Source organism: Prunus avium, chromosome 7 (assembly GCF_965620075.1).
Source record: "Prunus avium chromosome 7, drPruAviu1.hap1.1, whole genome shotgun sequence".
NCBI classification, from domain to species: Eukaryota; Viridiplantae; Streptophyta; class Magnoliopsida; order Rosales; family Rosaceae; genus Prunus; species Prunus avium.
The window spans coordinates 37,391,213-37,452,261 of record NC_142290.1 but is presented as its reverse complement, the minus strand read 5'-3'; the positions used below and the strand labels follow the sequence as shown (position 1 = coordinate 37,452,261).

At 37.9% G+C, this 61,049-nt stretch overlaps 11 protein-coding genes across 18 annotated transcripts; 6 read left to right on the top strand and 5 right to left on the bottom strand.

Moving 5' to 3' along the window:
• Window positions 1-3,906: 3,906 nt before the first annotated feature.
• On the bottom strand, window positions 3,907-5,943 carry PID2 (AGC (cAMP-dependent, cGMP-dependent and protein kinase C) kinase family protein). The gene is made up of 2 exons (XM_021962026.2): window positions 5,283-5,943; window positions 3,907-5,082 (listed from the first exon to the last, which is right to left on the bottom strand). The coding sequence occupies exons 1-2, from the start codon at window positions 5,861-5,863 to the stop codon at window positions 4,182-4,184; spliced, it is 1,482 nt and encodes a 493-aa protein (XP_021817718.1). The 5' UTR covers window positions 5,864-5,943; the 3' UTR covers window positions 3,907-4,181.
• A 2,896-nt stretch (window positions 5,944-8,839) lies between these two features.
• Window positions 8,840-15,868, bottom strand: LOC110759880 (G-type lectin S-receptor-like serine/threonine-protein kinase At4g27290). Its single transcript, XM_021962020.2, has 9 exons — window positions 13,863-15,868; window positions 11,564-11,690; window positions 11,305-11,403; window positions 10,996-11,213; window positions 10,638-10,845; window positions 10,429-10,553; window positions 9,814-9,926; window positions 9,525-9,675; window positions 8,840-9,434 (listed from the first exon to the last, which is right to left on the bottom strand). Exons 1-9 carry the CDS (start codon window positions 14,967-14,969, stop codon window positions 9,135-9,137), a joined length of 2,448 nt encoding a protein of 815 aa, XP_021817712.2. The 5' UTR covers window positions 14,970-15,868; the 3' UTR covers window positions 8,840-9,134.
• A 116-nt stretch (window positions 15,869-15,984) lies between these two features.
• Window positions 15,985-16,834, top strand: LOC110759881 (plastid transcriptionally active protein). Its single transcript, XM_021962022.2, has 3 exons — window positions 15,985-16,244; window positions 16,354-16,502; window positions 16,686-16,834. Exons 1-3 carry the CDS (start codon window positions 16,119-16,121, stop codon window positions 16,726-16,728), a joined length of 318 nt encoding a protein of 105 aa, XP_021817714.1. The 5' UTR covers window positions 15,985-16,118; the 3' UTR covers window positions 16,729-16,834.
• Window positions 16,835-19,216: 2,382 nt separating this feature from the next.
• LOC110759872 (uncharacterized) lies at window positions 19,217-24,284 on the top strand. The gene is made up of 8 exons (XM_021962010.2): window positions 19,217-21,649; window positions 21,803-21,901; window positions 21,996-22,148; window positions 22,377-22,540; window positions 22,948-23,095; window positions 23,262-23,384; window positions 23,490-23,577; window positions 23,698-24,284. Exons 1-8 carry the CDS (start codon window positions 19,253-19,255, stop codon window positions 23,862-23,864), a joined length of 3,339 nt encoding a protein of 1,112 aa, XP_021817702.1. The 5' UTR covers window positions 19,217-19,252; the 3' UTR covers window positions 23,865-24,284.
• A 1,711-nt stretch (window positions 24,285-25,995) lies between these two features.
• Window positions 25,996-28,739, top strand: LOC110759966 (MAP kinase kinase kinase, putative (DUF1644)). 2 transcript variants are annotated; one of them, XM_021962112.2, is made up of 3 exons: window positions 25,996-26,181; window positions 26,253-26,347; window positions 27,358-28,739. In XM_021962112.2, exon 3 carries the CDS (start codon window positions 27,417-27,419, stop codon window positions 28,440-28,442), a length of 1,026 nt encoding a protein of 341 aa, XP_021817804.1. In that variant the 5' UTR covers window positions 25,996-26,181; window positions 26,253-26,347; window positions 27,358-27,416; the 3' UTR covers window positions 28,443-28,739. The 2 variants fall into 2 exon arrangements, with proteins under 2 accessions (XP_021817804.1, XP_021817806.1); XM_021962114.2 differs by lacking the exon at window positions 26,253-26,347 and having other exon boundaries at window positions 25,996-26,222.
• Window positions 28,740-29,251: 512 nt separating this feature from the next.
• On the top strand, window positions 29,252-32,043 carry LOC110759968 (deSI-like protein At4g17486). 2 transcript variants are annotated; one of them, XM_021962118.2, is made up of 4 exons: window positions 29,252-29,677; window positions 30,546-30,833; window positions 31,329-31,409; window positions 31,542-32,043. In XM_021962118.2, exons 1-4 carry the CDS (start codon window positions 29,518-29,520, stop codon window positions 31,691-31,693), a joined length of 681 nt encoding a protein of 226 aa, XP_021817810.1. In that variant the 5' UTR covers window positions 29,252-29,517; the 3' UTR covers window positions 31,694-32,043. The 2 variants fall into 2 exon arrangements, with proteins under 2 accessions (XP_021817810.1, XP_021817809.1); XM_021962117.2 differs by having other exon boundaries at window positions 29,256-29,677; window positions 31,539-32,043.
• A 163-nt stretch (window positions 32,044-32,206) lies between these two features.
• On the bottom strand, window positions 32,207-36,341 carry LOC110759967 (alpha/beta-Hydrolases superfamily protein). The gene is made up of 10 exons (XM_021962115.2): window positions 36,204-36,341; window positions 34,931-35,018; window positions 34,349-34,463; window positions 34,077-34,113; window positions 33,920-33,989; window positions 33,600-33,704; window positions 33,081-33,231; window positions 32,896-32,978; window positions 32,620-32,713; window positions 32,207-32,531 (listed from the first exon to the last, which is right to left on the bottom strand). The coding sequence occupies exons 2-10, from the start codon at window positions 34,959-34,961 to the stop codon at window positions 32,444-32,446; spliced, it is 774 nt and encodes a 257-aa protein (XP_021817807.1). The 5' UTR covers window positions 34,962-35,018; window positions 36,204-36,341; the 3' UTR covers window positions 32,207-32,443.
• A 690-nt stretch (window positions 36,342-37,031) lies between these two features.
• LOC110759892 (Protein kinase superfamily protein) lies at window positions 37,032-38,779 on the bottom strand. The gene has a single exon (XM_021962034.2). The coding sequence runs from the start codon at window positions 38,612-38,614 to the stop codon at window positions 37,256-37,258; it is 1,359 nt and encodes a 452-aa protein (XP_021817726.1). The 5' UTR covers window positions 38,615-38,779; the 3' UTR covers window positions 37,032-37,255.
• Window positions 38,780-40,278: 1,499 nt separating this feature from the next.
• Window positions 40,279-43,189, top strand: PRMT10 (protein arginine methyltransferase 10). The gene is made up of 7 exons (XM_021962122.2): window positions 40,279-40,659; window positions 40,858-41,050; window positions 41,139-41,244; window positions 41,769-41,958; window positions 42,280-42,465; window positions 42,566-42,649; window positions 42,770-43,189. The coding sequence occupies exons 1-7, from the start codon at window positions 40,447-40,449 to the stop codon at window positions 42,944-42,946; spliced, it is 1,149 nt and encodes a 382-aa protein (XP_021817814.1). The 5' UTR covers window positions 40,279-40,446; the 3' UTR covers window positions 42,947-43,189.
• Window positions 43,190-46,879: 3,690 nt separating this feature from the next.
• Window positions 46,880-52,888, top strand: LOC110759985 (uncharacterized). 6 transcript variants are annotated; one of them, XR_015825839.1, is made up of 8 exons: window positions 46,880-47,100; window positions 47,910-48,333; window positions 48,740-49,423; window positions 50,080-50,337; window positions 50,522-50,653; window positions 50,754-50,948; window positions 51,996-52,376; window positions 52,694-52,888. XR_015825839.1 is itself a non-coding variant. In XM_021962142.2 (3 exons), exons 2-3 carry the CDS (start codon window positions 47,932-47,934, stop codon window positions 49,520-49,522), a joined length of 1,185 nt encoding a protein of 394 aa, XP_021817834.1. In that variant the 5' UTR covers window positions 46,881-47,100; window positions 47,910-47,931; the 3' UTR covers window positions 49,523-49,677. The 6 variants fall into 6 exon arrangements, 2 of the variants coding, with proteins under 2 accessions (XP_021817834.1, XP_021817833.2); XR_015825840.1 differs by lacking the exons at window positions 51,996-52,376; window positions 52,694-52,888 and adding an exon at window positions 51,235-51,975; XR_015825838.1 differs by lacking the exons at window positions 51,996-52,376; window positions 52,694-52,888 and having other exon boundaries at window positions 50,754-51,128.
• Window positions 52,889-55,102: 2,214 nt separating this feature from the next.
• On the bottom strand, window positions 55,103-58,696 carry BAS1 (Cytochrome P450 superfamily protein). Its single transcript, XM_021962099.2, has 5 exons — window positions 58,197-58,696; window positions 57,168-57,391; window positions 56,849-57,090; window positions 56,358-56,748; window positions 55,103-56,131 (listed from the first exon to the last, which is right to left on the bottom strand). Exons 1-5 carry the CDS (start codon window positions 58,477-58,479, stop codon window positions 55,673-55,675), a joined length of 1,599 nt encoding a protein of 532 aa, XP_021817791.1. The 5' UTR covers window positions 58,480-58,696; the 3' UTR covers window positions 55,103-55,672.
• Between the last annotated feature and the right edge of the window lie 2,353 nt (window positions 58,697-61,049).

The window sequence follows — 61,049 nt, the reverse complement described above, 5'->3', positions numbered from 1 at the left end:
AGTATTTATTTTTTCAAGTTTGTGAGATATTTTATTAATGAGGTGGTGTAGTATTAATAATAATATTAAGTCACTTTCTCTCGACTTTTGCGGGAGTGAAAACTGCATATCTGCAAGTGGTTTGGGACAAAGATGCCCCAAAACCATGGGTAGCCCTTCCAAGTGCTTTGGTTGCATTGCCTTAAAACTCAAACTGTTCATCAGATTGGGACAGGTGTCCTAAAAGAAGGGCTCAGATCACTTCTGTTGCAGACAGTAGCATTCAAAATATCAGATGGGTTTTCTTTTCATCAGTTCATGGTTTTCCTCTTGAGTGGGTGGCTACTGTGGGGCAATGGTTTCATTCATATATTGCCTGTATTGCACCGCCACAGAGGCTACTGTGGGGTAGTGGTTTAATTCGTTCATCTTTCCCTTTGTGGAAAATTAACATTAACTTATTTGATTCAAGATTTTGATGTGCTTTTAAGTAGTCGCGGGTTCAAATCCGCGTGATACCCGTATGTGTGAGTTTTCCCTCTCCCCTTTCCTAACTTTTGGAAAAAAATTACTTGTAGTTTTATCTTACCTCATTGAAATAAGGCAAAGGCAGTATGCATATAAATTATATTATATTTTCTACCAACTCAAATCAAAACCTCATAAAACTCAAATGTCCAATTACAACATTCCAAGCGTTAACCAATGACTACATAAAGTTAAAAGGTCAAAAAAAACAAAAAAACAAAAAGGTTTGATTCTGAGTACCAATCTACAGTCACGCTATAAAAATAAGAGTAATGCTATTTGGACACACAACATTGACACACTTAGTTGACATCCGTTGATGTGTCAATGTATCATTCGCTGAACAGAAAACGAGGAGAAAAGAAGAGCAAATAATACATTAACACATCAACGGGTGTCACTAAATGTGTCAATATTGTGTGTCCAAATAGCATTACTCTAAAAATAATCAATCAAATGGCAAAGATGGTCCAAACATAGCTACCTAAGCTAAGGCTTAGCTATGGATGGTAGCTCCATTTTATTTTTATTCAAAGTGTGTTTCAGTCTTCCCCAAACGAAGAGCATGAAAATATATTGGAAAGTAATAGTTGTTTGTTGAGAGTTTCTCTTCCTTAAGTATTAATTAAAGATGGTTTTGACATCATGATTGCGATTGTTGTTTTTGTAAATTTTAGGCACATGCAAGTGCAACATTCTTAGTGCACATGTATATATGTGATGAGATATACTTGTACGGACAAACCTAAAATTAAGTTTGTGATAGGTTGACCAAAGACAAAGTTGTGCTTTGAATGTATTAAGATATATATATATGTGGGACTCACCTCACCTAGGCTTATGCTATGCATCTATCTTATATTTATACACGAGTAATAATGCCAGGTTACTAATGAAATATATTCTCAGCTAATCTCTTGGGCTCGCCTCTATTATGTAAGAAAAAAAAATATCCGCTTTGAAGAAATATTATTTGAATATTTAGTGAATATAAACTTAATTAATAAATAATTAAATTTTTATCTAATAGGAACTTGGGTTTCAATTAATATTGCTAACTCACATCAGCTGAGTTAGCCGAGATAATCTCTAGCTTGCAATTAACTATTTAGTTGATTAATTGTGCATTAGCAGGATTGTGAATTGTATTGGTTTATTTTTAATAAAGTTCATTTTCTCCGTATTTGAGTTAAAGACCCTAAACCCTGGTATTATACTGACATTGCCTTCTTCCTTGAAAGGAGTCATTCAAACTGTGATTGGTCCTACTTCTAGAGAAGGAGATGAGTATTTCCCGGTATCAAATCTATTGCAAATTAGTACTAGCATCCTATTGTCATTATGGTTTCAAATTAGTACTAGCATCCCATTGTCATTATGGTTTTCACAATCTAAGGATTCAATGAATAAACTCATGATGGCATCTGATCTGATGATGGTGAAGACCATCTCTTAATATTGTCGATTGTAATTGTCTGAACTCAAATTATATATGCAACTTTTTTTTGGGGGTTGGTTACACTGATTAATATTTTGGTCCCCACATCCTAATGAATAAGATCATGCTTGATGGTCCAGCGAATAATGTGCGCTAGAAACCAAGAATATGTAAAAAACAAGGATTAATTTGGTACATCAAGTCAAGGTTTCTTCTTGTCATTGAAAGTCATCATAATTAAGGAAACACTATACAATGTTTGTAGAATTGTTAAATGATTTCTGAATTATATTTATGATTCTTTCGGAGGTGGGAAAGCCATGAGAAAAGGCGGCTTGTCTAATCACGACAATGATGCGTTGGCTAAAGGGAGTTTGAGTAGCAAAATCAAAATGAAATACACTATAGATATAATTTCACTTTTAATTTCAGCATGATGTGCAGGATATATATATATATATATATATATATGCGTGATGAATTCTTAGCTGATTTTAATTTTCCGAGAGAAATGGTACGATGACACACCTTCCCTTCAATTATTTGGTCTTTTGGCCATGACAGTTCCCAGTGCCTTGGTGTAGAAACACTTCATTTCAGGAACTTGGTTCAATGGTTGCCAAAGTTTTGCATGAATTTGAACCAAACAGCATGCAGAAACCCAAAAAGCAACAGAGAATTAGATGAAAGTTTACATGTATATGCAGCTGGTTGGTTTGTCTTTGTGGATATGCATGATATGATGGGTTTCTGAAATCGAGCAATCATAAAATTTTGCTAACACATATCAAATATACATCATGATTCATGAGTATATGTATAATTACTTTCTTGTTCTCTTACCTGTTTGATGAAGCCGATAGCTAAGCTAGCTAGGGGCTAGGCCCATGCATAGCATAGCAATACAATACAAGGACAGTGATGTGAGAGATATATATTTTGCAAGTTGCATGCGCGTGCTACTACAAAATACTGAGGCCTGCACAGTCTGAATTTCCATCAATGGTGTAGACAAAACGGGAAGCTCTTGAAAGCCAATGAAACCTCTATTGACCCTTCATGCACATAACGTTGACTTAGTGAGCCCCTCCCAAAAGCTTTACATATATTTACACTATATATGCAGCTAGCTAGCACATCACACTGACATGACATACACAAATTCTTATATCCTCAGATACGTACAGCTAGCAATGCGATTGTGATCATGACCCCCAATCAAATGCCTAGTTTCTGTGCTTGGGTGCATATACTAAAACAGATGAAAACTGGTCTCCTTTTTTTTCTTTTGCTTTTTTTTTTTTTTTTGGGTGTGTCAAAATTGCAGATGGAAGGTTAGTATAAGTCTGATATGTGGAGAAGATTATAATTAGGAAGCTTCATATAGTTCATATATAATGACAAGATTATAAGAATCTCATGTCTTTTCTTTTTCCCCTGTTCTTTTTTTGGATGAAAACAGATAGAACCCAAGTTGGGAAGATTGTCTGCGTATAAATGACTGGATTGAATCAAAATGTAGATTTGTCTGAGCACTGAAGACCTTCTGCTTTGTGAAGCATTCTGTTTTGAGTCTAGCTTCATGAGTCATGTGGTCTTATTGGTATTGGTTGAAGTTGCTCTCTCTCTCTCTCTCTCTAATCGTACATGTTTGATCAGTAAGATTATTAATAACAGAAAGTGGTGAGATGGATATGGGGAAAAGGAAAAAAGAAGGTTGCCCTTTACATGATAAAAAATATCAGAAGAACAAAAAGAAGCGAGGAAGCATGATGGCTTTCTTGGTGAAAAAGTGCATGTGAAGTGAATGCGTGGAGATGAAAGTGCCCATATGCAAAAAGTAGACCATTTTCGTAAAAAGTTAAAAAAAGAAGCATATATCATTCCATTTTTCTTTTTTATTATAATTCTTTCCATCATTGACAAGAGTAATTATTGTCCTCACATGACTTCATAGACTTCTCATGGAAATCCCATTGGGACAATTATGGGATCCTCTACTTTTACACAAACTTCTTTTCTCTCTCTGTATTCTATACTTCCATATACACAGAGAGAGAAAAGAGAGAGAAGACAGAGTAATTAGCATTGTAGCAGAGTGACTAATATATTGTACATTATAACAATCATAATTCTCATTAATTAGTAGGAAAAACAGAGGAAAAATCTTAGTTTCTATGGTGTCAAGCATGAAAATTACTTTGCTTTCTGCTTTACCTATTTACATTCTAAGCAATTAGAAATAATCAACATGATGAGGGATCTGAAATGGTTCATCTCTCTCCTTCTTGCTTAACTTAGGCAAGTAAGCCCTATTTCTAATCTTATTATGCAAATCACTATTAGCAGCAGGGACATGAGGAGGCCTAACAGACCTAATCAAAGCCCAATTCACACCCTTAAAGAAATCATGCCTTTTGATCTCAACTGACCCTTTTAAGCTGCCAATTCTTTTCTTGGGATTCTTCACCAAAAGCTTGCTTATAAGATCTTGAACTTTGACCATCTCTTCAAACTCCTTGCTGCTGCTAACCCCAACTCTTGGAAACCTTAATGGCTGCTTAAGAATGTTAATCAGGGTTTTCTCATTGTTTTCACCTTTGAAAGGTGTCCTCCCATATAACATTTCATACAAGAACACCCCAAATGTCCACCAATCCACTGCACTTCCATGTCCTTGCCCTGAGATCACCTCTGGTGCTAAGTACTCATGTGTCCCCACAAATGACTTGGACCGGGCTTCGATCGGTTCGGCTACCATTTCCGGGTCAAGTTCTTGATGATGATCATCATCATTATGATCATGATTATTATCAGCACCAACTTGTTCTGTTATGATTGTGACTGTTCCTTTCTTTTTCTTGTTTGAGGCAGAGAAACAAGAGAGCACAGGCTGCATGGGGGCTGCAACACAATATGGCATTGAGGAGCTCTTTACATTCTTTTGGTTGGATTCTAAGTCCATTTTGCGCCTTAGCAACTTTGGAACGACGTCGCATTTGAGAGACAGATCAAAATCTGAAAGCATGATGTGACCATCCTCTCTAACCAGCACATTTTCAGGCTTCAAGTCTCTGTAAACAATCCCCATCATGTGTAGATACTCTAGAGCTAACAGCGTCTCTGCCGCGTAAAACCTGTGTTTAATTCATCCCAACATTGTAATTAGCACTCCTTAACTTCCTCAAAATTAAGAAATCATATAGTATTTAACAATAATAATAATGACAGTCGTTAATTGCTGGTTTAACACAACATAACATACTGTCCGACAAGATAACATTTTTCGAGTACAACTAAACTAAGATTAATTAGCGAAACAAATTTTGATTTTTACCTAGCAGATGAGATGCTAAAGCATTTTCCGGGCAGGCGTTGTCGAGCGGCATACAAGTCACCGCCAGGGCAAAACTCCATAACCAAGCAAGAATAGTGAGAAGCATCAAACTCAGCATAGAGAGTAGGCAGAAAAGGGTGATCAAGCATGTCCAAAATCTCCTTCTCCATTTCAGCTCTATGCAGTTTCTTCCTTATAGCAAGTGCTTCTCTGTCCACCACTTTCATGGCATAAAAGCACTGAGGCAAACCCACCACAGGGTTCCTTATCTGGCAAAGGTACACGTTGCCTATGTCACCGCTGCCGAGGCGGCGCAGGAGCCGAAAATGGTCGAGCCCAACTCGGCCTTTGGTGCTCCTGAGCCGCCTCATGGCTTCCCATGCAGCTTGGTTAGCCTTGTGGGGCTTGTGAGCAGAGGAAAACAGAGATGCTTCAGTGGCAGAGGAACAGACGGAGACTGAGCTCCGGCGGCGGCTGCTGAAGCTCAGGTTGCTCATCCAGCTCCGGCTCGAGTCCGGCACGGTTATGGATGAGCAGCTGCTATCATAGTCCGATTCATCTCTGGTTGTTATGGCTGCCATTGATGATAGTGTTTTGAAGAAGCAGAGAGAGCATGTATGTGTTTGTGTGTTGTGTGTTGTGTTTGTGAGTTCTGTTCTGTTTGCTTTATCAGGCTTTTTATAACAGATTCAAACAAACAAGGCTACAAAGTGCTACTTTTGCTAATAAAGATACCAAATTTTTTTAGTTTAAACTTAAGCCCCAATTGATGTTTTGGGCAGCAAATTAAAAGTCATATGTATATGCCTCTGCTTCCACAGAATTTCACAACATTGCCATTGTTTTTACTTTATGATGAATCATGTGGGGTTCCCCCAAAAGATACATAGAAAGGGGATCCAGAGGATGGTTATTTTGGTATTAAATCAATTAATTTGAAATCACTTTTGGAAATTTCTTCTGCACCAGCATCAGCATCAGCATTGCTATTTGCAGGATTTCTACAGCAGAGCTCAACCAAGCAAAAGACTGCAGCAAATAAAGAGCTTTAGTTTTGATGTTGTTCTAGGCATGCTTATCTCAGCTGACACAACCACTATGCTTTGTTTTCAAAAGCGGCTTCCAAAATAAATGGTTGACGCATGTTTCATCTTATAAAAACACCCAACCAAACACGGCATTGTAACTTGTAAATTCATTATTTACCTTGTCAACTTCTGATATTTATATAAAAGTCTTGCATGGAAGTGACTATTTTATGATATTCATCATGTCTTTAGAATCCAACTAGTTGTAACTTGTGTGTGTAGACTGTAGACTGTAGTCTGTATAGGTCATTTTGCCTCTCTCTCTCTCTCTCTCTCTCTCTCTGCACTCTGCACTCTGCACTCTGCTGCCGTATATAATATATATTTGTATTTCTTCAGTTGGTGGCATTTTTGTTATTTTCGCTCCACAAATGTGCCTTTCCCAACTCTGACGGTCAAAAGGCTTTGGTTCTTTTCCTGTTAAAAGCTCGTAGTACACCGTTTTTCAAGAACCATGATAAAAGTTCCCAACCCACGCCTGGCCCAAACGACATGTCGTATAGAACTGCTACTTGCATTGCACTGTTATCAACCAGTCAGTCAACTTCCTTTTCTTCTTCTTGGTCTTATTTATATATCAACCAGTCAAAGTTGCATTCTGCTCTGGAATGGAATGGTAGTTAGTAGTTACTTTGAAAAGTGAGGGAGTTTTTGGTAAATTAGCAGACAATCCATGGCCCGTTGGCTCCCATGCCATGAATCAGAGGAAAGTTGGTGGGTGCACCAAATACCCGTGCCTCAAGTTCATATCCACCTCATTCTTGGGTACGTGGCTGGACCTTTATATCCTCTGCCTTAATACGTGTTATGATATTCTTGTCATGCATGTGAACCCATGTAGATTGTAGGGGACCTGTATTGGGTCCAAGCCAAGTGCAACTTAAATACCACTTTCAGGAGCCTAGCAATATTATTAATACTAGCCTCTTCGCACGCGCTTTCACACTTGCAAGAGGCTTTTTTTAAAAAAATTTAAATTTATTTTAGAAGTAAAAAAGATAATGAGTATTTGTGTTCCATAAAAATAGGATCCATTATCTGAATTTTCTTTTAATTTTAATTTTTTGTAATATGAAAAAGTATGAATTTACCATATTATCCTCATTTAATTAATAATTTCAATTCTTAATGTTTGCATTAATTAAGGGCATTTTCTGGTATTTTGAATGTTTCATCATTCTCTGCCTTTTGCTTTATATATATAGATAAATCATACAGTTTATTGAGTCCTCTGCATATTATAATTTTTTTAATTGTTGCATCGGGCGATTTTTAAACGTTGATCAAATCAAATGTGAGTCTCACAACAATCAACGGACAAAAATCGTACACGAGCGCACTTGTTTGCATAATTACTTTATCCCATTTAATAATGCATATAATCTTTGATTTCATGAATGCCACCCTAGAAAGACATCATATTCCCACCTTTTAGCTTTAGATCAGACAACAAAGATCACCCAATCAGTGTGATTCTGGACTTGTTGTTACTTACCCCATTCCATGGTGTTGATCTTGTGGGACCATAAGCACTGTTTATTTTATCATATTATTTGTTCACAAAACCATTAATGAAATTTTAAAGAAAATGGAACAAATATTATTCATGAGGAGAAAAATGGAAGATGGGTATGATATTTAGGAGGATGGCACCAAATCTTGTCCCCCCTGCCCATTTGAATGGAATTTGAACTTTTTCAGAAATCCTTTGAATTGTTCCTCTGCACATTTCATATTTAAAAATAACTTGTATTTTATCCCTTTGCGCCTTTCCTTCAAATTCTCCACAGGATCTTATCACTTTCAGTTTTTGGTTTCAGTTTCAGGCAGCAGGCCTAGCAAAAATGGCAGGGTTACAGAGTAGCATATGTATAGGAAGACTCAAAGCTCCATCACTTGCCCATACGTTCTTCTCCCCTCACTCATAAAAGTATCCAAGTTACCCAACAACATTGTTTTGTTGGCTAGAATACAAGAGTTGATTAGTGAAGACTTTAATTTTTCTGTTTAATTGTTTGGTGGTGTTTTGTATTGCATGAAAGTTGGATTTTCATTATATTATTAGGGATAGGGCCAAAATACCAGTCATCATTGCGAATGATTATATATATTTTTTTAAAGTACAAGCGAAAGGGAAATGGTTTTTAACACGCACAACCAAGACCTCTTGTCTACAAGTCAATGCCTTTTTTAACTGTACTAGACCCCTTTAGTGAATTATCATATTGAAGAGATTTGATTCATTTCTTTAACCAACAAATGCAAAATTAAAGTCAAAGCCCACAAAATTAATGCTGCAGGGTAATGCCTTGGAGATTTAGTATATATATATATGGATTAGAAACAACAGAAAAGTGAGATGAGAGAAGAGAGTTAACAAGGAAGTTGAACAAAATGAGAAAGAAAGAAAAAAACAACAACATTTGAGGAGATTGGAAACAATCAAATGTCATTGTATAACTGTGAGCTCCACTCCTTCAATAATGTACAGATCATACACTCAGAAAAATATGGCCAACCTGACAGCCCCGCAGCATAAGGCATACACAATTATAGGAAATGAATGCAAAAGTTCAAAAACCCTTGTGGTTTCTTAAGAAAAAGTTGATTTGTTAAGAAGCAGAAATTTCACTGCAAGTGGATAAATTTCAGCAACAATGTGGATTGGATCAAAACTTGAGCAATCCATCTGTACATGAACAGGAACATGAACTATAAAGGCAATCCATCTGTACATAAACTAGAACATACAAGTTTGACGTTGTTATCGTGCTTCCATGGCTGAAAATGTCAAAAGATTTTCAGAATGCACTTCATGTCTTAATGGTTTATCAACCTCTGTCATTAAGTTAGAATATGTAGGCTGTTTAGGCGTAGGCAAAGTTGCCCCTTCATTGCTGAACATTGAAACAACATCTGACATGGTTGGCCTCTCTTCTGCACAATCTTGGACACATAAAAGTCCCACCTGAATGCAGAGCGCAAGGCTATCCGTTGAACTTGAATCGGCCAATGTCGAATCCATCAACTCCACGCATCGCTCAGATTTCCATAAATTCCATGCCTTCAACAATTTTCACATTTTAACACCTTAGATAAAATAAACAGGGGCATGAGAAAATAATAAATTCAGAAGCCAGGTGTTGCCACTTACATGTCCTAGTAAGTTCAAAGAATGATCTGACTCATGAAAGTTTGCATTCTTCCTGCCACTTACAATCTCCAACACAATGACTCCAAAGCTGAATACATCAGACTTTGTTGAGAAAAGGCCGTGCATCACATACTCAGGAGACATATAACCGCTGGTTTCAAACAAGGGGAAAAAGAGTCATTTGAGTTTTATCAAAAGGATATCCTGCATGACAAGCATATGTTTAAAATACATTAATGCAGGCATGACTAAATCTACCTGTGCGTATAAACATACAGAAGTTACTTACTATGTTCCAACAACCCGATTTGTTTTGGCTCGACATTCATTCCCAGATAAAATTCTAGCCAAGCCAAAGTCTGATATCTTGGGGTTCATATAAGCATCCAATAAGATGTTGCTTGTTTACACCATAATTAACCGAGCATGTCCAGCCTTAAAACAACTAGCACCAAGGCAGACTTGCCTTCTCCCCTGCCGAAGGAAGACACTCTTCCAAGATGCCAGACACCTGCCAAGGCTCCCGACTGCTGAAGGTCCCAATTGCTGAACCTAATCTCAAGGACACGTGTCGCCACCACAGCGCTTGGACATAGTCCCACATCGGAAATCTACACAAACCTCTCATTTTCACTTCCTTATAAGTAGGGAACAATACCCTGGTAACTGGGGGGACTAAATTCTCACTCTTACTGTTACTCTGTCAAAATTACCACTTACAGCTGACTTAAGCATCGGAGAGCCTTCGGCCGGCACCACACCGGTGTCCGAAGCTTAACGACTGTTTCTTCCTCTTTGTCTTTTGCAGGGTATCTAGATACTGAAGGTCCTAGCCACCTAAACTGCTGAAGACCCAAGTCTTTACCTAAGTTGACCCTCTCCCAAAAAGAGCATCAACATTGCTAATTTTCAGGTCTCGATGAATAATTCTTAATCTAGAGTACTTGTGAAGATAAAGAAGCCCTTGAGCAATCCCTTCAATTATGTGTATGCGCTGGGTCCAATTCAATAGTCTTCGCTTTGTCGGATCTGCATGAGTTGCAATTTCAACAGCATGAGAGAAACTGACAGCCAAAAATAAGATGGGGAATGGGCATAGATGAAATTACAAACCAAAAATGAAGGAGTCCAAGCTTTTGTTGGGCATGTACTCATAGATTAATATCTTTTCTTCTCGGTGAATGCAACAACCCAAAAGCTTAACAAGATTTCTGTGCTGGAGCTTAGAGATTAACTGCACCTCATTCTTGAACTCCAACGGTCCTTGTCTAGAATTTTTGGAAAGCCTTTTGACTGCAATGTCATGTTCTAGTAACTTACCCTGCAACAAAGAGCAGATACTGGTTTTTAAATTTTTTTCCATAGAAACTTTGAATCTAATATGACAGATTATCAATATATATAAATGATCAAAAAGAGAAATCAATAAAACCTGTCACACCATATGCCTTATTGTTAGTTCTGCACACACCTTATAAACAGGCCCAAAACCACCTTGTCCAAGCTTATTTGCAAGAGAGAAATTATTGGTGGATGTCACTATGAAGGAAAAGCTAAGAAATGGCAACTCATGATCCTTCTTCGTTCCAAGTTCTATAACATTGGGACTGCTTGCATTATTATCAGAGCTCAACTGCAACAATAATAACCTCATACTGTCTCTCATGCCATTATGGAAGCCATAAATTCCTGTTGTTGATACAGAGAAATAAGTCCACGCAACATATTTAATTTGGCAAAGTTTTAGTATATGTTCGCCAACTCAGTTTGGTTAACGTACCTAAAGAGTTAAACTTTCTCCATAAACAATGCAGCAATAAGATCAAAATGAAGAATACCAAGGGAATCACCATAACTGTGACAACCAACAGCTTCCTATCTGAGGGAAAGAAAAAAAGCTCTTTCTCATATTTTAGGTAGAGAAAAAGAGAGGGTGTTCACATCTTACCATCTAAAAACTTTGAAGCCATTCAAAATGAATAAAAAATACAGTGTTTCTTCTTATTATCATCGAAGTTTGAGTAAAGGTGAAAGCTTACCGGATTTAGAAGCATTACCACGCACATAAACAGTGCTGTTTCCTGTCCCTACCAGTTTCAGAAGATCGCTTTTATTTCCATAATAAAGTTGACATAGAGTTCCTTCATCTTGCAATGAAGCATTTGCTAAAACATAGAGAATATTGAGAGTAGAGAGTGGAAAGTGTAGAGAGAATGAGAGTTGTAGAATATTTTCTGATTTTTCACTTATGTTTCATTCCTTACAATCAACACATATATATACAAGTTCCTAAGACATTAGTCAAGCCCCCCAAGTTAGGCAACCAAACTAATTAGGCAACCAAACTAGTTAGGCAACCAACCTAGTCAAGCCCCCCAAATATTGTAGGTGCCAAACATTAATTGACTACATAATTAACACATTAATTTACTACATAATTAACACATTAATTGACTAAACATTGTAGGCTACCAACCATTGTAGGTGCCAAACTAATCCTCATTAATTGACTATTGCTAACACTCCCCCTCAAGTTGGTGCATAGATATCATCAATGACCAACTTGCCAAAAGAGAGACTGTCGTTATTAATATTTCCGCATCAAGCTTCTTCTTAATAGAATGTCGATCTACTTCAACATGCCCCCTCACGTGGGACCACTACATGGTGGGCCACACGTGGAGCAAAGGCCACATCGAAGTTAATCATTTCGGTCTGTCGGTGGCAACACCAAATCCAAGTGCAGCCGGTTGGTCGGTAGATCACATAAACCATGCGAACAAGGCAAAGGCAAAGCAAAGAACACAGTAAGGACACAGAAACCCTGTGAACACGGCAAGGACACAGAAAACCTGTGAACACAGCAAAGGTAAGGTAAAGGACACAGAAACCCTGTGAACACGGCAAGGACACAGAAACCCTGTGAACACGGCAAAGGACACAACCAAACCCTAAAATAGGGAAAGGCACGTCAAGGTAAAACCAAACCCTAAAAAGAAAGGGTAAGGCAAGGTAAGGCAAATAAAGGCCAAGCAAAGGCAAGGTGGCAAGGCATGGCAAAGAAAGCCCAGATAGGGCAACAAAACCTTAAAGATAAGGTAAGGCACGACAAAGGCAAGGGCAAGGCAAACCAAACCCAAGCAAAGGCAAAGGCAACCAAACCCTAAAAAATAGGATAAGGCAAGGTACGGAAAGTCAAGAGCAAAGGTAAGGTCAACGGGCGTGACACAGCGGAAACACACCAGCAAAGGCATAAGCAACAATATTGGCACCATAACAGGCAGGAGCAATACAAGGCACTGGCACCAACAAGAGTAATACAAGGCACTGGCACCAGCAAGTCAAGGTAGGGCAAACAACTGTGGCAGCAACAACATCAGAGACAACTTCTCTTCACTCCCCATCTCCCCCTGAAGAGAAGGGGTCGATGGAGCCATATGATCAGTGGTACTGGCACCAGTGAGAGAAATCTAAGACACTGGCACCAGCAAAGGATATAGTAGGCAGCAGCAATAATACTAGCAGCGTCACAAATACTTCCATTATTGCAGACACAACTTCTCTTCACTCCTCCTCTCCCCCTGAAGAGAAGGGGTTGTCAGAACCATAAGAGCAGTGGCACTTGAGAAACAGAAGCTGACTGAAGCTCAGATGTAGAAGAATCAGTCATGGCAGATAGGTAACTGAATTGCAGGCAGCGGAATAGATGAGCAGCAGTGTCACTCCCCCTCAAATCCGACGACGTATGAGAGTCGAGATTTGGAGAAAGCAACACGAGTAATGACAATAAAGTTGCAGCACCCAAATAAAGTTGCATCTATCTCCCCCTCAAATCTGACACTGGTAGAGGGTCGAGATTTGGAAGAAGAGAAAATGAAATAATAGTAAAGAGACTCAAACATGCCAGAACATAGAGAATATTGAGAGTAGAGAGTGGAAAGTGTAGAGAGAATGAGAGTTGTAGAATATTTTCTGATTTTTCACTTATGTTTCATTCCTTACAATCAACACATATATATACAAGTTCCTAAGACATTAGTCAAGCCCCCCAAGTTAGGCAACCAAACTAATTAGGCAACCAAACTAGTTAGGCAACCAACCTAGTCAAGCCCCCCAAATATTGTAGGTGCCAAACATTAATTGACTAAACATTGTAGGCTACCAACCATTGTAGGTGCCAAACTAATCCTCATTAATTGACTATTGCTAACACTCCCCCTCAAGTTGGTGCATAGATATCATCAATGACCAACTTGCCAAAAGAGAGACTGTCGTTATTAATATTTCCGCATCAAGCTTCTTCTTAATAGAATGTCGATCTACTTCAACAGCATTTGCATATGCAACACATGAACAATTGTTCCTGCACAATATCTCGCAGTCATAGGGATCTATACGAATTGGCCAGCTTAAAACCATTGAACTCGGCAGTGATCCTCTGGTGTTTGAGAAATTATCTCCGCCTGAGCATGCTGATGGCATCGCCACCAAACAGCCATTAGAACTGCGTGCCATCGTGTCATCACATAGTGAATAATCCACAATCTCAATTTCCTGCCCTACCATCCTGAACTCATCAATCTCCCCATTTGAGGTTAACACAAACCATGAAGGCATGCTAGTGTTTTTGTTGTTAAAAGTAAGATAAATCTCATTGCTATTCCAAACAAAGCTGAAATTGAGATTATCTGATGTGCTTTGGAAGAAGAACTTAAATTCATGGCCATCCCACAAGCCAATCTGTTGGTAAGCACCATCACTGCGCCAGACATTGAACTGAGTATTGTTTACAGGATCAATGCCCAAAGCATAAGAACCATCAGCAGGGACAGATGTGCTAAACCAGGATACTAGAAACTGTTTCCTCAACTGCTCAGTATTCATGTTAAACAAGCCCAATTTCATTCCAGGAAGAAACGTATCCGTCGGATAATAGAAACTCTGCCACAAAATCTCTTCTCCTTCCATGAGAATTAGATTTCCCGAGTCACGAATTATTGCACGTGTGTTATTGCTTGATGCAAGTGCTCCATAATTCAGAATAAACGGAATATTTCTTCTATCACTAATCACCATGTTCCCATCATACCTGATGGTGAGAAATACTCCTGAGGAACCCGGTACTCCTGGGAAATCCATAAGGGGGCTATCTTTATTTGCAACCCAAACCGGCTTTTGGTTCTTGTCATTCTTGAACCAGATTCCCAAGTATCCATTTGGTGAAGCATGGGAGCTAAAAAAGCCTAGCTCAAACACTCCACCAGTAGAAACCAAGGTTTCATTTCTATATAAATACTGTCTATGCCTGAGGGAATCTGATGCATGAGATAAGCACACAAAGAAGCAGCTGAAGATACAGAATACAACAGAAAATGCTCTCCATGGTTTCATGTTAAACAGATTAAAGAGAGACAGCAATAGTATGATCCGAGTCGAAGTTGTCATGAGGCTTTTTATACTAGTGACAACATTTCTTGATGCACCATAATCAGAAATGAGAGTCGACTTTAAAAAAATATTCAAAATGGTAGACTTCTAACAATTCTTTGGAGTACGGTTTCTGTGAAGTGAAATTGAGAGCTAGAAGTTGGGAACTTATGGTTTGGTGAATGATGTTGCTCCGGTTTCGTTCCCTTTTCGCTGAAATGATGTTGGAAACTTATGTTTGGGGAATTGAAATGATGACAGAATTACAGCCTAATGGAGATTTAATTTTGTTTTTTCAAAAAAATCCTATAGTCCAAACGAAGGAATAAACATTGTTGACCTCACTCCTAACCAAGGAGACCAGCAGTCCCTTTAAAATCCAAGAAATTGTTCACTATTTCTTGGCCAACGTTATGTGCACGAATCTTTAGCATTGATATTATCATTATCATATTCTCAAAAGTCTAACATCTTGTTTTTAGTTTCTCCCCTACCTGTGCTCATAATTATTATTATTTTTATAAAGTCTTTAAACACAAATGTTAAAGATCCATCACATTTTATGTTTAAATTCTCACTCGTGTTAAAAACACAAATAACGACATTTATTCCATATTTAGATATGGAAAATGCTAGGCTTATTATATTTTTATACCACATTGTGTACCACCTCTCTAATAAAGGTGGGCCTCATTGTATCAGTAGACTCTATTAGAGAGGTGATACACAATGTGGTATAAAAATGTGGTAAGCCTAGCATTATCCCTTAGATATATATGTACTCGAGATTAACTTAAAAGCTTACCAATAATCCTGAAGGGTATCATTTTTTGGTTTAATAAAAACTCCAAATACATTAATTTAATTAAAGGAAAAAATAAAATAAAAACAGAACAATGGCAATCCAAACATAAAAAGCGTAGGAGGTCCCATACCAGTGCCAGTGTGCCGCGCATTCCAAATTGAAACGGGTCCCCTCCGTGGGCCGGGTGGGGCTGATCTAATAGAAGCATCGGATAGCAAACCAAACGGGCCTCTGTTGTCTTCTACGGCCCGCTTCATGAGCACAAAGGTCTACCTGGGAATTTAGCCTTAGCTTCATGGAATTGACTCCATGCTCTCCAACTGTTTGAGAAATCGACCCTGCGAAACTCCAACCCTGTAAAAATGATTCCAAAGCCACTGCGCACCGTGTGCACAGTTGCTGCCGTACTCGTCAGCGGATTTTTCACACTGAATTTGGCTTCCACTGCCACTATTGGAGCGCTTCGGTTGGCCACCGAATCCAAAAGGGTAAGAAGACCAAAAACCCACCTTGGCATCTTTACGTTTCCAACTTTCATCTCCTTTTGTTTGCTAAATTGCTCTCTTATCATTCGTTTTTTTGGTGGGTTTTGGGCAGAGAAAGATTGCGATGCCTTGTGGGGTTTGTAGAGGGAAAGGGTTTTACATATGCAAGCTATGCAAAGGGAATAATACCATTGAATGGTCGCCTCTGTATGACCCAATTGCCATCAACCCCTGTCTTTGCCCAACCTGCGATGGAAATGGGTTAGTGAACACTGATACTGCTTGCTTTTATTCTTTCTTTCTCCTCCTCATGTTGCTACAATTTGGCAATGAATTTTTGGGTTAGCGTCTTCAGCCAGAATTAAGTTTACATTTTTCTCTTCTTATTGAAAAGATTAAAATGCTTGAGTGGTGTTTTGATGCTTTTTTCATGGGATTTTGCAGGGTACAACGCTGTCTTAACTGTGTAGGGAAGGGATACAATTGAGTTGTGAAAGAGGCAGAATGTGTATGCTTAATTCTGTAGTTTTTGATATCATAATCATGTAATATGTCTCGTATAATCCATCCACTAAACCTTATAGTTGTATAAATTATTAATGTGTCTTAGCCTTTTGAGATTAAAAATCAACAGGATAACCCCTTCAACGTGCAGTCACTACGCTATCAACAACTGGCTGAGATTTGACCTAATAAGCTTTTGCAAGAAAAGATAAAAGAGTAGGCAGAGAGCACTTGAGAAATCTAGATTGTTGTGTGTATATGAAATGAAACTTGTTGAGGATGAAATCCTTGAAAGTTGAAACTCATATACGATTGTAATTTGCAGGAATTATGCGATTGTAATTTGCAGGAATTATGCGAGTGCGTAGTTATATTCTTTTATCGTGACTGACTCTAAATCGTTGATTGTCATTATCGCTCGTTAATTGTGAACTGATGGTGGGATTATAGCAAGAGCTGGGCCAGACTGTGGCTCGGCCCAAACTTTCATTTTGTTACCTTTTCCTATCTAACTCAAGCCCATCCAATTCAAAACCACAGCCCAAATTTTTAATATTTTAATATTTAATTCGTAATCGCAAAGAGTAATGGACATCGCATCACGATTTGTCATCACTGCACCTTCATCTCCGTGAGTCATCACTCCTCTCACATATCCACGTCACTAGAAACAAAACCTACGTGTTGATCAGATTTTGGGCCCCACCCATCTCAAGCCGCCCCACCCCACAACAATGTTATGATTGGGGTCGTGTTGTGATGGCACCGGGCCGCGTGTCACCACCTATCATCAAAAACCGGAAATGGCAAAAAATAAGGAGGAGGAGCAGCAGCTTTTGTGGCTCTCAGGTGGAGTGGGAATGAAATACAGCGGCCCACGTATGCACATAGAAATAGTAATAATTAATTAATTAAAAGCCTCTCAGCTCGGATGCTAACTTACGCCGCCCATGTCAATCTCATAATCCAAGCAATGTATAACAATTAGCCGACTATTAAGAATAAGAATAATACTAGCGACTTCCAAGGCTGGATACTTCTTTTTGAGAACAAAATGCTGGATACTTCTTGTTTCTTATTTTTGTTTTTCTTAAATATATATATATAATTAAATAAATAAATAAAAAGAGAGATTGTTGTATTTCATATTATATTTTCATTCTTTTATATATCATTTTTTTTCTGAAATTAATTATCAACCCAAAATCAATGACTTACTAACCCATGTGCATTATTTTATGCCCCCCTCTTCCCCCCCCCCCCTTTTTTTTTTAGAATAATATATTTGGTTGGTTTAGAATTTTAAAGGTAATTTTTATTCCATTACCAGAGTTTTTGTTTTGTACGAACTTCCTTTTTCCTAGAAAAGATTGATGTTCCAGTAGTTTGCAAACGTATACGCTTGGCGCAATATAGCACAGGATTTATTAAATTGAATGATATATGTAAAATGCTGCTTTGACTAAAGGTTTCCTAATTGGACTAAAAGACAAAAAAAGGGGAGGTTATCTCGTTAGAATGTAACCGCCAGCCAACAGGCCAATGGAATGGCACCATCCAATGGTAAAGAGAACATATTCATTGCGCTTGTAAATTAATACCCTTGCATGCCTTATTATTTTCTAAAATGCCCCTTTGTCAATTAAAAATAATGGATATAAACGAAAACCACCTCCTGGTTCATAGAATCATATTCGACTCGAGAGCATCTAGGTTTATTCGTTTGTTTCTCAAACTCCCCGATTCCAGGATCAATAGTTTCGCTATAATTATCATACTTGGTCATTCTTTACTTTCTATGTATAAATAAAACGGAGTGGTCTGATACTAACAAAATTCTACAAAAGTAATCAATCTCAATTCATTTATAAAAAGAAGAAAAATGCATTATGCAATAAGTATTGTGAATGCAATCGATGATCAGTATGAGACGATGATTGAAAAATTAACACTTGGAAAGTAATTTTGTTTGCAAAGGTTTTGTGGGATGCCTTTGCAAAATCATGATAGTAGAAAAAAACCAAAACAATCCACCATTTGAGGGCTAAGAAGAAATCCAACGTCAATTGTGATTAGATTTGGGGACTACAAAATCAGATATGCAGTATAATTCCTTTATGATTGGAAGTTATTATTCCATAAGAATCATAATAATAAGTGGGCTTCAACCTTAAAAAAAGGGAGCTTCATTATCTTCTTATAAACTCTGTATTTAATTGATTTTTATTCTCTTATTTAGCCATTTACATGAGTCCAAAAAGGCAAAAAGAACAAAAAGAAAGGGAGAGAGTAAGTCACAAGATTCCCACACAAAGTCTTGTATTGGACTTTCAAAAGGCAAAATCAAAAGAAAAATATGTATTTAGGTTCATTTGACAGAAAAAGAAGAAGATAAAAAAAAAACCTATAATTAAGTCTTGTCCAAATCAGATTTGGAATTATCATAATATATAGCAACCTCAACTCAAGTTGCAAAACCACAAACGCAACAAATTTACTAAACTGACATGAAAAACAGTGGCAACCTGGAAATTTCAACCACTTCTCAGGGTAACGACTTGAACCCTGGCACACTCCCATACAATACAGGTACAAACTCTCACACTCTGTTTCTCAACACACCCCAAGAATCACTCACTCTCTCTATGACATCCATGAAAGAGCCACCTCTCTCTCGTCGCAAAAGGCCCACTTCTCAGCCCAAGAAGCTCAAGCTGGTGTGCAGCTTCAATGGCGCCTTCCAGCCTAGACCACCTTCCGGGAAGCTCCGGTACGTCGGTGGCGAAGCCAGAATCGTATCCGTCGACCGAAACATCGGGTTCTCGAAGCTCCGATCAAAGATTTTGGATCTTTGCCCCAATATTAATCCCTCGTTTACCCTCAAATACCAGCTTCCCGGTTCGGGCTCCGACTCCGAAACCTCCCCTCTCGTCCTCATCGTCTCCGACGACGACGTTCGGTGCATGATCGACGAGTACGACAAGCTCGAGCTCTGCGGTAAGTCCGCGAGGCTCTGGGTCTTTGTTTGTAGCAATGGCAACGATAATCTTAATGTTCATGTTAATTGCGTGAAGGGAGTGAAATTCAGTAATGGGTTTGAGTCCGAGAGCCCAAATATTGAGACCCATCATTTGGGCGGGGCTCCGATAGATGATAAGGTGGCGGTTAAAAACCCAGGGGCTGTACGGTATGGTGATGAGTCGCTGAGGAAGATGGTGTTGAAACAGCAATTGCTAGCAAAGCAATCGGCTTTAGGCCGTGGTTTTGATGTTAATGAGAGTGAAATGGAAATGGGTTGCTTTGGCGAGAGCCAAAAGTGTGCTTCATATGAACGTCCACCTATACATTTAGGCCCTGAACAGCAAGTCTCGATCAGCAGAGACTTGTTGGGTAACAGAGTAGGGAGTAATTGGGGTAATAATCAAGTGCAGTTTTCAGTGTCTCGGTCCAATCCATTGAATCCCAGATATGGGAATTTGCGTGTTGAAACAGATAGTTCTGGGCAGTGTTGTTCGGCGAGGTCGGGTCGGGTTTTCTGTAATGGGGTTGGGATGTATAGTCAGTCAGTCCCTGCAACACAGTGTTCGAAACCAATGAATTGTTCTTCGGGTAAGAAACCAACTTGTAATTGTTGTTGTAATGCTAAGAAGGATTTGGGAAACTCTGGAGTAGCTGGGAACAGAGAGAACGTTAAGCCTTGGGAAGCCAATTGTTATTCAGTGAAGGATCAATTGAGTTGTCATTATAGTGGTGATGCTTTGGCTGGAACTCTGTATCCTGTCAAGTCTTCTTATGCCGGAGATAAGGTGTGTGGTGGCTTTAATAGCAGCATCCGTAACCATAGATTCGGTGTGAATGATTCTAGAAATCAGCGGTGTTATCAGTACCATGTTCGGAATCATGATCGAAGCAACATAGCTGAAATGGGGAACCACAGAACAAAGCAGGGGATTTCAGTACGGAAATGCTACCCCGGGCTCAGGCCAAATTCGAACATTGCAAAGCAGGGGCAGCCTATGAGAGCTCACAATCTAAATTCATGGAGGCATTGTTATGGTTTTTCTGAGCAAACAATGGAAGAAAGGGTGAGGATGATGGATTCTAATTCATTGAAAGACAGTTACTTGATGGATGTCCCATGTGGTAATGAGAAACCGAGTACATGGGGTGGCCCTGCACTTTCACAGCAAAGGAATCTAAATCCTGAGAAATCCCTTTTAGGTTGTTATGGTGCATTTACTGGTGTGGTTGATCAATCGCTCTTGAACTCTGATGCCACTGAGAGTTCATGCCCATCTGTGAGGAGAATGGACATTCTGGAAGATCTCTTAACTGGTTCTGACTTCGGGAACTGTGAAGGTCCATATCGGACTTCATATGAAAATTTTCATGCGGTGCCTGTCAATTGTGACCTTGAAAAGGAGGTGCGCCTGATGGACTCTCAGAAGGTTGCTGACACCTCTGGCTTACCCAGCGAAGTGGGATGTGGCATTGGAATCAGATTGGAAGGTGATAACAAGTTGCCTAATGGAGAAGCAGTCATCAACTCTGTAATCAATTGTGAAAACGGCACTAATGGCATTCAAGGTTCTTATAGCGGAGTAACATCTTCAGTGAGTATTTCTTTGCATAACCTTTCGCTGTCATCATCCAAAGAAGCAGAAGCTCCTCAGCTCTCTTCTCATGCTAGCAGTGTTGTGTCTTCCGATGTCTTGCTAAAACCTCAATCAAAGCCTATAGATCTCATGGATGAAGGACGAGTTACCTCAGGCCATCAAGTTGATGGATCAAATGGAGTTGCATCTAATCCTTTCTCCCAGAATTCTGCTAAGAAAGAGAAAGATAGCGTGCAAGATGAGGAGGTTCAGCAGGATCATCCATCTAGTATAAGAATTGATGGAAAGGTAGTTACTTGGAAACATTTTATCTCATTTACCTCCAACATATAAGAAATCAAAAAGAAAAAGAAACATCTGTTTTAGTTTTTTATTAGCTTTACTATTTGACTATTAGTGGTAAAATTTCCTCAGCTTTGACTTATGATTCTGATTTCTTAGGCCAACAATGGAGAAAGTATTGAATGCTTTAAAGTAATTGGTGGAACCTCCAGTGATCTGTCTGCGTTTTATACTCATCTGGCCACTCGAGAGCTGCAGGTAACTTTTGAACATACACAATTTCTGCTTTATAAGCATATGAAGGGTGAATGGAATGTATAGATTGAACGTTTGTTTGCACCTTGTTATGCAGACTATAAAAAATTCTGACCTTGAGTTCATAAAAGAACTTGGTTCGGGAACATACGGAACTGTTTACTATGGAAAGTGGAAGGGGTCTGATGTTGCTATAAAAAAGATCAAGCCCAGTTGCTTTACTGAAGGCACAGTGAAGGAGGATCGATTGGTAATTATTTCATTCCCACGACAGTCCTATTATAATAATTTATTTACCTTTTCTGTTCTTCCCTTTTCACGAATAAAGTAGTTATCTTGTTTTTATGCTTGCATGGAGTAGAAAGAAAGAAAGTGAGAAGACGAAAACTTCTGATACATTATTTATCTCACTACTATAGTTTATGCATATACCTGCATGCAATCTCATGTGTTAACTCTTTCTGTTTACTTTCTGCAGCTTGCTGACTTTTGGAAGGAAGCTCACATACTAGGCCAGCTTCACCACCCAAATATTGTGGCATTCTATGGTGTAGTGTCAGATGGACCAGTGACAAATTTGGCAACAGTGACAGAGTACATGGTGAATGGCTCTTTAAAACAAGTTTTGCAAAAAAAAGATCGGTAAGATAGTTTTATAGCATAATATAAGGTTCTTTTATCTTCTTTTTCTTTTTTGGGAGCCAAAATCTAGCATAAATGTATATGTATTGGTAAAGCAATCCAAGGAGTTGATAATTGGAGTAATATGACTGTGGTTTCCCAATCTTTAATATTGGCCTGGAGATAATCTAGAACAAATTCCCTCTAGTTGTGATTGAAAGCCTTGCATCCTAATCTAAAGAGCATGAACAGTATGCTGTCATTCAAATGTGGCACTGATTACTAGATTCTCTTCTTATACAACTACAATTCTAAAATTATGGTGCATATTCCCCTCTCCCTTTTCCCCATACATTAGCATTGACCATGCAATGAATAGGTAGCAATGCAGTAGAATCATTTTCTCATGTTGCATTTCTGATTCACAGAACTATTGATCGTCGAAAGAGGCTGATTATAGCAATGGATGCAGCTTTTGGTATGGAATATCTTCATGAGAAGAGCATTGTCCATTTTGATTTGAAATCACATAACTTTCTCGTGAATATGAGGGACCCTCAGCGCCCAGTGTGTAAGGTATGCAGCCTGGGAAGAGTTTTTGGTAGTTTTTATTAGAATTTCTTCTACCTTTATTCTTGTTATTTGTGATTGATCCATGACGATTAGGAAGAATACTATTGCCTCCGTATATTTCTGTTTTCTTTCCCCTTGTAAATTTGAAATGTCAACTTAATGTATTCAGATTGGTGATCTGGGCTTATCAAAAATCAAGCAGAGGACACTTGTTTCTGGTGGAGTGCGAGGTACCATACCGTGGATGGCTCCAGAACTTTTGAACAGCAAGAACAATTTGGTGACAGAGAAGGTAAAGGATGGTCATTTTTCAAATGATCAATTATGTTTATGTTTTAATTTTTTTTGTCAATCACATTACGGATTTTCGGTGATTTCTTTGATACTTTATGTTTAGGTTGATGTGTACTCATTTGGAATTGTGATGTGGGAACTCTTGACTGGGGAGGAACCCTATGCAAACTTGCGCTCAAAGGAACTAATAGGTAAGCATTAGGTTAATCTTACCAAACAGAAAAGAAAGAACAGAAGTTCTACTACTAGCTTGTTTTCTTGTTTATGGATGATCAAAGTTTGTTTACAACATTTTCTTGTGATGTTTTCAGCCGGTATAATCAAAGGCAGTCTCCGACCTGAAATCCCAAGCTGGTGCGATCCAATGTGGAGGTCATTGATGGAGAGGTGCTGGTCATTTGATCCTGACTCTCGGCCAACCTTCTCAGAAATTGCAAAGGAGCTACGTGCCATGTCAGCTGCCGTGAACATCAAGTGACAACATTGAAGCTGTCCTTACATGCTGAACTATGAAATCTGTCCTGTAAATACGTTGGGACTACCAGGAAGTGCGCATGCTGAGACAAGCTTAAGTTTTGCCGTCCACTGTCATGTGCAACCTAAAGAAAATCTTGCAGTAGGGTTAGCCAAGCTGGATGTCGTTTTTGCAATCGCCGGTATGTAATAGGCTAATAGGTAGCGTATGGTAGGCAGAGGCTGAAGTTTGTGAAAGAAAGTTCTTCAGTAGTTGGATGGTCCTGAAAGTTTGTCTAGTCTTTAAAGAACAGGGCAAGACCTTGATTGTTATGGCTTGCAATGGTCATGGCCTTGCACCGTTGCATAGAATATAGATACTGTATAGAACATATACTTAAAAAATTTCTTTTTCCCACTTAAGATGTGAATTGGGATGGCAAAATGTGATTTCTATATGGTGGAGAGGGATGTTGCAATGAATCTAAACCAATGGATTTGAAAAGGATACTTATTGGACATTGAATTATCAAATACAGGTTCCACTGGGACTGGGGTCCTGCATGTGCGTTGGAAGGTCCGTGTACATGTCTTAGTTTTCCTTGCTGTCTGTGCTTGTGCCCCTCCCCGCAAAAACGCCTCAAAATTGCACAAAACCTCGCTGGCCTGTCAATTTTCCTACCTACCTAATGCATGCAACCATCAATGAGCTTTCATGTCAAGTGCTAAGAGTGTTGCATTGCAGGGCCTTGTGACTCTAGTGGGTAAAAACATTTATTCTTGCACTCTATGATTTTAATTTAAGAGAAACGAAAAAGAAAAGAGGAAGTTGGATTCGTTCTCTCCCAATTCTTGCATTTATAATTTCACAACTGAGGTCTATCGGAAGCATATTTTTTCTTATTAGGAATTTTTTAAAGTGGCTTAAATGGAAAGAATCAAAGATCATAAGTTTCCTTGTAATTATTAATTTATCATTCAATTATATCTTTATTCTTCAATTCAACAATACAACAAACTCTCAATAAGATTTGACTCTAGTTAACTGGGTCTAGCCCAGTGGCAAATGGCATTGACTTACTGACCAATGGTTTCAGGTTCGAACTCCTATAACAACTTGATAGTGTGTGTACGTGAAAAACTTTCATTTCCTTTGTAGTTTAGACTATCACTTATTATTTTACTCTAAAACCTTCTTTAACAAAGTGAAAATTAAACGACACTAAACTTATTAATCATAAGCATCAATTCTATCCTCAAATAATAGCCTTAAACAACAAGAAAAAGGCTTACCACATAACGAAATCATATTATTTGATTAGTTTCTTATTATACACTCGTTATAAGACGGATATCGACTTCGAAAACACTAAAAGAAGATTGCTAGATCCTTCGAATCATAAGAAGGTATGAACACTAACCCTAATTTCTCAATTAGATTGCGTCTTATAACTTAAGCAAATTTTAAAGACTATAGTTTGGTTTCAAGGAAATTTCAAAAGTTTTCGTTGCATCAAAGCTCTGTTATTCTTCACCCAAAAAATAAAGCTATGTTCTTCAAAACGTAACCATCAATCCCAATTTTAATTTGAAAGGATCACTAAATTCAAGTTAATGGAAATACGTGTACACCAAGAATCAACATTATATTCTTCTTTATAGAAGGTGAAATTGGACACAAAACTATGTATGCATAGGAAAATACTTTTAATTACTTAAACTATAATACAATCATCCTATAACATATTTACTAATTTGTAATCGGAATTAAAATAAAGAGTCGGATTTCGATTGTGTGGTCTCGTGTTTCTGGGCTCAATTTTATGATGAGCTCATTTGTTAAGCCCACAAGCCCAATCTATTAAAATAATAGCCTTTAATTACAATACTTAATAAGAGCGTATCATCACCGCCTTTCAAGCAGCATCTGCTTCCAAATACAACAAAACGGCGCCGAGTTCAATAATCATTCAAACTTTTGAAGAGCAATAAAAAACAATCAATTTATAAAAAATAAAAATAAAACGCCAGGTCGAGGAGATGAGCGAACGCGAGTGGTCCACGTCAGCTCACACCCGATAACACACCACCATGTCCCGTATATACAAATACATACATACAATACGAAGATGATATATTATATTAGAATTAGAGTATATATACGCCCTCTCGGTTCCTATTCGCATTTCTTTTCTCTGTCTCGGTCGCTGCTGCTGAATTAGTTACCCTAGAAAGGCTGCTTCTTCAGGGCTATCTCTCTCCCTCTCTCTCTATGGGCTCTGAGCAATCAGCTGCTTGATAAGGCTTCTAGAGTCTCTGCCGAGTCAAATCCAATTGAATCGGTATTTCAAGTTGGGGTTTTGTTTTTCCCAATTTCAATCCGGTAATTTTTCTAATCCTTACCTAATTTCAGGTCCGATTTTAGCTGGATCTGAACGCTTTGGGGTGCTTATCTCGGTACATGTTTTCTCGGCTGGGTTTCTGTGCTCCGTGTTTATTCTAGTTAAGGTATTTTTTTAAATAATTTTATTATTATTATTAATGGGACCTTTGGAGGTGGATAGGTTTGGGGAAACGGTGTTTTAATCCCTGGAATTTGGAGTCGAGCTGGTGTTTTAGCTCAATATTCGTGGAATTTGAAAATTGGGGATTTGAACTGTTAGGCTTTTCTATTTGTTTTGTAGAAGCTGTGAAATTGCATTGTTTTTGCTTTATATGATGACTTTCAATAACGAAAAAGTAAGGGTGTTTTTTTGCTTCATTATTCATGTTTGGGCTGATTGTTTTTTTATTGGTGCGTTGGGTTGTTTTGATTGGTATCGAGATATACCCATCCGTGGTTGGACTGTAACTATGAGTTGTTCAATATCACACCTGAGGTTTTCAATCTGTAATCAACATACAGAGTTTCAATCCTTGTTTTTATCCAATTATACTACACTTGAGGTTGAGGAAACAAAAAGAAGAGCTGAAAATTACTTATGTTGATTCCATAATTGAAAAAAATGGCCAGTTTTGTAGTTATGCGATTGCCGGAGGTGCATCCCAATTTTAAGTGTGATTTCTAGTTGTCAAAGTAGGAGAAGTATATTGATTTAGTGGTTATCTTTGTGTTGTGAGTTTTTTTAATTTTTTATATATATATATATATATTTAATTTCTTTAATGGCAGTGTTTAGAATCTTTGTTTACAGGTATTCTTGAGGCTTGTGCATGACATTACAGTTTCTATACTCATAGTAATATTTACCAACTCATTGATTAATAGGATATTCCCAATGTGTTATTCTTTCATGGCCTCTGCGATTTTGGAAACTTGGTTATTCATATGCCTTAAATCATGGTGGTGATGGCTTAAGTTCGTGGATGGACTTGAGAATTTATTTGCTTGTTGAATTTGTGCTTTACATTTTTTTAATCTTTGTAATTGTTGTGGTATGCACTTAAGCTCAACGTTATCTTTAATGTGTAAATCAGAATGTTGTTCTGATACTCATGTTAATTTGGTCTTTTTTCAGTTTCAATAATTTTGCTACTATCACTTGGAGAGAGCGTGAAGTATCTTTGAGAGCACAAAATGCCCAAGGATAGAAGGGGACGATCTGTATCTCGTGATAGGTATAGAGCATCTCCTTATCCATGCAGCTCCAGTCATACAAGGCGGCCGCCACCCAAAATTCCTTCAGAAACTGAGGAAAATGTGAAAGAATGGGAAGACACCACGTGCCCTGTTTGCTTGGAGCATCCACACAATGCAGTTTTACTCATATGTTCCTCCTATGAGAAGGGGTGCCGCCCTTACATGTGTGACACAAGCTACCGCCATTCAAACTGTCTAGACCAGTACTGCAAGTCATTTTCGGCAGAAACCTCACCAACTGTGCCACCAGAAGGAGAAAATCAGATTTTAGATACTCAGTCATCTCCAGCTGAAACTCTTGAATCAACAATTACTCATGTGCAAAATGGTAGAATTGAGGAAGAGCCCCCCACCATGAATCCCATAGCCTGTGAGCATGAGGCACAGCCAAAGCTTTTGTGCCCCCTCTGCCGCGGGGAGATAAAAGATTGGATAATCGTGGAGCCCGCTCGTTGTTTCATGAACGCAAAATCAAGAAATTGTTCTTGCGAGACGTGTAGTTTTAGTGGAACCTATGCAGATCTTAGGAAGCATGCTAGGCTGGAGCACCCACAAGCACGCCCGTCAGAGGCAGACCCAGAGCGACAGCGTACCTGGAGGAGTTTGGAACGACAGAGGGATTTTGGTGACCTGCTCAGCACACTCCAATCTTCAATTGGAGAGGATAGGGGTGATGATAGCAGTTTGCCGGTTGATGATGGGGGTTGGTTAACTGTGGTCTTTCTAGTTCGAGTAATTCAACCTGGGGCCAGTTCAAGGAGCAGCACTTGGTCTGGTCCCAGAAGAACCAGAGCACAAGTTAGAATGAGAGGGAGAGCTACCACACTTTGGGGGGAGAGCTATGATGGTGAAGCTGCATCTGCTTCTAGAGAAGAGGATAATGATTCTTCAGATGGCAGCACAGGTGCTAGGAGGCGCAGCGCGCGCCTCCGGCGACGGACAACACCAGACAACCAGCCATGATTGCATATGTATGAAGAGTAAGTTTGCTCCAATTCTGTATTCAGGAGCTGTCAGTGGCGTACTGATTGTCGAAATTCTGATTTAAAGAAATGTATGTGATTTAGCGCTTCCGTTGCACGAGTGAAATAGAAAAGAATGAAATGAAAGCTCATTTCCTTCTACCCTGGAGCCTGTTCTACTGAGTTGTGCAGCAGTGTTGCTTGGTATGGTAATGCTGATTAATATCAGGCTGAGAGTGAAGTCCTGAAAAAAAACTTCAAACCAGTTTATATATATTTATTTAACGGTCTTCCCCAATTTACCTCTTTGTGCTGATGAACGCATTGAATTCGTCAATTTGCGTTATTTCCACGTTTATAAACTTACAAGTTCGATTAGAAGGGCTTTTGCCAAGTCTGTCTACTTTTTGCAGAGCTTTATTGCCTAGCCAGGAATTGAAGAAATATAAATATACTCACTTCTTTGCAGAGCATTATTTCCTTATTCAAATAAATAGAGCCTAAATAAACAAACTAAAAAGCAACCAATTAGAACTTCGAAGTTGACAATATCATAAACTCAGTATAGCTGAACCGGCGCCGGTTTTTCCATTTTCCCCGCTCTTACTGTAACAAAATGTCGTGTGACGGTTAAAGACCAAAGTGCGACTCCTTACTCACACGTGACTAATCTTGAGCAAAGGAATTTCTCACGAGAAGGGTTCCAACATTGCGCGCTATGTCTCAGACCTCCGCGCGAAATTCACAAGCCGTCAATGACAGCCAAGAGTTTTCAAAAAACAACCTGGTCCAAATTTAAAAAAGAAAAGAAGAAAAGAAAAGAAAGAAAGAAACTCGACACATGTCTTGCCACCTTTGAATTTATTTTTTATTTTTTTCGTTTAATTTATTCCTCCAAAGTCTCAAAGCTTTCATCTCTTTCCGCTCTGGCCGGAAACGGATCTCCGAACTGAAGGCTCTTGTTATTCTCTCTCTCTCCCTCTCTCTTTCTCTCTTCTCCGATGGATTGAGAAGGGAACAAAAGCAAAGTTGAAATCTTGGGGTTGTTTTGGAATTTCGAAAAGAATTGGGGTAAAATGGGGGACGAGAGCACCTCCAACTCGGTCTCTCAATTTGGAGGGATTGATGGGAACAAAAGCTATGAGACCCAGGTGGTGTTGAACGTCTACGACCTCACCCCTCTCAACAATTACACCGTTTGGTTCGGCCTCGGAATCTTTCACTCTGGTATTGAAGGTGAGAATTCTTTCCTTTTTATTCTTTCTTTCGTTCTGCTATGTGTTCAGGCGATCTGGGTACGGTTGCATTGTGTTATATGCTGTGCTTTTTTTCTTTTTCTTTTTAGTTACTTTGTCGATTCGTTTCTTTACTTTTCTGGGCATTCCGTATATTTTGGATTGGATTGTATATATTTATTCTGAAGATTGGCACTTTCAAGCTTAAATGGATACGAAGGATGTGGGATTTGTGGGCTTGCTTGTTTCCTGTTTGCAGTTTTGAAGTTTACGTTTTTGTTTATGTATATGGTGTTTAAAGCTGGTATTATGTAAAAATGAATTAAGAATTTAGTTATTGAAAAGGTATGAATGTGCTTGCATCTAATGCTAAGTTATTATTGTACTACGTCATATAGTAGTTAGATATGTAGCAGCAAGAATTGAAAATGATATTGGGATCTAGTCTAGACTCATGTCTTTCTATACCATTTTGTTTGCAGTTATGCTGATCTAGTTTTACAAAGTGCATTAAATTTGCCATATGCTTTTTTTATTTGTTTACGTTTGGTTATGAAGGAAAAGATCTGCCAATTGGAAAGTACTGGATATGTGGTGGGTGTGTATCTCTGTATTGAGAGCTCTCGATGTGGGAGATGATTTTCTGGTTGATTAACTAAAAGTTGCTAACTTTGAAGAAATAACAATTTCTCGTGATATAATGTTATTATAAGCTTTTTTTAGAGTAGTCGTTACAAAACAAACTGAAATCCTCTGTTCTGAAAATTGCCCTGACTGATCACTGACTTCTTTTAATTCTCCTTTATTTCCTTTATTAAAAAAGGAGAAGAATCTGTTTAACAACTTCATCTTTCTCTTGTATGTAACAGTCCATGGCAAAGAGTACGGTTTTGGAGCCCATGACTTCCCAGTCAGTGGAGTTTTTGAAGTGGAACCAAGGAGCTGCCCAGGTTTTATTTACCGGTGTTCTGTTTCACTTGGCCGCATAAATATGCATCCCTCTGAATTTCGGACATTTATTGAGAATGTTGCTTCAGAGTATCATGGTGATACCTATCACCTCATCTCCAAGAATTGCAACCATTTTACGGATGACATGGCATGTAGGTTGACACAAAAACAGATTCCCGGATGGGTGAATCGGCTCGCTCGGCTAGGTAGAGAGAATATTTTCCACTGACTATTGTAGTACTCCTTTATTTTATTAGTGTTTGATCCTTATTTACTTCACTGCTGCAGCCTTCTACTGAGAGTTTCAAGTGTTGAGGTCCATGAACATAATCTGGAAGCAATTAGTAATATGTATTTGCTGGAAATAAGATTACTCATGTCTGTTTGCATCATATTTGACTTGATTAAGTCAGTAAGATATTATCTTTGAGACGACTATGATTGCTTTACTTACACAGGAACAAGTTGCTTTATGTTTGTCCATGTAGGACTATAGGAATGACTTTCAAATCTCCATCCTTTGTGATGGCTTTTACTTTAGTGTGACTCCATGCATGAGGGTTTGGATTGCGATGCCTTGCTTTGTGTCTTCATCTTATGTCGTATTCTGTGTAATATAACTGAGATATCCTTTACTTCTCATGGGCATGATTTATTGCTTGAAACACTGTCGTAAGTCCATGTTTTGGTTGTAATTTCAGGTTCTTTGTGCAGTTGTCTTCTTCCTGAAAGCCTTCAAGTGACTACTGTTAAACAGATACCTGAATACCATCATGAGTCTGGTGATTATTCTCATTCTTGACTATTTTCAACTCGATATTAGAGTGTTTGTATTCTCTGTGTTGTCTATAGTTGTTATATCATTAACATTTGAAACCTGTTCTGTTGTTTTTCTGGGTGGTTGTGACCAGAAGAAGATGGTACCGAAACTCCACCAATCACCACCCCTCGTGTATCAGAGGAATTGGATGATGATCAAGAGAAGCGCCTGCTGTCACCATTGGCTGCAATGTCTCCGGTTGCTGGAAGTGGAGATGTGACTTTTGTTAAAGAGGCTCACAAGTGAAACAAACCCAAATTTTTTGGAAAGAGAGGAAGGAAAAAGGGGTGTTGGGCCCGTTGTTGTTATGGATGGTTTACTTGGTAGGGAAGTACCTGCTCCTGTTTTCAGAAACAGAGCTGCCTGAACTGTATTCATTGTTGGTATGCAAAGTGTTACAAGCAATGCGATTTAAGTTTTGAATTACATCTTTCTAATATTTTTTGCCATGGTTTGCTTTTATTTTTTATTTTTTGAACCAAGGAATCGGAAAGTAGATCGTAGTTTGTGTATGACCTTATGATTTGTACATGAAGGCTTTGAACGGGAGCTGTTTTTGCGAGTGGAAATGAATCTGTCTTTAATTTCTTATACAATCTTTACAATTGGAAATGAATCCGTCTTTTAATGTCTTCAATAACCCCTGGTTCTCTCTGGCAAGAGTATGGACGGTAGACAATTTTGTCAAGCTCACGTTAAGGGTCAAAGTATCAGCTGAGCGTGTCCAGCCAGCTTTATTGCAACTATGGATGTGGGCAATTTCTGTGAAAGAACTACCTTTTACTTTCATACGACATGTTCTTGATTCAAATAATGAATGTCGTTACTACATACTAATATGGATTTATCTAGTGCCACCAGCCAAACAATAACAAGTCATAAAGGACAAAATAGGTCATACAGAGACCAAAACCACTTAAATTTTTGTTTCTTAACATATTCCCTTCAATTTCTTCCTCTTCCTTGATGTTGCTTGAGATTTCTCATGGGGTCATACTATGAAGAAGTCCCCTCAAGCCCCAATTTTGACGAAAGCCAAGCACAAACTTCATCCATCTCTTCAGGAACTGTATAATGACCAAGCCTGCATACCCAAACAAAACATTCTTTTACTTCCTTGAACTAATAATTTATATGCAAAACTTTTAACACATAATGTCTAAATCACATACCCATTGTAGGCTTTGAATGCCACATTCTGATAGCCAGTTGAACTCAAAGCCTGTGAAGATTTCTCACCAAACTTATAAGGAACCACATCATCACCTGCAATAAATCATATCAGTAAATATCTACAACAGAAATCTGGTAAACCATCTTAGTTAGTCAGTAGAACCTACACCAGAGGAAGATGCTAGTGCCAAGGATGCAACTCCTCTTCAATGATGACATATGCGAAAGGCAAATAAAACCAACAATATCTATGTATGAGAGGCAATCATGATTACCTTTTCCATGGCATAACAGAAGCGGCAAGGAGGCAGCGCGCCTCGCAGCATCATCTACTTCTTCTAACTTCTTACTCAAGGTCCTGAAAAAGAATAGGACTTGTAACTATGGGCAGTTAATTAAACCGCAAAACAACATAGATGGGGTCCAGCTAAGATGGGGAGGAGAGTGTTAGAAACCATACTTGGAACATGGAAGCCATCCGCTTAGTCCGACAACTGCACTCAGATTGCATGGGTATGGATTACCATTCCCATATTTTCTTAGAGTAAAGCAAGTAGCAGAGTATAGGGCAGTAGCTGCACCCATACTAAACCCTCCAACTCCAAGTTTAACTGTAACAGAGAAAGCTCGACTTAATTATATCAAAATTCACCAACGGGTAAAAATATGCTTCAAAGTTCAAAAGCATAGGGTATTAGAACCATCCATAAACATAATTTTGTAGAAGAAGCATCTAGCAAAGATTTTACTTTGACAAAAGCTACCCTTAATTTAAAAGCTCATAAAAGAATCTTGGACCTGCAGAGAAGAGGGGAGGGGTATAATGATTTGAAGTTGTCTTTTCAAGATATCTCAATGATCAAGAGGAGCATTGATATCTTCAAGGCTTCTCTAAACATTCACAGAGACACATTTCAAACAGAGTATATCAACACCTGGAGAAATCATCAAATGCTAAAATCCAGAGAGAGGAACCTACTGTCATCAGGCTCTGTTGATAGCAAATTTGCAACATGTGCTGCAGAAGCATCCAAACCTTCTATATCATCTGGAGCATCTTCTGAAAGTTCTCCAACATCAAACCCTGTTTTAAATCACAAAAGTAATTAGGGTACTTGCGATGACTTTCAATTCTATTATTCTATAGGCAAGATAATATTTTCTTTTTTCTGCGACTATCTATGAGGATGATGGTAATTAGATCAATTGTTTTTTCTTCAAACAAAATGCTGCTCGTAGATGATTAGATATTGCTGAACATACTTCATGTAGTGATACATTAAAGAAACAAAAACTTACAAGCAGTGGAAGGAAAGCCACCAAACACTTTAATTGGTTGAGTAGGAGCGGTTGGACAAATCCATTTAATCTGAATCATTATTTTCACCATAAATTATGACTATATCAATAATGAGAAAATCCAACTTCCAATAGTTCAAATGTAAAATATTCTTACATTTGGAAGAGGGAGGGTTTCCAAGAGCTGGGACCAGCTGCCAAAGAGAAAAATTTAAAGCTTAAGTGCATATTAAAGAAAAATGGATTAATCTCGTATCAAAATATCACATGATTCTCTAGAAGCAATTCACAAATAGATTTTACTCCTCTTTGCAGCAGGAACTTAAAAATAAAAGATAGTCACTTAAATGAAAAACTTCCTCAGTTTCATGATTATTGTGCAGGCCTCTAAATAAAACAGTAAAATAAGCAATGGGGACAAAGTATCACCTTGAACCATTATCGCCAAGACCATGTAGCCAAACTACAGTGGCCTGGTGTTTGCCTTTAGGTCTGACTACATAGGTTCTTCCAAACTCAAATACCCTTCTAACAGTTCTACCACCTGAAATCAGGTTACAATCAAGTTTAATGAGACAGGATAGCAAATAAGATAACCAACAGAATCTCGTATATCTCCACACAGAAAACAACTAATCACCTGCTCAATACCAATATTGAAAACCCAGGCAAATTGATATGTATAAAGTAAAGACCAAAATCCTCATCAAGAAATGGAAGAATCAAACAAGCATCCTTAATCTTATAATATGAACAGGGGTGACCATTTTAACACAACTCGAACCCAAAACGAAGGTTAGAGGTTAGAGTTCTAGAAAGGCCAGAAAATTGATATCCCAAAATCCTGACCAAGAAAAATTGATGTACTGAAAGAGCACATCATTGGTGAAAAATAATTAGTCTTTTACCAAACCAAAATAACAACCTGATGGCCACCCCTATGTATGAGAACCCATTAACCAAACCTCTTTACCAAACTACAGCAACATGAAGAAAAGGAAACAAACTAACCAGAACCCACAGATGGAGAGGTGAAGCTCATATTAGGCCCCCAGCACAGACCAAACTCCTACTGCAGCAATCGTACAGAGCACAGATCCTGCAGTGAAGAAACACAAAATAAAAAATTCAGATTTATCATCTAAAAGCAGTTTATGGACTAATTAGAACTCTCATAGAGCATCACAGTGCCCACTAGAGGCCCTAGGTGATTTTGGCACCACAGGAAGGCTAGGTAGGTGACCAACTGTCTAGATTACCCAGGTGATCACATAGGTGCCGTCCAAGATGAAACCTAACATATTGGTCACATTCTAAGTATCTACATCATGGGATAACTGACAGATACATAAGTGTCATCACCCTCTCCTATATAATATATCTCCATTTATAATGTGTCATGTGCAGAGATGCAAAATAACTACATGAGCTAAAAATCATTTTGTATCCTTTATCATTCAAAACCATATCAGTTAAAATTTTCTTCTTTGCTGCCACCTAAAACCACTCACTTCTTGAGCTTTGAAACTTCACATGATGTCAAAACATATAAAGTACACCTAGTTAACATGTTGGAGCCACTTCAAGAGCTTTTGAGAGAAGAACTTAATTTGCTGATACCTCAAACAAACTGGGGGACAAAATTACTTTGGCCATGCTAACCAAATGTAAGAGCATTAGAAAACGAGTGTGGCCAATATCTAACTACTTCCTAAACTCTGGCATCTAAAATTGAAGAAGTGAACAGCCGCAATCTAATAGGAAAACTAACACAAGCGCATGCAAGCAATAGCAAATAAGGGCTTCTGCATGTTAGGGGTTTTGTCTTCCCCAATGTCAAACAGATACACATGAACCAAAGGGTGCTTGAACACTCTTGTCAATCATTTGGGCTTAAATAAGTAGGCAATTGGAGATACCCAGTTGTGCTTGACGCGTTTAACATTGTTCCCAAACACCCCATTAATCCAGCAAAAAGAGAAAAAACGAAGATCATTACAAGAAATTTCTAATCTTCAACACAACTCAAGCATACAAATCGAGAACCGCAAATTAAGAAAGAAAAAAGAGGCAATAACCGTTTATGATTGGTGGGTGGTTGGGTAGCAAGTACTGAAAAACTAAAGCTTGAATTTTATCAAGAGCAATACAAAAGCTTGAAGGATATAAGCATAAAGATGGTAATTTTAAGATTATGTTAAGCAACTGGAACGTAATCAAACAAAATTGAGCATAAATCAAGAGTGGGTTTTAGGGTTTTACACCATTGCTACAGAGTACAAACCTCAATTAGCTGTGGACGCTCTCTTCCTCTCTCTCTCCTTCCTCCAAGTTTTAAGTTCGCATCATTTTATTTGTCGTTTTATTATCTGTCGTTAGCCTTCGGAATTCGGATCGTCTACGAGAATCCAGAGCGTTTAAAATCTAAAATGCGAAGTACTTTTAAAAGTTGAGTATTTTCATCCGTTCGATTGAAATCCTTGGAACTTTTAAGTATGGGTTCACTTGATAGCTACCATAGATGTGTGCCACGTGTCCTACTAAGAGTGGAGGATTAAAATTCCAGTCTCAGTATATAAACACAAAACGCTTGAGATGAGAAGTGGCTTGCTGGACATTGGTCCCTATTCCAGCGATTTTTTGCTTATGCTGGTCCCCACGATCTCATCCTGTCACCTACCAAACTTACCCTTCAGAAATTTCCTTTTGTTTTTGGTTTTGATAAAGAATAGTTCAACTTCAAGGTCAACTAATTTGTTTTTGGTTTTAATCATAAGACGCTTATACAAATCATCACTAGGCAAGCCAATATATCATGGAGCTTATGATCACTTGCATAAGTTATTTGGTGACTTCTTGGGAATTTCAATTCCGTGACTATTTAAGCATGTTTATAAAGAAGCTAATATGGTTGCTAATTAGTTAGCTAAAAGATGTATAAGAATTTATGTATTTTGTTTAGTAATTTCCCTATGAATGTAATTACTATACTTTACTTTGACATGTCTGGTACTAAGTTTCTAAGGGGATCTCATCTGTAATGTATTTATGTTTTTTTTTTTAAATATTTGTTTTTGGTTTAGTAGAAAGAAACAAAGAAGGGGATGCCCCATTGTGAAGAATTATAGTTTTCATCATCTCATCATACAATGAAGACTGACCGCTTCAATCTTTTTTCTGAATAACAGGAACAAAATGCTCACATTATACAAGGAGAAGAAAGTTTACCATGAAAGTAAAAACAAAAATGGTAAGCTTAAAAGAACCCTACTTTTAAGTTTTTATATAAAATATAGCCATAAACCAACAAGCAGCTAATCAATCCTGTTGATGGAGCTATCTTGGGGATATCGAAGACATAGCATTTGCATATGAGCATGTTGATGTGGAGGCATCTTTGCTATCTACTTGTTTTGTTGCCAATGCAGCAGCAATCTTTGGCCTCTCATGACCATTTGCTGGCTCTTCATCTATTGCCAAAAAATCAACCACCACCATATTTGTGTCAGGAGGCTCCTCCACTGTCACACGGCCTTCAATCATATCAACCACATGAGACATGCTAGGCCTAAGCCTAGCCCTCTCTTGTATGCACCAGAGAGCTATGTGAACCAGTTTTTTAACCTCCCTTTCATCAATACCTCCACTTTCTATTAGCCTTTGATCAACAACTTCCATAAGCTTTCCTTCTCTCATTTTCTCACTCACAGTTTTGGGAAAATACTGCCGTTTCCTTTGAGACCTGTCATTCCCTTTTTCGACGAAGCTGATGTTTCTTCGGCCTCCGATCATCTCCAGCAGAACCATTCCATAACTATAGACATCAGATTTCTCTGAAATTCCATGCTCCAAGAGCCACTCAGGGGCTAAGTAACCTCTAGTGCCTCGGATCGTTATCATAATTCTACTCTCATCTTTTCCCATTAGCTTTGACAGACCAAAATCTGCCACAACTGCCCTGTAACTCTCATCCAAGAGTATATTCTCTGGCTTAACATCAAGGTGCAAAATCCTTGACCTGCAATCATGATGCAGATAAGAAAGCGCCTTAGCAACATCAACAGCAACCCTGTATCTTAAATCCCAAGACAAGCAACCCCCACGCCGGTTAGGCCTTTCCTTTCTAGAGAAAATCCAAGAATCCAATGATCCATTTGAGATGAAATCATAGACCAAGAAACGAGGTCCTGCAGGAACACAACAATAACCGAGAAGGCGCACAAGATTGACATGTTGCAGGCTAGCAATTGCTGCAACTTCTGATCTGAATTCCTTCTCGCGGCGCTCTTCAGCATCAAGCTTTTTGACTGCCACAGGAGTGCCATCACTAAGGATCCCTTTGTAAACAGAAGCAGAAGCCCCTTTGCCAAGCAATGCCTGAAAATGGTCTGTTGCATCTTCCAGCTCTTTGTACCTAAACTTCGTGGGAACACCAGCAACTCTTCTAAGGAAACTGTACTCTATTCGCAGCTCACGGCCTTCTGATGCGTAATTTGATTCCATCAGCTTTCGCCTGCAATTGTAATGGCGTCTGATTATAAGCCATGCAAACACAGCAAGGATCACAGCAATACCTGCCCCACAAATGAGAAAGAAAGTATGGGAAAGTTTGAGAGAGACACGAGCAACAATTATGAAGATGATGAGGGTGATGACTGATGATGCAGCTACTATGTTAGCTTTTTTGTCCTCCATCAGAGCCTCATTCTTGTTTTCAGATAAATAGAGAGATAGAGAGGCAAGGAAGCGTTCTCTCTTATAACATGATCCACTTTCTTTCTGGTGCTGAAGAAATCTACTTTTATGGTCTAATTTCTTAATTTACATTATTTAAATAAGAGGTTAGAAGCGTTTCCATCCGCAGATCAGCCAAGAGTTGAAATATCGGAGAGTGTTCTGTACTCATACGGTACCCATGGGTTTTATATGGACCAAAAAGAAACAACCTGGAAGTCACCTCTAATTTATTGTCTGACTTTATACTTTTTATTGGAACCTCCACCCCTCCCTTTTCAGACATACACATCTTTATATTTAAGGCTTTTATCTGGTCAATTATTTGGAAATGTTTTGCAGAACAACAACCACCAAAAAAACCCTTCTGAAATCAAATAGCCACTCACATCTAAACCGATTCCGTTTCACAAATGAAAAGGAAAAGAAAAGAAAAAACTCTTATTATATGACTTGATGAAACACTGCCCTTATTTCTTTCTCTGGGGTTTCTTTTCTCTGTTTTTGTCTCTCTCTTGTAGTTAATAGTTTTTGCTGATGCATTATGATTCACTTGTAAGATCAGGAAGACAGAGTGTACAATCTGACCTAGTCATTGACCATAAACAAATGTCGTTGGTTTTAATTTCTTGACTCATTCAATCCCTTTAACTAAAGACAACTGCTGCGGAGATAACATTTATATATGATTGTGGTGCTTTGGCCTTAATTGTACTCAAAACACAGTTTCCTTGATATGCTTATTTGAGCACTGACAGAATTATATTATATTCCAATGCTTGACAAAACCAAAGATTAGTTTGAAAATAGCAAGACTGCAAGACCGGGTCCTGAATATGAATAATTTATACAGATGAAGAAACCTAAAAACAGTGTGCGAGGGAGAACAGGCCATGCCGCTGATGCACCTAACCCCGGTATTAACGGGAGATTTCGACACAAAGCAACAATGTGCAATGCGCCAAAAATTCTCAACTATATGGATTCATGTGATCTTTTGCTCATCATAATAATATAAATATTTTTGCAGGGTCCCTGTTTGTTTTATGATTACAAAAACACATAACCTTGTGGGGAAGAACGGCCGAGGAGGGAAAGCTCAGAGTTTGAGTGAGGGAGAGAGTGATCACAACATACACCTCTTACACAAACATAATGTTGTGTTTTGGTTTTTTCTCAATTACGTTGGATGGAATCAAACCCTGTACATGGTTGCGTTTTTATTAGAAGAAAATGTCCATTGAAGAGTCAAAATCTTGAATATAAATCCATCATCCATTGCAAAGAATTCAATGTACATGGTAGAATAAGGAGAGATAATTTTACAGAAATGTTATTGCTTGTTTCTGTTTTTGTCATAAGAACAATGAATAGGCAATTGATTGAGCGTGATAAAGTTGTGTGTAAGTAAGAAAGAGGTTTTGATTTTTCTTTTTGTGTCTTTTTTCCCTCTATGTTTTTTATCATAATTATTCTGATTTATTAGGGTTGTCTTATTTTTAAATAATAATTACAGTTTTCTAAGTAAATAGTGTAGGCTCTGAGTAAAAGAGAAAAAATTTATCCGACCACCAAAAGAAAAATAAAAAAGCTTTATACTTTATATTTGTTTATTATTATTAAGAAAGTGCAAGTTGCAAGTTTGCATAGAGCAGAGGAGGCAGGGCCCATGGCTAAATCGACGTTGCCCTAAAACCCAAAGCCTCCCTCCTCTCTGTCTTTCAGTTTTTCGTCTCTGAGATTGAGAGAAGAGAGCATTGACTGATAACTACTTACGATACCTGCATAACTACATGGGGAGCTACACAAACGGTGTCGTTGGAGACCAAAGCGGCACCAGCAATGGCGGAGACGGCGGGGTGGCGGTGGACAAGGGCGTCGACTTCGCCAACTACTTCTGCACCTACGCCTTTCTGTACCACCAGAAGGAGATGCTCTCCGATCGAGTTCGCATGGACGCTTACTACAACGCCGTTTTCAAGAACAAGCACCACTTCCATGGCAAGGTATAGCTCATAAGTCATAATACTCTTTTGTCCTCTGTTCGTTTCGTTACTCAAATAGCTCCAAGAACCAAAAAGTTCTAACCTTTACTGAAAAGCCTTCACCTTTTACTTATCTTTAGACATTTGCCTTTTGGGAATATGAGAATTTTGTTATAGTATCGAAAATTTGGGATTAATTTGGTTAATTTCTTGGAGAAGGCTGTGTTGGATGTGGGAGCGGGGAGTGGCATTCTCGCAATTTGGTCGGCACAAGCCGGAGCGAGGAAGGTTTATGCTGTTGAAGCGACTTCCATGGCAGAACATGCACGTGCGGTTGTGAAAGCGAATAACCTTCAAGACGTGGTTGAAGTGATTGAGGGCTCCATGGAGGATGTTGTTCTGCCAGAGAAAGGTTTGGCATTGTTCGAATTTGACAAATTTGGTTTTAAAATGTGGTTTCCATTAGTGTCATGCTTATGTGATTCTGCATTGTTGCACAGTTGATGTGATTATTTCTGAGTGGATGGGGTACTTCCTACTGCGTGAATCGATGTTTGATTCGGTAATATGTGCACGTGACCGGTGGTTGAAGCCAACCGGAGTCATGTAAGTGTTCCCTGGCATTTACATGTTGACAGTTTTGGTGATATATGTAGAAGCAGGAAATCGGTAGTGTTGCAAACACACACTTTTATGATTGTTTCCTTGTTTCTAAAGTTTAAAGTTTTTTGAATATCCGTTGTACAGAAAACCTTCTCGATTTTTCCGAACACAACACTTGAATCTGTTTTAAAACCATTTGAATGCAGCCCCCATGTGACAAGATTATATGTGTACTTGTAGATGTAGTCAAGCTTTCATCTCTTCTTTGTCTTTTCTAAAACCAGGGCTTAAATTGTCTCTTCAAATTTTGTTTTCACCAATTCCTCATCACTTTGTTGTTGGTCCTTAGATTTGAGTCCCGGAGTTTGCTTGTACTATGATGGGAATAATCAGTAAACTGTCTGTTGGAGAGAGGGAATTTTATCTTGAACCTGCTGCCACCACTTTTAGTATGTTAATCAGGCAATCTTCAAATGGTTTACTGATCATTATATATTGTAATTTGGAATTAATTTGTGGTTTCACAGGTATCCTAGCCATGCTTCTATGTGGGTGGCACCTATTAGGTCTGGATTGGGAGATCAAAAAAGTAATGATTATGAATCATCTATGGAAGATTGGTACCGTTTCACAGATCAGACAAAAAATTATTATGGCGTTGATATGAGTGTTCTAACAAAGCCTTTCTCTCAAGAGCAGAAGAAATACTATCTTCAGGTGATTTCTATGATTCTAACGAGTGTTAACTTTTATCTTTTTATATTCATCATCAGTGGATAGACTTGTATTTTATGTTGTACATTGTTGTGGGACGGTTACTTATTATTATTATTTTTACTATTTTTTTTGTGTGTGGAAAGTCGCAGCCATGTAGCCTGTGAATCCCCTCTGCCCCTCCCCCTTGAAATGTTTCCTTTGCTCCTTCCCCTGTGAAATGTTAAAATATCATATTTGTACAATATATGTTTTTCAATTTTTCGGTTAATCCATGCTCCTTCTGGTGTCCAATATCTTAAATGCATGCTATGGAATTTGCAGACATCAATGTGGAACAACCTTCATCCACATCAAGTTATAGGGACAGCTGCTACTGTCAAGGAGATTGATTGTTTAACTGCCTCTGTCAGTGACATCCTCGAAATTAGATCGAACTTTTTGTCAACAGTTACTCTTCAGAACACAAGGCTCTGTGGGTTCGGGGGATGGTTTGATGTTCATTTTCGAGTAAGCTGATTAAACATCTCTTTTTGTTTTGGAGTAAAAGGACTCTTCAATATTTGCCCGCTCAATGTAACATGAAATTTATCCTGTTCTGGTGTATCAGGGAAGGAAGGAAGATCCAGCTGAGAAGGAGATTGAGTTGACTACTGCACCTAGTGTAAATGATGGCACACACTGGGGCCAACAGGTTTATTCTGCCAAAAATCTTTTGCCTTTTCCTTATTAATAATTGTCAAGAAATCAATGTGAGTCTTTGATTACAGCATCTAAGTTTCTTCTGTGTTTGTCTCCCTGTTTTATTGAACAGGTTTTCCTCTTGGACCCTCCAATTCGTGTCAGTGAAGGGGATAAACTGAATGCTTCTTTCTCAATGAACCGATCAAAGGAGAATCATAGATTGATGGAGGTTGAGTTCAGCTGTGAGATTAGACAGTATTCTGGCGAGTTACTTCCGCCTTTCAGAAATAGATATTTCATAGAATGACCGGAACAAGGATCCTTTCCACCAGCATACTTCTGTGAGACTGGGTTGTCAGATGTAATTGGTCTAACGAATCATATGCGCAAGTTTTGTGGGAGTTTTGCAACAGGCTTTGCAGCTGTTTTGCAATACTCGAATGTTCATTATGTTTTAATTTTGTGATATTTTGGAGTTAAGTTATGTCAATTTCATCAGAATAGGTCTTTATGTTGACCTTTACCTCCTTATAGTAGTTTTGCAGTGTCATACTGGAGAGCATTTGAACCCTTTTTACCCCCTCCCTCCCTCCCTTTATTTTTTGGGTTCTGTTTACGATGCAAAATGCATTATACACATTTTGTTAAATGTGTGATGAAATGTTCAAAACAAAACATTATGTCGGGGGGTTGAGAAATGATGTGGTTCTTCTTCTTAGCCGATTGTTATTTTTAGGTAACTGTTAGACACAATTTACACAGTTGTATATACAGTTTGATCAGAATGGTATCTCTAGTTCATGAAAACTGGTATTTGATTTTGCAGCTCTGGTCATAATGACAGATCATTGAACCCTAACTTGATATGACTTTGACTCAACTGCAAGCAGATGAGCACTCAAACTGAATAGTTCTAGTGTTCCTATCCATTAGTTGAAAATGGCTAAAAATAAACAAGTGTGTTACACATGACAGCCTGCATATATCTCTATTCTTAGACTAAAATAAAGTAATTTGACTTTTTTCATCACGTTACATGCACATGGTGAGGTGCATGCCTTTAATTACCCTGCAAGCTGCCTTTTAGGCCAAGTTGACATCCTTCCTCGTATGTATTCTATGACCATTCAGGAAATCAGAACATTATAAGTTGATATTTAATTGTCAAACCATATGCTAAAATAACTGGCTAACCTACCTCCCTGCATTTTTGGCTCTGCAAGCAAAGCTGTTATCCTCGATTTCCAGGCTTTCCTAAGTTCGCGAGCTCCATTAATATATAGTATTGTTTTCCTCTTCCTCTCCTCCACTATAAGATCTCGTAGCACTTTGGCCTTCCCTTTTGTATATTCCTCATCATTTATCTGTTCTTCTTCTTCTCCATCGTTTTCAACTCTCTGTTGGCTTCTTGTTCCCCAATAACCCCCGAAACCCCAAAGAATGCATCGATCATCAAGCACTTCTCGAGCCTCGGAAGAGTTCTTGGTGAACTTCTCACCAGCATCCATGTCCCTGGCCTCATCTCCACCTCTAAAAACTGCAGCAGCTTCTGAAAACTTGCCTGTGTATAATGCAAATTCGGATCATGCTACGAAAAAGGAAATTGCTCTGCTGCATCATAAGTCGTCAGGAGGAGAGAATGTCATTCACCTAATTCCCCTTGTTTTGGCTTTCTGTGGTTTTATACTTTGGATTTTCTCTCATCCAGCTAAACTGTAAATGTAATGATATGCACCCCATGTAACTTAAAATATGTCTTCTCTAGTACCCTTTTCTTCCTTCTCTCTTGCAAGAGGGTTGATAATATCGCAATGTAATCACTATCACATTCTATGATCACGAAAGAAAATGAGACAATCATATTTGCTTGCTTTGATTTCATGGGTTTTGTTTTGTCTTAGATTTTATCTTACCAAACACTTCTTAACATTAACTACCTCTTGGTCTAGTGGTTCGGGAAGTAGGAAAGTAGAATCCCAAAAGGCTTCTTAACTAATGTTTGGTTGAGCAGAAAATTGAGGGCTTTGGTGGTCAGTACTGTATAAAGTACAAGGCTAATTTGACTTTGGATGGGCTTGGACCAGGTCCAACATGTGCCCAACCATCTCTTCAATCTCTCAACCCACCTCCAATGCTTGCAAGGGCATTTTCTCACCTGGGGCAATAATAGCAAGGAATGCTGTGGAAATCATGCTATACGTACATTGCAGGATGCCCTATTCATGCCTGCCATACATAAAGAATGAAAAAAAATATGAAACAGAAAGGTGACAGAAAAATGAAATTAATAACAATTTTGTGTTGGTTCAACAGCTTTCAGTGTGGTTCACATGGCTCATTTTGTGTGTGCGCTATATATATATATATATATCAAGAGTCTTTTGCTTCCAAGCAACAAATGAATATATCATCACATATTAGGATATGATTAGGAGGCTGGCAAAAAGCGACATTCCAACTTTTATTAAAAAGAAATAAAGGATCCAACAAGATTTGGCACTTTATTTATGTATTAATTTTTTTAAGGAAAACAAGTTCTTGACCTGGTTTTCTGATATGGCATACAACATCAAAATTTGTAATTTCTTCATCCAGGCTGTTCCTATGTTAATGTTGTGTTCGGGTCGTGTCACGTATTGCCACCCTTCATTGAATTGCAGTGGCACATATTACTATTAGGGGGCGGCAGGCAATGGAAATAAGATTAAATTGAGGGGCATACATATATATATATATATATATATACATATAAGGTGTGAATTCTATTTCAAAGATACAAACAAGTAGTAAGTACAACTAATATAATCTTGTCATATATGCTCTCTCTCTCTCTCTCACTCACTCTCACCTATAAGTGATGGGGGGCCAGAGGGCTTTGTTTTCCCAGTAGCTATCTATCCATGTTGCCAAATATGCGGTTTGGCATGGAAAAAAAAAAGAAAAGAAAAGAGATCCTCTTTTTCAAATATAGAATGTAATGCGAGTACCATTAATGATAAAAACGACATTTGGTTGATGAAGGAAGATAATTAGGCAAATGTCACAACACAATCACATGAGCACATTCAATTGGGTAACAAACGCGTCACCATCAATTTAGGCACCCTTAAATATCTTTCAACCGATTTATTAGGAAGTAAAATTACACATTTTTGGATCTAAATTGCTCCCATAATACCTTTTTTTTAAAAAAAAACATTAAAAAAAAACCAAATTGGTAGCTTTTGATGTTTTGTTTATGCGTGAAGCTTATAATATAATGTAGTTGTTGATATGTTCTTCAAAAGTGGTCTCTAGTCAAGACCGGAAATGATCGTATACACTTGTTAAATTGAAAGCCACCACCATGTTCAATTCAAAGTAAGACAACTTGACCTACATATATATATATATATATATATATATATATATATATATATATATATATATATCATATATTGGTGGTCTTCTTCCTCAATTCGTCTCCAAGAAAAGGAAAACCCACGTGTCCAAAGAAGCTTTTCAACATTTTTTGTTCAGAATTGAAGCATATGCTATATATGATCTACAACTACAACTAATGTTTTTTTTTTCTTGTTCTAGTGAGAGGATGATAATATACTAAATTAGAACTCGAATCCATGGTCTTTTTTAGGGGAGCATTTACTCCAACCATTACACTAGTGGGTTCTTTATAATTGGTTTCTTTCTTTTATTTCATTTAAAATAGAAGAAAAGTAAAAGGAAAACAGAGAATTCATTCTCTATCGCTGCCTTTCTGGATGCCAAATTCGAAGCATGACATTTTTTATTTATGAAAAAGTATTCATTTAAAGAAATTACACAACCATAAATTCGATATCCAAGTGAATCTTTACAAAATTCCTTAAGATGGATAACCATATCTCAATTTAGCATACAAAGACACACAATTCCACAAGAGAAGACAACGTGACAATCCAATAATAATTAGCTCGTGATAATGCAGTTAAATAATATTTATTTAGTGAAAATAATTCTTTGTTTTTTTTTGCATACTTTGAATCACTCTTTTGACCTTGTACTTGCAAAGACAAATGTGAATGAGTACGTATTTGGAATTTACCTAATACGGATAGATATGTTGTAGACGGAATATATCCATAGCAAAATGAATGAACCGTTAAAATACAAAACAAAAAAAACAAAAAAAATAAAAAGGAGGAGAGGAGAGGAGGGTATGCGTAGTGCACACCCATGGTTTACCATGAGATTTAACAGTTAATCCCCACCTCAACAAGCTATTCTTGGTCAGATGGCAACTTGGCATAGAAACCATGCCATATTCGTTGCTTATTAAGCTAAATATTTGGACCTTTTAAATACCCACAAAAATTAATTTATTCATAAAAACAATAAAACTAAAACCAACACAACAACAACAAGAAGAATCACAGAGTTCAAACTTTTTCTGGTAACCAATTCCTCTCCGAATTGAAAAAGGTCAGTGAAAACTCTCTCCATTTACGTTTCTTTTAATCCTCTCTGCATTTAGATTTTTGATAAAATTCTGTGCTTTGTAATCTGTGTATCTCCTGTCAGTTTAATCTTCTTCTGGATGAAGACAGGGAATTGACAGAGAAGTTATAATTTTGCTTCTTGGGTCAAATCTTTTTCCTTCACCCAACTGTTTGTTTGCGGAGAAAACGCTGGAAAATTAGAAGAAAACATTGGGTCTCTATTTTGTTTGTTCGGTAGACGGTGTTATGAAATTGGGTCGATGAAACTAAACCATCTACTTGCCTTAAGCTCAGTTGAGTGCTAGTTTGAGTTTTCTCAGGTCTTAATCAATGGAAAACTTAGGAATTCAAAGTTCGGTTCTTTTTATCTTGTTGCATTTTCCCAGCAGCAAAGCAGAGCATAAGTTTTGGCAGTCTGATTTGAATTTCTGATCTTTTTTTAATTTTCTTCCTTTAATCCTAAACGAAAGGAATTCTTCAAGTGTTTGAATTTTATGACTGTTTGGTTGTTTAGAAGGTGCAGAGAAAAATTGAAATTTTATATCGTTTTATTTAATTTCCGACTTCCAGAGAAGATACATATGGTATCTTATTTGTTTGCTAAGAATTCTCTATAAAGATGTTCTTTTTATTGATTTACGTAGTTTCAATCATTCCATCACCAATGATCCTCACTCTTCCTTATGAGATGTCGAGATTATTATGAATTTATGATTTTATTTCAAAACATAGACTCTTCTGTATTTTAGATTCTTTGTCTTGTGTCTTACGTTAGTTTTATTGTTGAAACAGGTTTTATAAAGCATATAGCATCATGAGATTCAAAAGTGGAAGCAGAGTGGAAGTATTGAGCAAAAAGGAGATGCCTTCAGGCTCCTGGTGCTGTGCCAAGATAATCTGTGGTAACGGCCACAACTACACTGTTAGATATGATGGATTTGAGGGTGCCTCTGGTAAGGCCGCTGTCGAGAGGGTACCCAGAAATGCGATTAGGCCTTGCCCTCCTCCACTGGAAGTTTCAGATAATTGGGTTCCTGGTGATCTCGTCGAGGTTTTTGACAACTTTTCTTGGAAAATGGCAACAATTTCAAAGGTTTTAGGAAAGCAGTACTTTTTAGTCAGGCTACTTGGATCCTCCCAAGAATTTAAGGTCGGAAAATTTGAAATCCGAGTCAGACAGTTTTGGCAAGATGACAAATGGGTTGTGATTGGAAAGGTAATGTCGTCTGAATATATTTGCCTTCATAATATCTTTATTTACACTTTGCAGTTTTATGTGTCTAAAAGTTTTGAAGTGTTCATTGAGGACCTTGTGTTCAATATACTTACTTTTTTGGTTTTTGTTTTTGTTTTGTTTTTTTTAATCTGCGTCGTAGACACTTACTGAAAAGAAAGCATGCATTAAGGTTAATCAGTAGTACAAAATTTAGCGTCACAAATGAGTGATTGATATAGACTCTAATAGTATAGATGTTTCATTTTGAACGTTTGAAGTTGGAAATTTGCTTTGGCTGTTGGAATTGTTCTGATCAATAATTTAATGTAGTGCATACCAGAAAATAACTTCCACTAGATGTCTTCTTGTTTTCATGTGCTTATTTTTTGTTTACTTTTGCATGCAGGGTTTGAGCAATTATGAGTATGGAAAGCGTGTTGAAACTTTAACTCTAAAGTACAACCAAAGTTCTTGTCTCAAAGCTCAGAAGAATGAAACGCACATCGCCTCCTCTCATAATCTGAAGAGAAGATCGCCCTACTTGTATTCCCAAGATGAAGCATATGATGGATCTGCTGAGAAGTTTAGAGGTGTTGAAAGAGAGGGCAAACGTCTCCGAGTAATTTCTGCTAATTTATGCACATTTTCTGAACAGGTAGATGTTGCGTTACCAAGACATATGCAGGGTGGAAAAGAAATACGTGCTTCTCTTAACAACAGAACAACTGTATTTTCTGATGTGGATATGGAAAGGAGGAAACCAAGTGGTGACGTTGGGTGTTTCTTTGCTGTTAACTTAAGGTTGAATGATGCTGATAGTGTGACATGCTCTGTTGGTAGTTGTAGTATCGGTAGCAATGATTCCTATAAGTCACCTCCTCCTGTTTCTGCTAGTTCTACTGAAGATTTTGATGATCAGTTATCTGATGCTGAATCTATTTGTCGATTGAGATATGAGGAAGGAAACTCTCTCCTTCCTGCAAAGGAAGAATTGGCGGCTGAGATCCATAGGTTAGAGTTGCATGCCTACCGTCGCACGATAGGGGCATTACATGCATCAGGACCTTTAAGTTGGGAACAAGAAGAATTGGTGACCAATCTTCGCCTTTCACTCCATATATCAAATGATGAACATTTAATGGAGCTTAGAAACTTAGTGTCTGGAGATAACAGCATTCATATTAGATGACAGGAAAACTGAGACCATGTCTTTTGATTCATATTTTTCTTCTAGCTGTAGAATCTGATGAAATTTTCGTTAATGACCTTACTCCACTGTAAGAAACAAGATGAGATGTTTTGATATCCTGTTATTTTTAGTTACAACTTATAGTTGAAACTCAATGTAGTACAAACTTTTCCAAATATGCATTTTATCAAACTCATCTTTGTGAATCAATTATTTTCTTTTTGCTTTTCTCTGGGATTGTACTGAGAAGCTTATCGTGATTAAGATGTTCAACATAAACCTTACTATAGGAAGTTTTGTAAACATGTATTATGGATGCATTTTGCAAGTGAACGACTCTGCATGTGCTCTTATAAAAAATCTGATTTACTATAGTGTGTGTATCTTTTCTCCTTCTGTTGATTTGTGAGGCTGATGCTTGCTCTTAGATTCCCTGAGTCATGAGAAATATGTTCCATGATTTATAACAAGTCAATATCTTGATTGTCTCCCTATCATTTGGAAGTCTAAGAAATTTCATTTGTGGACAATATTAATGCTTCCCCTGCGTTTTCCAGGGCCGAACTAGGAGGCTTGTCGCCTTGCTTTCAAGTCTCCAAAGATGATCTTGGGGCTTGCCAGCTTTCTCTCGGTCTAGACGTGAGGGTAATTATTATAGGACAGCTTCTGATTCTTCTGTTCTCATTAACACATCTGGTCTCTTCATTCTTCTATGTCAGGCCACCTGTGAGCCTTAGATAACTGTTTTGCTGAAGGATGTAAGACAAGAATCTTGTAGTTGACACAGGATGACCTGAGATGTGGATGCTTTAAAGGTTTTATTTCAAACCTTTGCCTCAGCAAATCCGCATATAACTTATTTGACTTGCTGATATCTTTCGTATTCTCCATCTGCTAGAAATTTATCAAGTGAATGCAGTTGCATTTAGTTACATTCTTCGTTTATATGGTTTACTGCTGTTTTTTATTGGTTGTGTGTTATGTCTCTTTTTTATTTAGGCGGGGAAGGTTATAAGTTTATGAAGCCTGGTCAAGGGTCTTTCAATTTTAAAAGTAAAGTTCAAAATATTGTAATTTTCCATAAGCATGGGCAGTCAGTCTATTTTCAAGCACAAAGTTTCCATCAAACAGGTAAGCATTGTTATTAAGAATGTGCAATTTGTTCTCGATATTACCAAGAAGTTTTGTATTGGGAGTGGTTTCAAATTCTAATCTCTAATCTGCAAACCAGGAACGAATTTGTCAACTCTCCGGGTGTAAGCAGTAAGAAGATATCAATGTTCTGATTATAGGCCTCTGGACTGCCCTACAGCTCTTGAATTCTTTGTGATGATTGCAGTATTTATAGCATATCACAAACTTTTTGCTTGCTCCTGGTTGACACAGATTGTCGGCCATAATCTTTTACTGCAAGTTTTGAACTGAGGTACGCAGGAGAGGGCTAAACTGAACACAGAACCCTGAAGGAAACATAACTCATTTCTCCGCTAATATGACGTTAAACTCTCACTGATCTCAAATTAGTTTGTTTTTGTTCCTATTCCGTGGAAAAATAGTACTGGATTTGGATGCCCTTTAGGTGGAAATATTATTTGTTTCCTGTCCATCCTTGCAAGTCGTTTCATTTCTCTATCTCACTTGTGTTTGTGAGGCTTCAAATTTTTATCTAAGCAGGCCTGAGTTCGATTTATTGTTTATGGTTCCTGCTGCAGATGCTTTGTACGTGAAATATATATCAGCTTGGTTTGAATACCATAAAGCTGTGACTGGTGTCTACAGCCCATCAAATTTTTGAATTTGATGCAATTATTCCAAGGATCTTGAGCATGTGATGATGACATCATATCCCTTGGAGATGCTCTTAGCAACTCAAAATGATTCTGCTAATCTGTGCTCAGTTTGTACTTTTATCCCCTGCCATTGTTTGGTCTCTCAACTTAACATGTCCTGTCGTTAATTTGTTTTTATCACCAGAGAAGAGAAGCTGGTGTAGCTACTGTTCATGAGGAGGTTGCTTGTACATTATTTGTATATCTTGTGAAGATTTTCAGAGCATGCGAAAGGACAACGAAGATTTTCACATAAAGTGTTTTTGAAACCAAGCAAGATCATTGACCGCACATACAAAGCACTAATATTTTATGGGCCCCTTGACGAAAAAGAAAACGGTTTTATGGGCCCAAGTTTAGGTATTCTAGCTAAGTTGGGCGAGGGATTCTTGGGCTTCACATAGGCTTCAATCGTATAAATTTGATAAGCAGGTTAAACTACTCTAATAAGGACTCGCTAACTTGACCAAGTAACCTAACCAATGTATGCATTCCTATTATCTTATTCACAAAACGTGTTTGACTGATAGTGATGAGAGAGCTGGTCCAAGGATGACCACATGAAAACCTTGAAATTTATATACGCGTCGTCCTGACTCCTGATTGATTAAAATGTTGCTAAATTTCTGTTGTTTCTTGTCCAGAGTTAGAATCTTGAAGCAAAAGGGCAATGAAACAGGTGGGGGTTGTCACTGAAATGACCAACAAAGTTCCAAAGGTGTCATTCTTGCAAGCAAAAGGGGCGTTTGTGGATTAACAAAATGAGTGGTGTGGTGCATTTATGTGGCTCCACCAAATCCTCTGCTCTTGTCTCACTTGCATCTCTTCATGATTGTTGTTCCCATGTGATTTTGCTCCTCTCGCAAATAGAGACAGACAGATAGAGAGAGAGATGTCTCTGTGGGACTTCAACTGATTTGAGTTAAGGCTTCTAATCAAGCTTTTAATTTCCTCATCGTCTTAACTAATAATATCTTTCCTCAGATGACGTGGTTGGGCGGTGCTTGAGTTCTCCATCTTATCAGGTATCAACCTCAATTTGGACAAGAATGTTATTAGTGTCATTTGAAATATCTAACACTAAAACTTAGCTGTTTTTTTTTCTTCTTACAAACGATATTCTACTTTAGTATAAACAACGATAAAGGGAATGTGAACTTGAGAGTAGAGTGGAAAACACATCTGCTTTAGCAAATTTAGCTAAGTCCATGTTTGCAACTTTCTTAGTTCACCTAATAAGATATACAACATTTATTGTTATATGCTCACTTTATCTCTGTGTCTGTACTCTGTGTCTGTATATTGAGTTTAGTTTTTTGCATGCCACTTTCTTTTGGAACAGAGAACGTGTCTGTGATGTGCTGCTGTTGTAAACTTGGGATGAAAGCTCAATCAGCCAGAATTTGTTATTGGTTGTCAGCAAATGTTGGGATCTGCTTGTATCAGATGACATTAATTCATGATATTCTGTTAAAAATAAACATTATCTTACAACTAACTTATATATATATATATAAGTCTTGTAATAAATCCCAGTAATGAAATGGTAGGTGAAGATGGGCTATCTGAGAAATATATATATATATATATATATATATATATATGTAATTATGGATGATATGGTATATATAGAAGGAGGAATGAGTGATGCATGCCAAGTTGCCAAATGGGGGCAAGAAAAGAGAAGGAGAAAATGGCCAATCATGCAAAAACAGAAAGAGCTAGGCCTTTGGTCTATGGCAGACCGACAGAGTCGCATTAATCAAGGGCAGACATTAGCCAGCTAAATTTCTTTGGCATGGCTGCAAAATTGGGAGACATTTGGGGCTGATTTATATTCATATTAATATTGATATTAATATATACTTTGTTTGATTAGGGAATTGGGATGACTCTGTCACAACCATAGATCTTAAATATTTTCTAGGGATCTATAAAACCCTTATATTTTTTTTAATTTGGTAGGGTGGGGGGACAAAAAACCCAATTCCTTAGACTAGGAGGTGGACATATCTTCCATTGGGCCATGGCATGGAGATAATCAATTTAATTTCTTGTTCTTGATATATATATATATTGTAGCTTGACCTTCCTGTTCTTAGGGTTCCAACGGCTACTTGCACAAAAACAAAATATGGTTCAAATAACCATAACTTTTGCTCCAAGTTTTTCTGCATTATTGTCGTTGTATTTAACCAATATTTTAGAATGTTAGCTTGACCTTTTGAGATGGAGTCATTGGAGTGAAGATTTTGTCGCCTAGCAAAGTGGGGGAGACATTGCCTAGATGTTAATGTGGGAAGCATGCTCAGGACCAAGCACAAGAGAACAGAGAAGCCTCTAATATAAATGAAAAGTTAAAGTTAATTAACATTAAGATTAGGACATGGATTACAAAATTTATCAGGGGAAGCGTGTTACAGATTAAACAATTAGGAAAAGAAAAAAAAGGTTAAGGAAGAATCATAGGTACGTGAAATATTATATATTCTTGTTTTATGTGATTGGGGTATCGTAAAGGTAATTCTGGCTCTCTTCTCATGCCTTCTATTCAGATAGAAAACAAAGCAAAGCAACACACTTCACCAAGATTAAGGAAGGCACACACATAACATAATAATGGTTTTCTTCTGGTCCTTAACATAGCACAATTTTCAAGATAATCCTCGTGATTAGGAAGAATAATCAGATTGTAATCACCATTAATGCATGCACCAGCATGGTCCATGATGCCCCAGATAGAAAGAGGAGGTGGTTTAATTAACTAGTGAATTGAAAACTATGAGTCATAATAAGGTAATTAGGGGATGAGTGATGAGATCACATGGTTCTTGGCATGCTATTGATTCCTTTAACAAAAAAAGAAAAGAAAAGGTAAAATACACACAAAAACGGGAAGAGGAGAAGGAGGAGAGATTTGTTACTTACTTGTAGAGTTCCAAACCCACATGCTTCCATGGGGACCATAAGAATTCAAAACCCCAAAATTAGAGCTACCTTCCAAAGAGCATGAGAAGATCCCAAAAAGTAATACAAAAAGAAAGGGTTGGTTGTCTCTGAAATCTTACTCCTTACTAAACTACAACTCAAAATTAGACACAAAAGAAAAACTGCAACTGAAAAGCCCTAAACCCCATAAAAAGGAGAATGTATCAAAAAAGTGCATTTGCATGCTGGCTTACAGTCACTTTGCTTAAAACTATCATTTTTCATGCCTTGGGTACTGCATGTGTCCTTGCTTTTACTCTTGTTTCTAGTAACTAACAATACATCCAATTTCCTTTTTCTTTTTAATCTGGTTTAGAAATAATAATCAAGGCTCAAGGGTCTAGGATTTGAGCACCCCATGCTTATCACAAACTGTAAACTATAAAGGGGCACCTACTTTTTCTTATGGATATGTAAATAAAATAGCAGAAATTCTTGCGTTGTGTTTGTGAGCATAGTTTTCTACTATTACTTAGATTCAACTTTCAACATCTACATTTCTAGTTGTAGATGTATTATATTATACAACACTGGTTTTACTTGCAATTTAAGATAACTATTTTAATGGAAAGGAGTTGCCCTAAATTCTATTAATTATAAATCTCCATACATGCAATTTATATATATATATATATATCAAAGAGTTACATTGGGTTGCTCATCATTCTTAACTGGTAGCCATTGCCACAAACAAATGCATTGCCAATTGAAGATACCAAAAGAGGGTAAGGTACCCTGTCCATGAGTCAAATCAGAGACCAAATTTGGCTTTGAAAAGGCCAATGGGATTTGTTCTGTATCTCATTCTCATCTCAGGTAGATTTCACAATTGCCATCAACCAAATAATTCTTCATCAGTTCAGCACCAGAAATGTAAATTTTTCTTAATGCAGACAGGGAGACAGAGCAGCAGAGGCAACCAAATAAGGATGATGATATTACAAAACTTTGTAGAAACAGAGGAGAATATACATTACATACAAACACGAGAGACAGAGGAAGCTACCTACTTAATTGTTAGCAATTCACTAATTCCTAAGATTCATAAAACAAAAACTTACCTGCCATGCCATGCCATTGCCAGGGTTAATATTTTTTTTTGGTAGAAAAAAAAACCCATGATCATGGTCATCATGGGTGATGGGGGTCAGTAACTCTAGGTTAACTGAGTTCAACATCTTTCTCTTAAGTAAACCCAGCATTAATAAAACGATACAGGCAAAACAGATAAACAAATTAAGGAAATCGGCCAAATGGGTATTTCGGTCAATTCACTTCGAATCATACGCACACTCACACGCAAACCAATGGTATGCATAATGGTAGTAATAGATCAGGACCCTTGATCTTGATCCTGATTGTGTTGGGGCAGACGTTGAAAAATGATGGGCGCACCGTATTGAGGGTAAAGTAGCATCAGGACCGTTGGTGCGTGTTGATAGGTGGGGGCCAGCCTGAAAGAGAAGCGTTGAAGTATGATGGCCAGAGCTAATTTTGCCTGCAACAACGCTAGATTTTGCCCAATGCATGTGCGGACCCCGAGCCCAAATGGAATGAACGCCACCGGATGCTTGGCGGCTCGGGCCACGCCCTCCGCGAATCGGGCCGGATTGAACTCCTTCGCGTCATTCCCCCATATGCTCTGATCATGATGAACAGCCAAGATTGGAATCAAAAGCTCGGTTCCACGTGGGACCTTGTAACCCCCAAGCTCCACATCGGTTCTTGACCGTCGGATTGTCGCGATCGTAGGCGGGTACAACCGCAGTGATTCATTTAGGATCATATTCAGCTGCGTACGAATATACCGTATCATTCCACGTATAATAACAGTTAGAATTATGTATTGACCCTTAGTGCCTAACATCTGCATTTGAAAATGACTAAACTGCCACTGGATGTTTTCTGTCAAAAACGTGTAACATAAAGCAAAAGGTGGCAGTTTGTGTGGGAAAAAAACATGGGCAAAGAGACAAAACACGATTTTTGTCCCAACATGAGCTTTGGTTATGGCTTACCGTCTTAAGCTTCACAACATCGTCCTTGGTGGGTATGTCACGTGCTCCACACACCTTCAGCACCTCGGCACGTGCCTGTATCTGCCACTGTGGGTGCATTGCTAGGAGAACCGTTGTCCACGTCAGCAAATTGGACGTGGTCTGTTTGCCAGCAAAGAAAAAGCTCTTGCACTCTTCAACAATGTCGTTGACAGTGATATTGGAGGAAGGGGAAGAATTTGAGGCCTGAATCATAAGGCCGAGTAAATCCTTGGGACATTTTTCATGCACATTGTTGTTGTTGTTGTCCGAGTTCGAATTCTCTCTCCTCCGGTCAATCAGCTTTATCAGCGATTTCCTGATTTCCTTGTCCAATTTCCAAGAATTTATGTTTCTTTTTGTGGGCAAAAATCTGAAATCAAATTAAATTAACCATAAGTAATATGTCATCGGTTGCTTATTAAAATAAATTAAATTAAAATATGTGCATGAAGTTTATTAGTGTTAATTACCTATAACCAGGGATGAAAACCTTTTGAAAAGCCTCGGCAACAAGCACCATTTGTTGAGCTTGAAGCTTGAAAATCGCTTTGCCATCTTCATAGCTGCTTCCAAAGGCTGTTCTGGTAATTATATCTTCTGTTAGGTTTTGGAACCACTCAGAAACTTCAATCTCCACCTCACCAGAGCTGGACATGGCTGACCATTTGTCCATCATATCTACTATACTGGTGGCCATCACCGGTATCAACAACTGAAAAGGATTCATTATCATCATTAATCAATCAATTAAAGGGTAATAAAACATGATTAAGAAAGTTAATTAAGTACCTTGACATTCTCCATATGGAAGGTAGGGGTAATGATTTTTCTATGGTGAGCCCATTTTTCACCTTTGAGGCTTAGGAGGCCGTCGCCCTCGAGCTGTTTAACAAGTGGGTGAGCCTCATTTTTCTCGTAGAATTCAGACTTTGAAGTAAATATTTCACGGATGAGATCAGGATCAGAAACAGTGAGTCGAACTGTAGGTCCAAACCACACAAGAAATGTTGCACCTGTGAAAAAGAAAAAGAAAAAGAAAGAGGAAATTAATTATATTATATATGTTGGAATTTTAATTAAAATAAATAATAGAGGAGGAGGATGGATAGTGTAGACCCTACAACAGAGAGCAAAAACAAAAGAAAATAGGAAGAAGAAGACAACCAAGCACAAACATACAACTTCATTTGGGAAATTCAAGCCACCCTTGGAAAAAAAAAACAAACAAAAGAAAGAAGACAATTGAAAAACTGAAAAAGTAGATGAAAGCTTTACTTCCCGCAAAAGTTGAACATTTTCATACTTCACTTTGATTGCAGAAAAAGGACATTAGCAAGATTATTACCATACTGGAAAAGTTTTTAAATAACAATATGAAAGTTTCAAAGGAAAAGAACAAAATCTGAACTTCAACATCAAGCATCCGAGCTCAGAAAAAAAGCCTGAAAAAGGTTTGAGAAGAAGTACCAAGACTAAAAATAAGCCTTTCAAAAAAGCCACAAATTCTGATCATCACAAGCCAAGGTAAAGGAACAATCATGTATGGTAGAAGCTTTAAAGATTCCACCTTCCAAAAGAAAAAAATAATATGAAGAAGAAGAGAAGGCTCAAAAAACCAAGTTAAATCAGTACCATTTCATCAACTTGTTTAGAACATTAAAAAAAAAAAAAAAAGCAAAAGAAAGATACGGTTATGTGAATGCAATATCCATTAAAAAGTTTTGAGACAAGAGAAAAGATGACAAGCCAAACAATTGAAAACCCAGTTGTTGAATGATGATGAGAGAGAGAGAGAGAGAGTAGAAGATTAATTAATACCATAGATTTTCTTCCAGTGATGGTAAAAAGGAAGAACTCTGGGGAGGATATTGTGAGAGGTGGAAGGCATGGTTTGAGAAGAGGCCTTGATCATCATCCCCACAAGTTCCTTAACATTTCCAATGAAGAAACGGTAAGGGGGTCCTCTGATCCCTTGCTTCCCAAAATGTTCCTCAATTTTTCTGGGCCTCCACCAAAGCAGCACTGCCATCCTTAGAGAAAAAACCAGCACCATCAGAGATATACAAACAAACTTGAGCCAGGACAAGAGCTCCTGCTCCATCGTTTCTTAAACTAATTAAGCAGCTAGCTAGCTCAGCCTCTCTTCCCTCTTTGCTTTGCTTCTTTTTTATCCGCTTTGCTAGCTTGTGCTGTTGTTACTTGTTAGTGTGTCTTCTTGGGTTTTTAATACTACAAAGCTGAGAGAGAGAGAGAGAGAGAGAGAGAGAGAGAGAGAGAGATGGTTTTAATTTAGGAGGGTATAAGCAAGTGCAAGCAAGGCCAACGGCGTAGGGGCCGCCCTCGGAATTGTAATTTGTAAGAGGGGTCAACGAGTGGGAGTGGGGATTTGCCTGCCTTTTTCAATTCTTTTGAAGACAATGTTGCCCTTGTCTTTTCCTATTAGTATTATTATATCCCCACTTGATTTCCACTGTCAATTTCTATTTCTATTTTCTTATACTTTTCTTCGATAAACCAAATCATTTTTTTGTTGAACATTCTAATGTAAGAATGTTCCAAGCTTATAAGACGGTTTCATTATCATTTTTTTATTGACCTTCTATCTATCCCATCAAAATTGACATTCTAATACACAAATTACTGCATTGTTAATCCTTTTATCTACATTCGTTAGTTTTATATTATTTTCCGCTTTTTTTTTTTTGTTATTCCTTGAGGAGGGTACATAGAATCCCATTCCATTTGGATGAAGGAAATGAAAATTATATAGAATTCTAAAATAACGGAATTTAGATTTTTATCATTTCAATTTCTGGCAATTGAAGATTTCACTGTTCGGATTTATGTATGGCGGATTTTGTAAATGACACTATAGAAATTGTGAAATTACGCCTATTTTGATGGAAATTAAAGTCAGGAATTTGATGCCCCAATTTCCACGATTTTTTTCTCGCATCATTTAATAAATTACGCGCTTAAGTTGCCAAACAAGGGAATTGTCAATTTCTCCTCTTAAATTCCCGACTTCTAGCTAAATTCCAAGTTATTTTCCCTCATCCAAACGGAAGGTAGAAGAAAGTTGGGAATTTCTAACGAAATTTTTAAAGATTTAAATTGAATTACATCATGTCGTTGTCTGAGTTCAAATCATCTATCCCTATACATAAAAAAATAAAATTAAGAACTCTAAAACTTTTATTCTATGGGAGCCAACTCTAAAAACTTGCGTGATGCCAAAAACCCCCTCTCTTTTTCAGAGGAGCGTTAATCCAACCTCATTAGTCTAATTACAAGAACTTTCATTTGTCCAATTATGGAATTTGGCAATTCTATACATAGTGAATCGTCTTTTAACACGTTAAGTTACCACACTATTTTGTATGGATGTAAATAATTACCGTCTTTAATTTGCTAATAATATACACTAATCACGTATGGACATAGTCATGTGGTCGATTTTGAAATTTCCATACTAATTAATCACGTCACTAACATCTTTTTCCCCACTTCAATCTGATGCGATGTTCACAACTACATTTCTTAATTAAACTAAACCTATAATGAGCCCCACACGAATATATATTAACAAAAAGATCTATTTAGAGTTTATTGATCAGTCAACTTCATGATTTTATTCAATAATTATAACCCATGTTCTTAAATGGTTAATCTGTATTGACATTGGAAATATAATGATAACCAAATGAACACCTTTCACTTTTTATCTTCTTCTCTTGATTTCAACCTAGCTAGCTAGGTGTCACGTTTAGGAAAATCAAACAAGGTTTGTTGAATTGAAACTAAAATTATAATAAAACGTGTATATATATAATGTAGCTAATTAATATTGGGTTGATGAAAAGGGAAGGATATCGAGTGATATGGTTCCTTTCGTTTTGTTCCCAAAAAGATGGGTTTGGGAGGGAAGGGAGAAAGATAGAGGGGCACAAAGGAGGTTGTAGTTTTGGAATGTTGCTCTTAAATTTGTGCACATGGAAACAAGGCTGTCTATTTTAGGGTTTCTTTCTGTGCTCTTGGTGGGGAAATATGCTCTAGTTGACCCAACACTGCAAAGGCACCCTCCCCTAATCTTGTCCTAATAGACCCAAGACATGTTGGGCCATGTGCCCTTCATGGGTCCTACAATTTTAAAACAAACTCAACGGTTACACTAAGAGTTTTGTGGCAAAGAGTGGCAGCAGAGCAACAGCTGCTGACTTCGTCCAACCCTACAATATTGTATATGCTTACCTTGGTGACCAAAAATCGACAAACTAACCGTTCACATTGACCTATATTTTGATCATTAAATATAGCTCAAGTAATTAAGAGTAGATCTCTTCAAGTCTTGTGTACGAATCGCCCGGCCCCTCCCTCAAATATAAACACATGTATATCTAACAAAAGGGAAGGGAACATGTTCAAGTACTAGGGACAATGCACGCGCGATACATGTGCTGCATGCATATATTTCGTTGTACAAAGCCACAAAGGTGGGGTTGGTCACGAGGCCTCCATGGAGGGAATGCAACAGTATTGGTTTAGAAACTTGAGGTCAATTTAAACAAGAGCTGTCCTGTGATCAATCAATCTTAATTAAGATAATTAATTGAGCTTGCATGCATGAGGAGGTTTGATCGAGAGAGAGATTGTAGATTTCAATGCATGAAG

Excerpts from the sequence above, each read along its gene's own strand:
- PID2 (XM_021962026.2), bottom strand. The coding sequence starts at position 5,863 with ATGGCAGCCATAACAACCAGAGATGAATCGGACTATGATAGCAGCTGC. Across the intron at positions 5,083-5,282 it reads TTTAGCATCTCATCTGCTAG|GTTTTACGCGGCAGAGACGC; the intron begins GTAAAAATCAAA and ends AATTAAACACAG.
- LOC110759880 (XM_021962020.2), bottom strand. The coding sequence starts at position 14,969 with ATGACAACTTCGACTCGGATCATACTATTGCTGTCTCTCTTTAATCTG. Across the intron at positions 11,214-11,304 it reads GAGAAAGTTTAACTCTTTAG|GAATTTATGGCTTCCATAAT; the intron begins GTACGTTAACCA and ends TATCAACAACAG. Across the intron at positions 9,435-9,524 it reads CTTTGAACTTACTAGGACAT|GCATGGAATTTATGGAAATC; the intron begins GTAAGTGGCAAC and ends AAATTGTTGAAG.
- LOC110759881 (XM_021962022.2), top strand. The coding sequence starts at position 16,119 with ATGATTCCAAAGCCACTGCGCACCGTGTGCACAGTTGCTGCCGTACTC. Across the intron at positions 16,245-16,353 it reads TGGCCACCGAATCCAAAAGG|AGAAAGATTGCGATGCCTTG; the intron begins GTAAGAAGACCA and ends GGTTTTGGGCAG. Across the intron at positions 16,503-16,685 it reads CCAACCTGCGATGGAAATGG|GGTACAACGCTGTCTTAACT; the intron begins GTTAGTGAACAC and ends GGGATTTTGCAG.
- LOC110759872 (XM_021962010.2), top strand. The coding sequence starts at position 19,253 with ATGAAAAACAGTGGCAACCTGGAAATTTCAACCACTTCTCAGGGTAAC. Across the intron at positions 22,541-22,947 it reads GTTTTGCAAAAAAAAGATCG|AACTATTGATCGTCGAAAGA; the intron begins GTAAGATAGTTT and ends TCTGATTCACAG. Across the intron at positions 23,385-23,489 it reads ACAATTTGGTGACAGAGAAG|GTTGATGTGTACTCATTTGG; the intron begins GTAAAGGATGGT and ends CTTTATGTTTAG.
- LOC110759966 (XM_021962112.2), top strand. The coding sequence starts at position 27,417 with ATGCCCAAGGATAGAAGGGGACGATCTGTATCTCGTGATAGGTATAGA.
- LOC110759968 (XM_021962117.2), top strand. The coding sequence starts at position 29,518 with ATGGGGGACGAGAGCACCTCCAACTCGGTCTCTCAATTTGGAGGGATT. Across the intron at positions 29,678-30,545 it reads CTTTCACTCTGGTATTGAAG|TCCATGGCAAAGAGTACGGT; the intron begins GTGAGAATTCTT and ends TGTATGTAACAG. Across the intron at positions 30,834-31,328 it reads GAATCGGCTCGCTCGGCTAG|GTTCTTTGTGCAGTTGTCTT; the intron begins GTAGAGAGAATA and ends TTGTAATTTCAG.
- LOC110759967 (XM_021962115.2), bottom strand. The coding sequence starts at position 34,961 with ATGAGCTTCACCTCTCCATCTGTGGGTTCTG. Across the intron at positions 34,114-34,348 it reads CTTGGCGATAATGGTTCAAG|CTGGTCCCAGCTCTTGGAAA; the intron begins GTGATACTTTGT and ends TCTCTTTGGCAG. Across the intron at positions 33,990-34,076 it reads AAACCCTCCCTCTTCCAAAT|ATTAAATGGATTTGTCCAAC; the intron begins GTAAGAATATTT and ends ATAATGATTCAG.
- LOC110759892 (XM_021962034.2), bottom strand. The coding sequence starts at position 38,614 with ATGGAGGACAAAAAAGCTAACATAGTAGCTGCATCATCAGTCATCACC.
- PRMT10 (XM_021962122.2), top strand. The coding sequence starts at position 40,447 with ATGGGGAGCTACACAAACGGTGTCGTTGGAGACCAAAGCGGCACCAGC. Across the intron at positions 41,245-41,768 it reads TTGAAGCCAACCGGAGTCAT|GTATCCTAGCCATGCTTCTA; the intron begins GTAAGTGTTCCC and ends GTGGTTTCACAG. Across the intron at positions 42,466-42,565 it reads GGTTTGATGTTCATTTTCGA|GGAAGGAAGGAAGATCCAGC; the intron begins GTAAGCTGATTA and ends CTGGTGTATCAG.
- LOC110759985 (XM_021962142.2), top strand. The coding sequence starts at position 47,932 with ATGAGATTCAAAAGTGGAAGCAGAGTGGAAGTATTGAGCAAAAAGGAG. Across the intron at positions 48,334-48,739 it reads AATGGGTTGTGATTGGAAAG|GGTTTGAGCAATTATGAGTA; the intron begins GTAATGTCGTCT and ends TTTTGCATGCAG.
- BAS1 (XM_021962099.2), bottom strand. The coding sequence starts at position 58,479 with ATGGAGCAGGAGCTCTTGTCCTGGCTCAAGTTTGTTTGTATATCTCTG. Across the intron at positions 57,091-57,167 it reads TCCATATGGAGAATGTCAAG|TTGTTGATACCGGTGATGGC; the intron begins GTACTTAATTAA and ends AATCCTTTTCAG. Across the intron at positions 56,749-56,848 it reads GTTTTCATCCCTGGTTATAG|ATTTTTGCCCACAAAAAGAA; the intron begins GTAATTAACACT and ends ATTTGATTTCAG.